The sequence below is a fragment of the Lactuca virosa genome, chromosome 1, assembly GCF_052849685.1.
Source record: "Lactuca virosa cultivar CGN04683 chromosome 1, Lactuca_virosa_CGN04683_v6, whole genome shotgun sequence".
Taxonomy (NCBI): Eukaryota; Viridiplantae; Streptophyta; class Magnoliopsida; order Asterales; family Asteraceae; genus Lactuca; species Lactuca virosa.
This window is the reverse complement of record NC_136426.1, coordinates 186,184,430-186,256,518: the sequence shown is the minus strand read 5'-3', so window position 1 is coordinate 186,256,518 and position 72,089 is coordinate 186,184,430. Positions and strand designations below refer to the sequence as shown.

The 72,089-nt window shown below is 34.5% G+C and overlaps 1 protein-coding gene across 1 annotated transcript; it reads right to left on the bottom strand.

The window, feature by feature from the left end:
* Positions 1-25,674: 25,674 nt before the first annotated feature.
* On the bottom strand, positions 25,675-45,719 carry LOC145163012 (putative purine permease 10). The gene is made up of 3 exons (XM_079081950.1): positions 45,588-45,719; positions 27,123-27,719; positions 25,675-26,366 (listed from the first exon to the last, which is right to left on the bottom strand). Exons 1-3 carry the CDS (start codon positions 45,622-45,624, stop codon positions 25,849-25,851), a joined length of 1,152 nt encoding a protein of 383 aa, XP_078938076.1. The 5' UTR covers positions 45,625-45,719; the 3' UTR covers positions 25,675-25,848.
* Positions 45,720-72,089: the final 26,370 nt, after the last annotated feature.

The following is a 72,089-nucleotide window of genomic DNA, read 5'->3' as shown; positions in this document are numbered from 1 at the left end:
CCTACCTGTTCGGCTAACGACCCTCCACCAGTCAAGGAAGCGGTGAGTGAGAGTGGACACCCATTAAACTGCCATTTTATAGGCAGTAACCTTATACCCCCCTTATAGACCGGCTTCGTGAATGAGGCCTACTAATGGTAAGACGACTTGCTCTTATACATATAATATATTAAACTTTTAATACTATAATAGTATAAGGGTGTATTTTAGACATTTAAAATACTTGGTGGTTTAATCTATTAATTAAACTAGACTTTTAATTTAATTAAACTCAAACCATATATTTATGGATTTAATAATACTCTTTTAATTAAACGCTTTAATTAACTATTAATAAAGTCCATAAGAGTTAATTCTAACTATTCAACAAAACATCATAATTCCAATTATTAAACTCAAAATTAAAACCATTTAACTAATTGTTTAAGGTATGAACCCAAGAGTTTTAGAATTCAATTCTTTTTTTTCATAAAAAAATTTTCTCAAATTCCAAAACTTGAGGGCAAGTTTTGTAATTCTTGAAAACCTTTGGATTCCATAACTTATGGAATTAATGGTGTTTTATGATGAAACTTTCCATGTTCCATAACTTAAGAACAAGTTATGGAATTCTTTAAAACATTAATACCAAATTTTGTAACTCCATAAAAACTTTGAATCAATTTTTTTTATTTTAAAAAAAACTTTCATAACCATAACTTATGGAAGTTTCAAAAACCCTTAAGATCACAACTTTAAAAAAACTTTTGAGCTCCAAAATTTTATGACAAAATATGTAACTCCTTAAAACATTTAGATCAAACTTTTAAAACTAATAAAATAATCATATCATTTTATCTTTTACTAAATTTGACCTAATTCAACTCATATAACAAATGATTCAAATTTTACAAATAATTCGTTTTTCACAAAACAAGTAATTATCTTAAAATTTGACAAACGTCATGTTTTTTTTTCTTTTTTTTCAACTTGAAAATAAAACATTTGCATCAATATAACAGAAAACAACCAGGCTCTGATACCACTGTTGGGTTTTGAGCATTCTAACACTCCTATAAACCTTGGATCTATGTTTTCTCTATTATACATGCAAATATTAACTATTCCAAGGTTTCATCCTAACTAGCATATTATGAAGCACCTATACTACAAAGTTCTAGTTAGATGACATGCCTTTTGATGTAGCTTGATGTCTTCAAGCTTTAAGAGCTTAGCCCCAATAGTGTGGAAGCCTCAAATGGAATCACAAATCACCAAAACACCTTGGAAGAACTTGAGAGAATATGTATGAACACTAAAATCGGCCCACTCTTATTTTCACACACTTGTGCCAATTTTGTGAGCCAAGGACCCCTTTATATATTATGGAGGATTAGGGTTACATCCATGTAAATCCTAATACCCATGACCTTTCATTTACATAGGATCCATGGGTTAAAAGCTCCATGGACCATCCATGAAAGCTTTGCCCAACCTAAATGAACTTGACCCATTTCATATATATAAGAGTCCATATTTAATTAGTTCTTTTTGATCACTTAATTAATTCTAAATTAATTCTTGAGCAATACTAATTAAATAATATGATTCCATATTAATATATTAGAACTTATAATATATTAATATAAATCATAAATATACTATTCTCAAAAGACTATCCATATAAATTGTGCCGGTGAAGTGCAACCCAAATGGACCATGCCGGGTCGGGTCAAGTACATACCAAATATAGTTATGGACTTAGACATTAATCCAACAGTTCCTTCCATTGATTAGTTGATACGTTGCATTATCTAGTAAAGATCCATGATTCAAAGCCTTGAAACATCACCAAACTCATGAACATCAAGAGTGTACGGCCGTACACTCTATCTACGATTGTATACCCTTGTTAGAATCATAATCTAAGGCCTTAAACACTTGTTAGGTACTTATTATCCATTAGAACTCTTGAATCCTTGAATCCCTATGAATCAAGACCCAAAAATGCATCCATTTTGGAGTGTGTACGGCCGTACACACTTGGTGTGGCCGTACACACCTCAAGTCCTTCCAAAATGAGAGTTTTGTTCATCCTCTTGTTGTGCATTTGTCACACTAGCTTCCCCATGGATCAAACACCCCTTTTTGCATGTTTTCCCATGAGTGTACGGCCGTATACTCCATGGCCGTACTCCCCTTGGCCGTACACTCCATTATGTGGCCGTAAACCCCCTTTGATCAATCACATGTGATTGTAACACTTAGTTCGAGTGTTTCCTAGTCCCTAAGGGTGTTTTCTTGCATGTTAGTTGTGTAAAACACTAATTTCATGACTATATATACCATTATATGTCATTTAGGACTCGTTTGGGTCTCGGGAATTCATTCATGGAACTTCTCATCCTTACACAAATCTGCAATTGAATCACCCACATAAGGTGAGTTCATACCCCTATAATCAATCTTTTAATTGTTTTAAATGCTTTTAAGGGGGGAATACAAGTTGAACACAATGATAATTGTGTAAATGTTGTTTGTGATAACCATCACATAAACGATTTCCTTATGCTTTTAATTATTTTTTTTATAATAAAAGATTACCAAATGCTTCCAAAATGACTTAAAGTCATGTAAAATCTTTAAAGTCATGTATACTGTTTTCAAAATCACATATACTCTTTTTAAAATACCGATAAACTCTTTTAAATGAGTCTTTTCTTCAAGTCAGTAACATTTCAAGTAAACATACTAGTAAACTATAATAGGTATAGTATAGGGGTTCAGTTCATACTATAACTAGTACAGGGAGGAGCATAATATAACTAGTACTGGGAGGAACATACTATAACTATAACAGAAGAACAAATCATGAATTACACACTTATACTATATATTCCTAGTATCCTAGGAAGAGATCGTATCTTTAACTCATTGTTTATAACAAACTATGTTAATACATCATACCGGGTTTGCACTAACAAAGGTACAAATACAACGTACCAGGGTTAGCAAACACGAGGTAATAATACATCATACCGGGTTTGCACTAACAAAGGTACAAATACAACGTACCAGGGTTAGCAAACACGATGTAATAATACATCATACTGGGTTTGCACTAACAAAGGTACGAATACCACGTACCAGGGTTAGCAAACATGAGGTAGTAATACATCATACCTGGTTTGCATTAACAAAGGTACGAATACCACGTACCAGGGTTAGCAAACACGAGGTAATAATACATCATACCGGGTTTGCACTAACAAAGGTACAAATACAACGTACCAGGGTTAGCAAACACGAGGTAACAATATATCATACCGGAGTTATTTATAAAGGGTACATCTACAAAGTACCGGGCAATAATAAATAAAACACATAAATATAGACAAAAATCACAACAGTATCGACTGAGGCGTTAAGAGTACATGATTTCATTACTTTTAGTAGTTGTCCAAATATTAGAATAACGCCACATAACTTACTCGTAACATGAACATTCAGTTAGAAGGGGCCTATAATGCTAACTTTATGATTCCTCGGTAGATACATCAGGGATATATATTAATCCAGTCCAGCAGATAGTAGGATGTGTGCCTTCCGCTTCATTTCCTGTTCCTTCTTTGCTTGTGGGATTAGAGCAGATGCACCCAGTCTACTATCTATTCGATCTTAGCTATATATATGTGTACATATATATTCCGTATACACCAAGTAATCATAAGGAGTACCAGGTATGGGTCAGGTCACAGTATACAAATTCAATAAACCATTTTCTAGTACAAAAACATACTTTCAGATAGAACATTGAGTAAACTAAACTAGAAACTTATCAGTGAAAGGTTTAATCCATTTTATTAAACCAGTATAACTTAAAGGACCTTAAGTGGTTAATTCTATAAAATCTCAGTTTATACATCAGGGTTATATATAATTAATATCTGATAGGTAGTTGGATGTGTGATTACCTCTTTACTTCCTGTTCCTTGTTTGGTTGTGGGCTTAGGGCAGATTCACACAATTAACTATCCATTCGATATTAGATTATATATAGCTTGTATAAACTAAGTGATTATAGAAGGAACTATTGTGGTTACCATATTTACTAAAGGAAATAAGGGTTTTTCTTAAAGAATGTCTTCTTCAAATATAAAGGAACTATTACAGTTAACTCCGTGAGTACCAAATGAATACACCAGGGCTATATACAGTAAAGATGTAACAAACAATGGGATGTGTGACTTCCGCCTCATTCCCTATTCCTTGTTTGGTTGTGGGCTTAGGGCAGATTCACACAATCGATTGTTTGTTTGATCTGGATTCTATATAACTTGTATCCATTTAGCATTCATAGAAAGGATTGTAGAGTCATTTTTACTTATCTTTCATCATATCAGAAGATATAGGATCTTCTGGAGGAACAGGCGAAATTTTCTAAAAGAACTTTCAACTTACTTTACATCACTAAAATACTTATGAACTCACCAGCTTAAATGCTGATCTCCGCTTTCAAAATAACTTGTATTCTTAGAAGACTAGTAGACAGGTACGTGCGCTGGAAATCAGAAGATGGAGTATAGTAGCTTCATGTCTTGTTTTGTTATTTACTTTTGGATTCAATCTTTTGTGAATCACTACTTTGTAGACACTTTAATATTAATGTAATGGTTGTGTGTTACTTTGATTACTATGATGCATGTCTTGTGATACTAAACATGACGTCCTCCACCCCCGAACGTTTCCGCCGTTCCGGTTTGGGGGTGTGACGTTTAGGGTTGGGTCAAGTTGTGGACTTTGGAGAACATGGAGGGGTAAAATGGTGTTTCACCCTTTCTGAGATTTAGTAGAGGAGTTAGCTTAACATTTTTATCTAATTGTTAATTAAAGATGATTATGATACATGTAGGCGGAGTCTCGACCTACCGTTGAGTGCGATTTATTCCTACTCTACTTACGAGGTGAGTCTTCTCACTATACTTACCTGTGTGGTAATTTATGTGTGACCGAAGGGTCTTATTCGTGTTATTGACCGGAGGGTCTTATTTACATTATTGACCGGAGGGTCTTATTTACATTACTGATCGGAGGGTCTTGGTACATTATCGACCGGAGGGTCTTCGTACACCATTGACCGGAGGGTCTTATCCGTTTATACTGAGATATGTGTTACCATTCATACTGTCTTTGTGACTTATGCTGTTATATTATTCTATGTATATGTGGTCTTATGTGCTTATACTGAGATATGATATATCATGTATTCTGTCTTGTGATATATGTTGTTTATTATCCTGTGCATTATTGAGATACTGGACTGGAGGGTCCAACCCGAGTCGTGAGACTGGAGGGTTTTCACTGAGACACACGACCAGAGGGTCCTTATCGAGATATAGCCATGAGAGGCTAATTATTTGTGTGTGGTATTTTGGGGAACTCACTAAGCTTCGTGCTTACAGTGTTGTGTGATATGTGTTTAGGTACTTCCGTAGATTTTGGGAAGGCGAAGGCTCAATTGTACACATCTGTTGGCGTATAGAGATTTGAGGATTTTGGGATACTCTGATGTTGTTTTGAAAATGAAATTACAATTTATGTGATGATGTGGATTTATGAGTAAAATTTTGGGAATTAAAAATGAAAAATTTATTTTAAAAATTTAGAGTGTTAAAAAAAAGGAATCTTGTGGAGTGGTAACCATTTCCAATGTCTAGTGGGTTGTTGTTGGAGCTGACGTGGCACTGAGTTAGCAGCGTTTTCCTGTGGCTTGGGTGTGACCACTCCCCATAGCCTAATTAAGGTGGTAAAAAGAAAGTTGGAGGTGGAAAGTCACAGTTTCTATAATTCTTGGAACAATGCGAGACCTCCAACCAAAACCAATTAGCTAGCAATCCAATTGGTGATATACTTGTGAGGCTGCCTTCGAGAAAACCTTATAAGGAAAAAAAATCAAAACTTCAAGCTTCGTCACTGTAAGGAAAAGCTATTGACAATAACTTGTGCAACATAAATCCTTCAAGAAGACCTTTTAAGGCAAAGTATATTCAACAATGGACTATTTCCGCTACAAAGCAACAAATAGATGATTGTAAAAACCTACATATCTCATAATTTTATTAATGGTTTTTCCTTATGTATAAAACACTCAAAGATACAATATCAAACGCACAAGGATACAACATGAACAAACTCTTTATATACATAGAAGTTAGAACCAGTTGGTTTACACGATTATTTACAAAGCAAAGCTCACTACAATCACACTCTAACACTCAAATGTTTACATGAAAAGATTAAAGAAACAAGATGAAGAACAGACATAAGATTAATACTAAAAAACTTACCAAAACCCTAATTATATCTCATGAACAACAACGAGAGAGAAATGAGAGAAATACACAGCCAAAAACGTTTGAACTTATGAAGAAATGAGATGCAATACAATTTATGTTCATTGAGCACAAACACATGCTCAAACACGGGTAAAACCCATATCATATCCATTATCTGACCCGAATTTAACCCACATGTCTTTGTAGATTTAAAGTAAATGAGCCGCAACCCTCACATTTGCAATAAGTACACTTACATCCCTTAAAAATTAATAACCTGCACAAATAATACCAAATAGAAACAAACATACCAACAAATACCCTTTTATGACATCTTGAATAACAACCTACTTTTCACATCCCCTCTTAAGATAATTATGAAAGGAAACAAAAAAATAACCTACAACTGAAATGGATCAGACAACCCGAAATTAGAACACAAAAAAGAATGTTGTTTAAATGTTAAGGCTTTGGTAAAATTATCAGCTCTTTGATTTTTAGAAAAAAATCTTAACAATTTTTAAAACGCCATTAGACACTTTATCTCGAACAAAATGTACATCGATTTCGAAATTCTTAGTCTTTTCATGAAATACAAGATTTAATGCTAACTTAATCGTAGAATCATTATTACAATATACTTTAACATGAATTAAATTTTTAACAATCAGATAAAAAAAAATTCAAAATCCACACAACTTCACAAGAAACAGAGGTTATGGTTGTTACACTTCTTCTACTAGATAAACACTTAGTCCGATCTGCATCAACATAAGCACACAATTCTAGATTGTTTCCTTTAATAACATTAACGCCTCTAGCATGGTTCAATTTAAAATATCTTAAAACTCTAAAAGCCACATTTAAGTGAGACTTTATGGGACTATGCATGAACCGACTAAGAGTTTGAAGAGTATAAGAGATGCCAGGTCTGGTAATAGTTAAATAAATGAGTTTACCAATTAACTTCTAATACTCATTAATATTTTCCAAGAAAACTGTTGGATTAGGTGTCTAAACCCATAACTATTTTGGTATCTACTTGACCCGATTATGAGCATGGTCCTTTTGGGTTGCCTTCACCATAGCAACTTGTAGGATGAATTATGAAGAAAGAGGATTAATTATGATTTATTAATATATTATTAGAATAATATATTAAAAGACAAAATCATTTTATTTAATTAGTATTGATCAGAAATTAATTTGGAGTTAATTTGGTGGTCAAAAGAGATTGATTAAATAATTGCGGACTGTTATGCAAATCATTGATAGTTGCATAAATGGGCTGATGGACTCCATAGAGTTGGAGTGGACAAAATTTATGGGGAAGCCCATACGATTTCGTCCAAGGCCTCTAAGGAGGGAGTCCATGGGCTACTTAGGGCCTAAGCAGTCAGATTAGGGTTTCCTAGTTGAAAACCCTAGAAGCCTAACTATATAAAGAACCCCTAGGCTCCCAAAAACGTGGCTAAGCATTCCTTGGAGGATCTTGGACGTTTTTGGTGCCTCTCCCCTCTCTCTTGTTCATCTTGTTGCTAAGTGGTGTTTGTGACTCCATTAGAGGTGCAACACTTGGGGCACTAGGCTTTCAGAAGTCAAGATCAAGAAGGTTTATGATTGTTATTGCTACATAACAATCAAGGTAAGATCTAAACCCTATTCTTATGTTAAGATCGATTATTGTATGCTAGATCTCGGGTTTATGAGCTTTGGATGATTATTGCATGTACAACTAGACAAACTAGATCCAAAGCTTTAGGGTTGCATGAATACCATAGGATTGATGTTATGCTCAAAACCCATCAAAAACATCATTTTCATTAATACGAACACCATAAATAACATAGTTTAAATCTAAAGGAGTCCTAAGAGGCTGACACCCCAACATTTCAAATTCATGCAATAATTCCAGACATTACTTTCTTTATGTTAAGAATAAACCATCAATCCTTTCAATTACTTCAATTTCTAGAAAAAACTTAAGTTTTCCTAAATACTTTATAAGAAGTTTGGATTTCACAAAACCTTTCACATTATTAATTTCTTTTAAAAGATTACCAGTTAAAACAATATCGTCAACATAAATCAATAATACAATAATTGAATTATCCTTATTTCTAATAAAAATGAGTAATCACTAATGCTTTTGAACAAATCCAAATTCAAACAAATCACTACACAACTTGTCATTCCACTTTCGAGGGGCTTGTTGTACCCCATACAAAGATTTAACAAGTTATAAACTCTATTATATCCAAGAGTGTGATAACCCTACGGTAGAGTCATAAAAACTTATTTATCTAAGCTACCATATAAAAACATTATTAACATCCATGAAAAATAACCATTTTTTCTACACGTGAAAAAGATTCTTCATAATCATTACCCTTTTTCTGATCATAACCCTTAGCTACTAATATGGACTTATGACGTTATACCTCGTCATTTGCTTTATATTTTACTTTGTATACCCATTGACAACCTATAACCTTTCTATTATGAGGTAAAGGAGTTAAAATCCAAGTATTATTTCGATATAATGCTTCCATTTCACTATTCATAGCTTAGCATTCTAAGTTTAATTCTAGAAACCCTACAAATTCCTAGTTCGCTTAACCTAATGCTCTAATACCAAGCGTGGCATCCCCAATTTTGTCGACCAGAAAACACCGATTTGTTTATGCTTATTTAAAATCAGAATATCATTTTTAAAGAATAATATTGCAGAATTTGTACCCAAAAACATGATAATGATATTATCAAAGCATTTCCGAAGAAATTTATTTTATTTATATTAAAAACCTTCGGATGTCATCGTCAATACAGTGTATATGCATAAACGGAAATAATAAAGGCCTTAAAACATCTATTATTCTACAGGCCTGTAATACATAAATCTTTCATCTGATCATCACACATGTGCTCTTGTGCCACTACTTGTAATACAAGAAACTGAGTGGGTCAGGCTTGGGAGTCTGGTAAGCACGTAAGGTTTTCAACCCACAATTATTTAAATTCTTATAATCATATATATATATATATATATATATATATATATATATATATATATATATATTCTTCAAATCATTCAACCCGATTACCCATTCCCATTATCCTCACTTTCTGTCCCTAAAGCATCTAATTCAAGGGACCTATCCTAAGGATCATCTTCGGGGTAGACAATAATGCTCAGGGGATTCCTTAGAAATATATGTCAATAAGGAAACCATAGGGGGATGGATTACACCTGGTGAACGCTTAGGTCAAAAACACCTAAAGATTTCGAGCCTGCTAGCGTTCCACTGGACTATCTAGAATAGTTTGTGGTCATCATCTATGCTCCACTAGACAACTATATCATCTTTAAAATCAAGGCCTCTCATCATCTATTTTATCTTCATCTTTCATCATCCATATCATCTTTTATTAACCCATCTCTACCTAATATATTTATAGGTATAAAAATACATATACAGTTTGAATCTAGTAAAACATGTATAAATCATTCATCTCGCATAAATATCAGGAATACATATAATAGGCACATATATCATATAATTATCTTAAATACATCATATCAATGTGTACGATGAAAGTAACTATGCACTCACTTGTTAAAGTGATGACGTAAAACTCAGACAACGGTTCATTTTTCGCAACTGACTTTTCATTTGATGTAACCTAGTATCATTATCACTAAGTCTTAGTCTAATATTCTACATGACCGAAAATAGTCTAGACCTATCAATCATTCCAATGAATACCGATAGTTTTATCAAATAAGGATCAGCCAGGTAGGACAGTTGGGAGGCATGATCATTTCGGTTTATAACCTTTCTAAAATCCAACAACCAAGCCAACGTGACCATTCTAGACACCTCTCCCGTAAGTAGATCAATCAGTATTATAAATTGGAATTACTGATGGTTCTTATTTATAAATTCATAATAACAACTATGAATTTAAATATAAATTACACTAAAATAAAATAGAGTGTAATTTAACTTACAGGGATTCCTTAGACAACAGTCTAGAAATTGTACAGGCGGAACTCCGTGTTGATAGCTACTAGATGTTGGCCTCTGTTAAAACTGTTGTCGTGCACGATTTAAACAAATAAAAATATAAAATAGACTGCTTTATTGCACTAACAGGTAGTACAGGTAAGCAAGGTCGGATCCTCAGGGACACGTCCTAAAGTTAACACCTCTTTGCGTAGGGCGTGAACTAATTCTTGATGAATGCAATAAACATAAAAGGGGAGGGGGGGGGGTTATTTCTGAAAATTAAACTAATAGAAATTGAAAATGACAAGAAAATGACTAAATTTAAAGTGATGTAAATTCAAATAAGAGAAAGGAATTCCAGTTTCGCGGTGACACCCCTGATCATATAATTAACCCTCAACACAGTATTTGACTATGCACTTGTTTAAACTGGTACTAAAGTTCATTAACAAGCTCTAATGACCTCTATTACAAAAATCATTTAATCAAAATAAGTTCTTTGAATTAAATCTAACTTTTTACTAAATTAACCAAACAAGCTCTTGATTAACAAAGAAAAGTTGCACTAGACAAAGTGTAATTCCCAGTACAGTTCAATACCTCTCATAAGCTCGGAGGAGTTAAAACTTGTTTGATCATTTCATATTAGATTTAACCCTAAACTCAGAATTAATCTAATACTTGTCAACTTTTTACTAATTAGTCTAGCAAATTACGGATCTAAACAACCAGATGACTAGAATGATTCACAAACAATTTAAGTGGCCAACAGAAATCAAAATCAAAATCAAACACTCAATTAAACACATAATTGATCAAACTAAACAGTAATCATAGTTAAACATAGTGCCTAATGATTAATCATACAAAAAGGTTACGTCTTGCGAAACTGAAATCTGAGTTTTTAGCCTGACATGGCTAAAAACGGATTACAAACAGTAGAAATAGGATCTAAACGGTAAATCTTACTAAACTACGAATAGAAATTGAATCGTCTCCTTTAGATCTGCATTCTTCACTTGAAACCCTCTGAAAATCGCCTTAGAATCACCAGGAATCACCAATTAGGGTTACTGGAAGAGTATGAGGTTTATTTATATGTCCAGCTGTAAAATTGTCGTACCTACGATCGCATAGGGGTATACCTGCGATCGCATGTATCACCCAAAACATTTCACAGGCCTTTTTAATGAAGTACGTTGCCATTTTGATGCATTTTGACCAACCTGCGATCGCAGGTTCCAAAAGCTGCAATCGCATGTATCACTTTTCTTAGGCTGATGAATTTTTTGGCACGAAAAAACCACGAAGTAAACCTGCGACCCAACCTGCGATCGCAAAGGCATACCTGCGATCGCAGGGAGACAAGGTGCGATCGCATGTTCTAATTTTCGGCTCTTTTGATCGTCGTTCCTCCTTCCAAGCAGTTCTTGATCATTTCCCGGCATCCTTCCTCGGTCTAGACTCCAGTTAAGCTCCAAAGCATCCACTAACGCATCCCGAACTCACGCAATCATACATGTGCTCCAAATGGCCCTGAAAAGTCATAACAAAAGTGAACAGTACGGGCATTCTACAAAATAATCATGTAACACGAAATACATAAGAATAATCGGGAGTTAGTTAGCTTTTTTATAACGAAATACGTAGGAAATTATGCTAAAAGATGCATATAAAATGCATCTAACAGGCTCTTAGGCACCTTAAAACTTGCCAAAATACCCTAAAATCTATGAAAAATTCGGACTAGAGTAGAAAGAAAGAGAGAGAGAGAGAGAGAGAGAGAGAGAGAGAGAGAGAAAGAAAGAAAGAAAGAGAGAGGTTTAGAGATGTGAGTGGTAAGAATGAACTCAAAAACAACTATTTATAAGATGAAACACGGGTCTATGTGCCACACAAGGGCCATGCGCACCACACTCATGGTCAAGGTGGCTCCTCAGGTACGCTGACACGTGTCCAAGAAGAGGTGGCGCTACGTGGCTGACTTTGGAAACATGCAGTTCGCGTCGGGCACACATGCATACTGATTTTCAGATTTTCAAAATTGCATAACTTCATTATACGAGCTCCGTTTTTACGTTCTCTATATCCACAAAAATCTCTTGACGAGATCTACAACTTTCATTTAGACTCTATCGGATAATTTTGACTTTAATTATTTTACACAGGCTTAGACTGTTGAAGCCCGTATAAATGCATAACTCTCTCATCCGGCGTCCGTTTTTTATTGTCTTTATATCGTTGAACTCCTATTAATGATATTTTTAATTCTCTTTCAGATCGTTTCGGATAAAAATCGAGCGATCTAAAATTCGATTTCTGAGTTGTATACAGCTACGCTGAATCTTAGAAAAATCATAACTTTCTCTTACGAAGTCAGATTTAGATGTTATCTATATGCACGCTCTCGGTTTAATGACTACTACGAATTTTGTTTAGGTCACTAAGGCTAAAAAGTAACCTAAAAAAATTAAATTTTTACGACGCGCGTTGCTGTATCGGGTAGGTCGTAAAACTTTAACAGGGCATAACTTCTACGTTCTAAGTCCAATTTAAGTGTTGCTTATATCTCCGGTACTTCAACTTTCGTCAAGGATATTCGTCCTAATTATTATTCTATTTAGATGCGTATTTTATTCATATTATATTATATTATAATAATCACATAATATATACACGAAACACACCATATTCACATAATTCTCCTCTACTACATCATATAGGTTACAATTGTTGTCCATAACTATTACATAATCTTATTAATGCCTAGTAGGAAATACAGGCGTTACAATTCTTTTCCCCTTAGGATGATTCCGTCCTCGGAATCATTCATCAACAAACAGATGTGGATAGTGACTCTTTATGTCGTTCTCTATCTCCCAAGTGAGGGACGGCCCATTCGAATGTTTCCATCGTACTAGCACTAGTTCGACCAACTTGCGTCGCAACTTCTTCATCTAATGATCAACAATCTCTTTAGGTTTTTCGATTAACCTCTTGTCTTCATCAATTCTTATCTCTAGTGGAATTATACCAAGAACTTCTCCCATGAACTCCTCAATCAACACACATGGAAAGTGTTATGAATACGATCCAGTTCTTCTAGAAATTACAGGTTGTAAGCTTGGTTATCAACTTTCTGAAGAACTTTGAATGGCCCAATAAATCTTGGACTCAACTTTCCTCTTTTTCCAAATCTTATAAGTCCCTTCCATGGCGAGACATTAAGCAACACCAAATCTCCAACTTCGAAGGTCATTGGTCGTCTCTTCTTGTCAGCGTAGCTCTTTTGATGATCTTGAGCTGCTAACATCCTTTCTCTAATCCCTTTTAGCTTTTCAGCAGTCTGATGGGCTATTTTAGAACCCATAGGCTGCTTTTCTCCAGCCTCAAGCCAACAAGATAGCGTAAGACACTTCTGTCCGTAGAAGGCTTTTTAAGGTGCCATCTTAATGCTCGAATGGTAACTATTGTTGTAGGAAAAATCTACTAGGGGTAGATTCTCATCCCATTTACCTTGGAGTTCTATGGTACATGCTCTCAAAATATTTTCTAGTGTTTGAATTGTCCTTTCACTCTGACCATCAGTATGTGGATGGTAGGCTGTACCCGAACACAACTTTGTACCCATCTCTTCCTATAGGCTCTTCCAAAATCTTGAGGTCAAACGACTATCACGATCCGACATAATCGCTAATGGAAAACCGTGAAGTCTTACTATCTCCTTCACATAGACATCTGCAATCTTATCCATAAACCATCTCTCATTGGCCGCTATGAAGTGTGCTCTCTTTGTGAATAGATCCACGATTACCCAAATCATGTCATGACCACTCTTTGTTCTGGGAAGCTTGGTCACAAAATCCATGGTGATGTCTTCCCACTTACCCATGGGCCCCAGTAAGGGCTTCAAACTCCCATACGATTTCTGATGTTGCGCTTTAACTATCGCGCATGTTACATACTCAGCCACATACTTGCCAACATCGAGCTTCATCGTCGGCCACCAGTAATAAGGATTCCAATCCCTATACATCTTGGTGCTTCCTGGATGTAAAGTGCATGGTCTTGTGAGCTTCTTCCATGAGAATATCTCTCATTCCTTCCATATTAGACACCCAAATCCTATTTTGGAATACCTTCAACCCTTGGTCGTTTGTACCAGATTCCAACGTTTTGCTTAAATGCTCTTTTTTCGCTTATCTCCTTCCAAAGCTTCTTCCTGAGCTTTCTGAATACTCTCTACAATTGTTAAGAAATTCTCAATTCTCAACGCCCTTGGTTTCTTCCATTCCAATTTTATCTTTATACTCAAAGCATCTGCTATGACGTTCGCTTTACCAGGGTGGTAAAGTATCTCACAGTCATAGTCCTTAAGTAGTTCCAGCCAACGTCGTTGTCTCATATTTAATTCATTTTTATTGAAGAGATACTGGAGACTCTTATGATCAGCGTAGAGCTAACACTTTGTGCCATAAAGATAATGCCTCCATATCTTTAAAGCAAATACTACCGGTGCCAACTCCAAATAATGAGTGGGGTCCTTGTTCTCGATTTCTTTCAATTGTCGAGATGCATATGCTATCACTTTATTTCTCTGGGTCAAGACACAACCTAACCCAAATCCAGATACATCACTATAAAATACGAAGTCTTCAACTCCGTCAGATAATGCAAGAATCGGTGCTTACAATAACTTCTTCTTTAATTTCTCGAAAGCTTCTTCATGCCTCTCACTCCATGTATATGTAGCTCCTTTATGGGTCAAAGATGTCAATAGAGCATGTATCGAAGAAAATCTTTGGATAAACATTCTGTAATATTTAGCTAATCCTAGAAAGCTTCAAGTCTCGGTGGGACTTTTTGGTCATTACTACTTCATCATAACTTTGATCTTTACTGGGTCAACCATTATTCATTCACGGTTAACCACATAAACCAAGAATTGGACTTCCCGAATCCAAAAATCACATTTGGAAAACTATGCATACAACTTCTCCTTTTCCAAAGCTTCTAACACTTTTCACAAGTGTTTTCCATGCTCCTGCTGGCTCTTTGAGTATACGATAATGTCAACTATGAACACTATTGCAGATTTGTCTAGGAAAGGTTTACGGGTCGTATTCATCAAATCCATGAATGTTGCTGGAGCATTAGTTAGTCCAAACGACATAACAAAAACCTCGTAGTGTCCATATCTCGTTCTGAATGCAGTCTTCTCTATATCCTGCTCTCTTATCTTCAGCTGATGATATTCTGACCTAATATATATCTTCCTGAAATAGCTCGCACCCTATAACTTCTCAAACAAGTCATCAATCCTTGGCAATGGGTACTTGTTCTTTACCGTCGCCTTGTTCATCTCCTTATAATCCATACACATCCTCATTCTTACATCCTTCTTCTTTACAAATAGCACCGGAACTCTTTGGGTGAAGAAATAGACCTAATAAAACCCTTGTCCAACAACTCCTAAAGTTACATTATAAGCTCCTTTATCTTCGTAGGTGCTAATCGGTAAGGTGTTTTCGCTATAGGTGTGGTTCCTGGTAACAAGTCTATCCTAAACTCTGCTTGTCTATCAGGGGAAATCTAGGAAGATCTTCAGGAAAGACTTCCGGAAAGTCACACACAACTATTATTCGTTTCATCTCCTTCTTCTCTTTCTTGGCATCAATCACGAATGCCAAGTATGATGTGCATCCTTTAGACAAACACTTTATGGATTTCTTTAAGGAGATAATTCCAGAATTTACTCTACGTTTGTCCCCGCACATCATAAATGGTTCTTTTTTTAGGTGGTTTGATCAGTACAATCTGTTGAAGCGTATTTTGACGATCGGTTGATGCAGAATAATAAGAACATCTTGAGATTTAACGATCATAAAAATATGAAGAACAAAAAAGAGATGAGTAATTCCATAATTTACTAGAAACAGAGAAATAACATATTACATGAAGAATTTGGGTTGGGAGAGACAACTCTCCCTTGGTAGGAGAGATCCCACCACACTCTCTCTCAATAGGAACTACATTTGTGCACTCTTTCAATAATACATGACCATATCTTTCTATTTATAGGGAGAGACAAACCAAACAATACAATAAAGGGAATAAATAACCTAACTTATCACTCATAATTTGTAGAGCATTTCCACGCTCCAATAATCTTTCCCTAAATGATCGCAAATGATGAGGGATACAAATAAGTGATAAAAGGCTAAACTACAGTAACCGACTAGCAAGTGTGGTAATGAAGCATAATGAGAACCAAATGTTGAAATGTCTCTGAAATTATGAAGTGTATGTGATCTTTGATATTGGCCATGAATCTCTAATCAATAAAGGTCTTCGGCTTCAAGGTCACCACTCTCGAGGCAGAAAAATAAGATCCAATTCTTCAAACTTGTCATAATCCCCATGATCAAGTAGAAGATCCAATCAGAAACACTTCGGCTTCAAGAAGTCTGAAAAACATCTCTAGTTCTCGAATCATAATATACCCAAAAATTTTCAAAAGAATAACCTGGTAAAAATGTGAAGCATCCAAAAGTGAAGTCCGAATTATTAATAATGTGAGTCCAAAGACATGGTCTAGCAATGCCAAAAATTTGATCGAAAGATCAAAAATAAGTGTCATGTCACATCGCCAAAATAGTATTCATCTTCAAAATATAATCCAAAATCAATAAATCATAAGATCTAAACCGGATGCAAACACAAATTAATCACCCTGTGGTAGAGTCTGAATAATAAATAATTTAGATCCGGGAAACATCTAGTGAAGCCAAAAATTTGATCAAGATGGCCAAAAATCAATGCCACATCGATCACTACATAAATCATCGTCTTCAAAAGTCTTCAACAATCCAAACTCAAACAATCACAAAACATATCCGGATGATAACATATTTTCTCCCTATTTTTGATAACCGATGACCGGATATCAAAAATAAATAAATCATCTGGATGGAGAGTGTCAGATACCAAGAGCTACGCAAGCTCTCCCTAGATGTATGAAGGGTCTCAATAAAACACGAGAATAAGAGTAAAATAAATACTCTCCGTTCATATGTAGTTGGCTGATTCTGTCGCTGAAAACTGCTCGAACAAATACCAAAGTAACAATAATAATTCTACATGAAAAATCTATGTTGTGCTGAAAAATACCAATATACTCAAACTGCAGTGCCGGAAATCCTGAAGTGGTCTTCAAAAAAATAAAGTCCACATGATCAAGATACATGGTTCGCCAACCGAAGATCAAGACCGACAAGTCATAAAAATCCCATAAAGCGAAGGTTGCGAAACAATTTTGTTGATCAGACGCAACTGCAGTACAATCCTCGTGAAGAAAAATATGATGTCCAAATGCGATATGGAGTAATCCTCATGGAAAAAATAAAATTCTTCCAATATAATCAGCATGAAGTAAACCAATGTGACTATCATAGGTTGGGTTGTGGTAAAAATTGGTATTGAAAAAAATAATATGTTTTAAAATAAAATAAAGAAATAAATTGGTTTTAATAAAAAAATAAATAAAAAAAATTGGTGTAAAAAATTGGTGTTAATTAAAAAAGGAAAAAAGAATAAAGAATAGGGGGGGCTATATGAGAGGGAAGGTGTAAAGGAGGAGGAAGGCTGAAATGAGAAGGGAGGAGGAAGGAGGTACCGAGAAGGGAGGAGGTTCTGAGGAGTGGTAATGAGGAGGGGGGGTCTGCGGGTTGAGAAGGGTAAGGGTGAGAGGGGTCTTCGGGTTGAGAGGTCTGCAGTGGAAAGATGAGGAGGGAGTAGGTACCGAAGAGGGCAGGAGGTGGTAAGGCTGCGGTGGATCTTCGGGTAAAGACTGCAGTGAAAGTGTAAGGAGGAGTACCGAAGAGTAGTACTGAAGAGAATTAGGTTTGCGGGTTAGCGAAGAGGCTAAAGAGCGAAGAGGCGGAGGCTGAGATTGGTCTGTGGTAGTAGGAGTCTGCGGTGCGAGGAGGCGAGGAAGCGAAGGTGTCTGCAGTGCGAGGAGGCGGCATGATAAAGAAGGCTGGAAAGGACACGTCTTCGGTACAGGTCTGCAATATCTTAGATACGTGTAAGGAGGTCTCTGGTGGACCGCAAAGGTTGCTCAGTAGTCCTCGGTTTGCAGCAGGTCTCCGGGTAAGGAGGTTGAGCAGGTCTCCGGTACCAAGTCTGAGAGGGCTACCGTAGGGGCTTCTCAACAGCCTTTGGTAGGGCAGTTTCATTGTCAGTTTTTGGTCTTCGGTTCTGGGAACCGAGGAGGAGTATTTTGACGACGAAAAACGCCATTATTCATGAAAAATTAATACCGAAGATCCTATATCTTTAAGTTTATCAAAGGGAATCTTTCCTAAGGCATATAGGGATGAGGTGGAGTGTTAGGTAAAAAGTTGAGGGGACAAGGCATGGGTCAAGGGAAAGAGGTGGAGTGTGCAGGGAAATTAAAGGGACAAAAGGTGATGGGATTGGTCAAGTCAGATGGTTTTGCTTTAAGAGGGAAAATAAATTTGGAGTACTCTTTCTAAAAAGAGTAAAGAGGACAAAGGCCTTTTGTAAACACCTTATTACGTCCAATATCTTCTATACTAAAGATTCACAGCAACATTAGAGTTGAAAGACATGAACATCATACCTTTTTTATGATGAACTTAAGAAGTTACTGGGGAAAATCTTCAAAGAGAAACTCTTCTCCACTTTCTTCAATAAACCCAAGAAATTGTATCCATTTCCAAAGCAAAAATAACATGCCTGGAACAATTCTTCAATTATTTTTGGATGACAAAAATCTTCTTCTCCCTTTTTTTTTCAACAGCATCATAAGAGCTTTGCAAACCCGGATTTTCAATATACACTCAAAAGTAGAAAAACTCATCATGAAAATTTCTGGTTTGAACCCGAAAATTCTTGCAAAAATCGAACAAATCTTCAATATAAACACCGATCGGGAGTCGTTCCCTTGAACTAGTCGCTTGAACCTTTAAGGTACGGCTCTGATACCAATTGTTGAATCCCATTTTGACGATCGGTTGATGCAGAATAATAAGAACATCTTGAGATTTAACGATCATAAAATATGAAAAACATAAAAGAGATGAGTAATTTGAATTTCGGGGACGGAATTCCTTAAACGGGGGGGGGGGGGGGGGGGAGAATGTAACAATTGTTCCGAAACATGTACGTTATAACGACAAGTAGTGTCTTCGCGTTTTGGAACCCACGATTATTAACGAAAAGTGGCCAACGTCGAGTTTAATAGGTTTAATACGTTATATATATCAACATATGATAAAAATATATAGTTTCGTATTAAGATAAATAGTAACAATCAACCAAATCGTTCATATATCGTTAAAATTAGTGCGCCAAAACACACACACACGCACACACACACACACACACACATATATATATATATATATATATATATATATATATATATATATATATATATATATATATTATGTTTGGAAAGTACGCGTAATCCCGATCCCAAAAATACAAATTTCATAAAAATCCGAATTCATATGAAAGATATATGAATTTTATAAGATATAAAATCAACCACGTATTTAAAAACTCTTAACGTCAAACGGTAAGGAGAAAATGGTTGACTTTTGGGTAAAACTAAAAATCATTAAATCATTTAAAAAAAGGGCTAAAACTAAAAATCAGAATTAGCCGATACAACCTAAAGGAAAGTTGTAGTACCCGTCCAGAGCACGTGGATAGAAAGAATGTCGAAAAAGGAGTTCGTATGAAATAGATACGAATTTTTAAAGTTTCGCAAAGAGCGCTCGGCGCAACAGGTACGCACGACGCGCACATGCGTCTAGAAGAAGGTACGATACACCAGGAGGAAATGGAAACGAGTCAGACAAGCAATGAAGCTACGTCACAAGGCTGCGACACACACCTCCCTTGCGCGGTGCACATTCTCAGTATAAGTAGATCATGTTGCTGCTCATTTGTTTCTCACCCCAAATCTGCTTCCTTTCTCTTGTTCCCTATTTTGCGAATTCCTTCCAAAATCTAAGAAAAGTTATTATTTAGGTATTCTAGTTGTTACTAACTTAGTTCTAGATCTCGGTCGACCCCGAGGTGATCTTCGAGTCCTGAGTCCCGATTCTACCCTACTTCAGTGGTTTTACACTTTACAAGTGAGTTCACGACCCCTATTTTACTGTTTTAAAATGTTTTCAAGGGGAACACATGCTTAACAAAAAATTTTATAAAAGTATTTATTTTATAAATATTAAGTCATTTTATAATAAGCTAGATGCCTTAGGATAGTATAGTTGTAGATATTATGCCTAGATTTAAGCTATGATCTATTTCTAAAGGATATGATGCCCGATAATCTAAGAGTAGGTATTACCTAGATGTTATAATGCAAATCCCTAGGAATCCTTAGTATCTAGGAGTTATGTTAGACAAGATTTAGGATATGCACTGTACTTAGTTGTTACTCTGCCCAAATATCCTGTTAAAATAACCATAATTAGGGTATATATATGACGATTTATATATACTAGATAATTATGATATCATAAAATATAATTATCATATATATATATATATATATATATATATATATATATATATATATATATATATATATACAAAAACAACATTTGATAATATATACTTGGAAGAGGTATGTACAAAGATAGTGTGATATATATATATATATATATATATATATATATATATATATATATATATATATATATATATATATATATGGGTAAGTATGGAAAGATAAAAGATTAAAGATAAAAGATAAATACCTTAAGTCAATGCGTTAGCGAGTTGATAATTCGTCCAAAGTCCTTGATTAAATTCGACATTTGCCCAATACCTATAATCATTAATCCTGCGAGAGCCTGAAAGCATCAATTACAGGGACTCACGTTAACACATTAAAAAAATTACCTTAGATCTTAGATTACCATTAGGGACACCTGATGTGGTAATTAAAATACGTTAGTATAGAAATCCTTAAAAGATAGTAAATTAGGATTAACAAAAGATAATCCTAATTAAAATATGTTAGGATCGTGAGATATCCTAAAAATATAATAAATTAGGATTAATAAATGATATCATAATAGAAGATATGATCGTTAGATATCCTTAAAAGATAGAAAGTTAGGTTAATAAAATATATAAGAAAGGTTTTTCTCAAAGAAAAAGGATTCTTAAAAGTTACCCAAAATCGCAAAATCTAAAAACTTGTGAGCTCACAAACATTACGTTGAAGTTTTCAAAACCTCATGTATTCCTAGGAGGTTGTGAGATGGAAGCCTACACTCCCAGAAGCAACAACTGATGGAGGAAGCAGCTAAAAAACCCATGTAGTTTAACGTTCATGTCTATCTGTTAGGACACCTCTCTGTAAAAGGAACCCTAGAAATCCGATATAACGTTTTATCTATAAATAATATAGATGTTTATGTTACATATTTTGTTTTGTATTGTTCAATATATGTTCAAGGACTGAGAACCAACATCCCTACGTCACACTGCTTGGCGTTTCCGCCAACGGCCAGGCAGGGTGTGACAACATTGAAAGATTATACCTAGTTGCTATGTTGGGCTACCATGGGATAACATAGAACCTAGTCGTTATGCTGGCCAAACTTGAGGATAATCATTGTACTTAGGTGTTACTCTCCTCTACTATCCTTTCAAAGAATATCAACACCATGATATATATATATATATATATATATATATATATATATATATATATATATATATATATATATATATCAGTAGAATTATGTAAGAGAATCATATTAAAGGAAAACTAAATGGAAGAATAATAAGATCAATAATCATACTTTAAGGTTAAACAAAACAGTTGTTAAATGAGTATCAATATTCATCCTTTAGCCGATTAAGTTTAGCTAACCCCTGGCCTATAGTCGTTAAATCTTAAGTCAGCGACAAAGGTATGTATAGATCTATACGAGATTGACACCCCCGCCTCTAGTTGCTGGCTACAACCCTTGACGGTAAAGTCACAGCATGCATAGCTTTCTAAACTACATCACAACGTCCGATGAAGATTTGGGGTAGGGCAAATATCAAGTCAAAATCTTGATTATACAAACTCATTGTAACATTGTCCATCAACCTTAATTAATTAAACTACCTAGAGGGAACGCCTTGAAAGTAGTCATATTATGAAAAGATAAGAAAAAGGGATAATAATTTATAAAAGAAAGGTTATAAGATAAGTACAAAAGGAGTAATATATCCTAGGAAAACAAGATATAAAGAATAGAAATCTGTTAAAAAGAAACGACAAAACTATTGTAAAAGTATAAAACCATAAAAACATGTGAACTCACAAACATTATGTTGAACTTTTCAAAACCCTTGTATTCTCATGGAAATGAGTAGGAGAGGTAGTGGAGTGTTAAAGGAAATCATCACGTGGTTGATGGAAGTTTTATTTGTTCCTTTATTGTTTAGTCTATGATTAGGAAGTTTGCTTGGATATCAAAGAATATAACCCTTTATTAGTAATGAATAAAAGAAATGTTTGCATTATATTTCCGTGTATTGTTCAATATACCTGCCTCCATGATCCAACGTCCTAACATCGCACTGCTCGGCATTTTCGCCGTCGGTCGTGGGTGTGACATCCTACATAAATCTGATGTAGGAACTTATTATTGTTTGAAATTTGTTCCTCGGAAACAACACAAAAAACTTGATATACTCTATACAGTCTAATAAAATAAACCTATTTAATGTAGAAATCTAGTTTTAAATATATAAACCTAACAAATATAAAAATACTTTCCTCACTAGGTAGCGTACCTAATAACTAATAGTATAACTAAAGTAAGTACGTGTGTCGAACACAAGGAGAACACAAGTGTACCGATGGATAGGAATCAACATAATAATAAAATAAAATAAGATAATATGAATTATTATAAACTAAATAATATAAGAACTCAAGTATAAGTAAATAGATAGATATATAAATATATAGATAATAGTAGTTGTATTTTTTAATAGATTTCGATTCACTAATGATTATGTTTTATTCATAAGAAGTGCAATAAAAACTTATAGATATTCACCGATTTATAAATTAATTAAATCCAATCTATATTCATTAATTATATGTTTCTAAGTATCTACTAGCAGGGATAGCCTTCGTAGATCCATTCTATTAAGATCGTATTATGAAAGACTCAATTGGTATGATCAGTCATAGGGTTAATGGAAACTTCTCAAATTGCATAACTCAATAGTACAATCATGACGATTAAATCAATATTATTATGCTTAAATTAGGGATGTATCCACTAGATGGATCTGTCTACACCTCAATTGGTAAAGTTCTGATCTCCTACTTGTTAATGAAATTATTGATTCAAGTAACAAAATTCAAACCTAATCTTAGATCAAACAATCAGCTAAATAAACATAATAACACTGTTATTAACACACTTGGATCCTTAATGAAGTAATCATAGTAAATTGAACATCTACTAGAACTCTTTTAATGAATCAAAACATAATCATAATCAAATCATCTACATCTAAACAAAACTATTAGGACTTAGCCCATAATCTAAACTAAAAGCCTTACACAATACTCCAATCAGTCTTTCTGCTTCAGATCTTGATTTGTTCTATAAACTAGGGTTTCTAATAACCTCTTTCCCCATATTGGCCATTTCCAGTTTTTCTTCTAGAAATTATATGCATGTTCTATAGGATATATCCTATGGGAAAAATTACGATCCCATATATAGCCTTCCATATCCGACTTATTTTGTCGTGCGATTACATAAATCGTAGTGAAACTTCAATTTTTAGTAGTTTCTTTAGAATCTTCGATTTCTTTATAATATTCTTCATACAAATTTCAAATTGTTTTCCTTAGCTCTTAATCCAAGAAAATATGCTCTAATCTTTCCCTTTTAGCATCTACTTCATCACATGGTCATTTTTTGCTACAAAACATAAATATATAACTATTAAGTATATGTTGCCCATTTTTAACATTAAAAACATTCATAAAAGTATATGAAATGTCCTTCAAAATCTGTATAAATGAGGAGACATCAACATGATCATCAAGAAACTTGTGGTCAGGAGTGTACTTTATCGGTCGTGTGAAGTGCAATGTCCTTTCTGGTGACCTTGAATGTGTAAGTGGGTTGGTACCATACCCCATTAAAGAGCTTTATCAGTAATACTTTTTGATGCCAAAGTTAGGTTAAATGTTCGAATTATGATGTGAGTTGTGAGATGATATTGTCTTGTCGTTCTTTAGGTATATATTAAGAGTGCTTTCTAGGATGGGTTGTCCTTGTAGAGTGTGTGACCGGGAAGTACCGTGATTATCAGCTAGCTTTATTTTACTAGGTAAATTTGATGATCCTTTTTACTTTTATATTATTTATTTGAGATATTTGTCCTTAACAAATGTTGAGCCACTTTTTCTGGGAATGTGTCTTCGAGTAGTTAATATCGGCCTTTGTTCGAGAACTATGATTTTGTGTGATTTCTCGATAGTATCTTGCTATGTCATATATGGTTGTCTGGTTATCCAATTATCTAGGTGAAGGGTATATAATTTCCAGGTACACTATGTGGGGACCCATTAATAGACAATTTAAATTTAAGGGTTAAAAGAAAATAAAGAAGTGTGCGGTGCAAATGACAGAAAAATCTACATTATTTATAATCCTAATCGAAGATGTCCATATATGATTTAATGATATTTTTGTAAATTGGTAAAATTTTGTGATTTACTTATAAGCACCATAATAATATGGTAAGTTTATGATTATCCAAAAAAATTATTATGAGAGTTTTTTTTTCAATCCAAAGCTTTTTCAATTTAATTATAAATTTAAAAGCTTTCGTTAGAAGAGTTTTTGCGCAATATTTTGTTCATTTATATGTGTTTTTTATTATCAGATAAGTTTTGTGGAAACAACTTCATTATAGAGGAAATATTTATATATTCTTGTTTTCTTGATTCGATGCTTATATAGCACAAAAAACATATTCAAAAAATTTTCTTAGGTTGGGTGTTATATTTATCTTTCACCTTTCAACCTTTTTAGGTCACCTTCCAACTAGAACTAGTAAATATTGACACACTAGAGTCTGTGGGTTAGGTTCATCTGAGCTTGTGCTTAAGGAAAACCAACCGTATTATGTAAATGTCTATGATATATTTTTTTACGTTACACGTAGATCTAATAAGTATGTTAAGTTGCATGAAAATCCAACAAAGTAATCAATTGTCAAATTTGAGAATGTAGCATCAGTGAAAATATAGCGTCAAAATCATAATATCGTCAAAAATATAAATACATAACAAACGGTAGTATCAATACAATACACATAATAGACCTCGGATCTTCACTTATAAAACAAAAATCGACTTACAACTTTCTGTATACATACTTTACTAGGTATATTGTCATTTGATGGCAATTTAAAGAATACAAAGTCTCTAACCATTACATTTATTGACTAGTCATTCTTGTTTCTGTAAGATTAACTTCACGATCAAGATTTACAGATATAGCTTTTTCTTTTTCCTTCAAGTCATCAAGATAATGTTGATAGATATAAGAGACAAACCCCCAAATAGCTAACAACATGGAGACCGCCTTCACCCCATTCATCTTTTCATCAAAAAACACGACTGCCAAAATGGGCACAATTGGGATACCTAAAGTACTAATAACATTTGAAAAAAGAGATGAAACCTCAAAGATCAAGCCAATATAACCAACCGTGAAAACTTGCCATGAGACAGCTGTTCCTACAAGATTTATTATATACGAAGCCTGTCCAGACTCAAAATCCCACATTTCCTCCTTTATATCCTTCCATTCACCACTAGCAAATAGTCCCATGAGAATTACAAGAGTTGCTATCAAGCTTTGATACACGGTTATATCAAATACCACCTTATAGCTTGTAGATTTCAATATCTTTTGAAGTGCGAGTTGTGTTATTGAAAGCATCAAACCCCACCCTACACAATCAAAACATAATTTTTATATTGAACTGCATGTCACCACAATCAAGGTTGAAGCATGTGAGATTCGAACATGGGTCAACTCCATTTTGGATACTTAATTCCCAAGTCATTACCACAACTCACTATACCACCTTAATTAATGGTTAAATTCATGGTTATATATGCAAAATTTATTAAATATATAGTAACCAGGTTTTAACCTATTACAATCTAAATACATAATCTTTTCAATGAAAACTTTAAATAACTTTCATCTTTTTATCATTATTGTGAAATTGTGTATCTTTTTGTTTACATGTTAATGAAGATTCATATTTTTTATATGGTGATGATATGGCTTAAGTTGTTGCTATATAATGTGGACATATTGTGCAAGACTAATGAAAAACTTTCATTTCATAATTTTCATCTTTTTTGAGATTCATAAATTATTCTGATGTTTAAAATCTTGTGAAATGTTTCTAGTGATGTTAGTGATATTTTCCCTTAAAATTCTATCGTCTTCAAGTAGTTATTATTTTATAAAATTGTTTCAGTAAGTTTTTCACAACATATGTCCAAAATAAACAAGTTGAAGAAACGTCATTTCTACACCATTACTATAGGAAACAATATAATGAAAATTCATAAAAATGTAACCAAATATTATATAAAACTCCACAAGAATATAATTTGATAGGTTAAACTTTTTCTAAAATATGTCTATTGTTCAATTAACATCTCTTATTAATGGTTTAAGGAAGACGTTACCTGCAGAGGCAGCGATTGTGCATACAAAACCAATGATATACTTGCTTCTTGATATTTTCCCGGTCTCTTTAGAATCACTCTGAAACACAAGTAGCATAGACGAAAAACTAAGAAGAACAAGCGAATTAGCTATGAACGGAGTGAACTTCTGTCCATTAAGGAAGTATGAAAACAAGGCATTGAAAGCGAGTTGACTCGTACAGATCAACGAATACGTGGAAACTGGCAAAAAATTGAGTCCAAAAGAATACAACATACAATTTCCAGCCAAGAATATACCGAGAGTTGTATACAGAATCACAAGGGTAGTCCAAGAAGATTTTCCAGTGACTTGGTGGTGATGCTCCAATGGTGTTTTTGAAGGTGAAAATAAGAAGATAAAAGGTAACATAAGTGGAAATCCAACAGTTTGAACAAGTGTTGCCATCCATTTACTATTTCCACCATTGATGAAGTAAAGTCTTCCCAACATTGTTGCGGCTGATTGACCGGAGAGTACAAACATGGTGAACACTACTATCTGTATCCACCACTTGTACTGTATAAACCTTGAGGAACCTCTTCCACCATCTAATTGATTTTCTTGTGATGTATAAACTATAATGATTAAGTAGAAAGAGTTTAATTAGATGTAGAATCACAAAATGAAATATGTTCATGTAAATTTAACCATTAATGCAAGATCTACAAGGCCATTTGTAATTATATCTAATTGTTTCATAGATGTGTATCGCACCCAACATAGGAAAACTCTAGATTAACTCATACTTGAACTTCACAAACGAGGTTCAAGATAAACATTATCCTTACATTATAGTCCTTGAGTAGATTCTGATGTCTAGAGTATACGGTATATTTAGATGTTAATCTTTATTAATTTTCATGTTATTGTATGAGGAACATTTTATTATAATATTGTTTAATAATAAAAAGTTGATTACTTTTATCAATCATTTAAAATTCTTATTATTAATGTTTTTTCTTTCAACTACATCGTATTATATTTTCTAATTATAATATTTGAAATAAAGTAATAAAGTGGTAAGATTTTGATAATAATAATTATTTTTATAACTATATTTATTGTAATTTTATCATATTTAATATATTAAAATTATCATACATAATTAATGTTAATTATAACATAGATAGAGTAAATTATATAAATGGTCATTGTAGTTTAGGATAATATGTATGGTTAGTTCTTAACTTTTTTCAATCAAAAGCTAGCATAAAATGGTCATTGTTGTTAGGATAGTGTATATGGTTAGTTCTTAACCCTTTTTCACTCAGAAGCTCCTTATAGTATTTTTTTTGTTTGTTGCAATTTGGACTTCAGCTATATATGATAGGATTATTTTACCCTTATGATGTATTTTTACATTTTAATTATTTTGTTATTAATATATATATATATATATATATATATATATATATATATATACACACACACACCTTATCCGTTTCCTCTATTCTCCATAGTCAATAGACATGTCTCTTTCTCTCGATTATCTCTCTCTTCTTCACCCCATAATTTGTCGGTGTTTTTAGCCGCTAACGATTTCTATGGTCAACATATCCACTACTTTTGCAGATCAAGTCACGTCTCACCAACACCCTCACACCTGTCTCTCATATATATCTTGCATGAGAAGCTTACTGTCACCATACATTTAATGACTTAGATCTATTTTTAACACACTTACAATGGGGTAAAGTGATATCTTATGCATCGCGACAGTTGAAGCCCCATGAGTTGAACTATCAGACCCATGATTTACAGTTAGTACCTATCATTCAATCCTTAAAGATATGTAGGAATAATTTGTAAAAGACAAAATGCCAACTATACGTTCCTCAAAACATTTTACAATATCTACTTACCTAGAAAGAATTAAATATGAGGCAGGGATAGTGGATGTAACTACATAAATATTATGATTGTGAAATTACATATCATCCCAACAAGGATAACATAATGGTGGATGATTTGAGTAGAAAAGATATGAAGTAAAAGAGGCAGGTTAAGGCCCTAGGAATTGAAGTAATATCATCCATTGTTTAAGTGATGAAAGTGGCACAAGAAAATGCAAGAAAAAAATAAAAAACTTGAGGAAAGCAAAAATTAGGGAAAATTGAATTTTTTTAAAAGGAATCACATTAATTAAAAACATTAAGGGTCGGATATAGGTGGCTATTATTAGGGACATAAGAAAGATTCTACTTGATGAGGCGTATGAATCTGGATACTAAATACACCCCGACAACAAGAATGTAGACGGATTTGAAACCATATTACAAATGATCGACAATAAAATTTGACATTATGAAGTACAAAAGTTCTTATTTGACTTTCTCCTTAGTCAAAATCGAGAATCAATAGCTTTATTCTAATAAAGAACCACTTGAAGTGATGGAATGGAAATGGGAAAAATCACCATGGATTTTCTGACAAAACTTACAAAAACTAAGAAGGGATATGAAATGATTTGGGTGTTATGCACAGGTTAACCAAGAGTGTACTTCCCCTTCGAAAAGAGAAGCACGGCCCATGGAAACATTTGTGAAACTATATGTAAAAAAAGTAGCATAGAGACAAGGTGTACCTTTGTCCATTGTGTCAGACATAGATTGTCATTTCACTTTAAATTTTTGGAGGAGTATGCAAGAGGAGAAATATTTGTGTTTGAGTACTTCTTACCATCCTCAAACGAAAATTCAAAGTGAAGGAATAATTCAGAGTTTAGAGGATATGTTGAGATCTTGTTTGTTGGAAATTTAGGAAGTTGGGCTAAGCGTGTCCTATTGATTGAATTCTCTTACAACAACAACAACTAGAAGTCAATGATTAACATGCGACTGTATGAAGCTTTATATGGATGTAAGTGTATATTTCCAACTTCTTTGTTACAAGCTTGCGAGAAAGTATTGATGGGGTCTAACTTGATTCATGAGACAAGTAAGAAGGAAGAAATAACTAAAGAAAGAATGTTAGCAGTTCAGATTCAACAAAATAGTTATGTGAGCATTAAAAGTCACCTGATGAAATTTGAATTACGTGATCAACTATTATTGAATGTATCACCATGGAGCGAATTGATCTGTTTTAAAACGAAGAGAAGTTGAATCTACTATATATCGGATTGTTGAATGTGTTAGAGAGATTTAAGGAACAAGATTATTGTTTGGAGTTATTTCAAGAGCAAGATGTGATTCATAATAAATTTCATGTGTGGTATATTAGGAAATGGTTGGGTAATAAGGAGGGTTTATAAATATTAGAGGAAATTCAAATCGAGATTAAATGCGTAATTGAGGAACATTAAGAGATTGTGGAAAGAAAAGTAAAGATGCTAAGAATAAAGATGATTCACTTGATATAGTTAAATAGATAAACTCATTAGGACTTAACCTCACATCGGAGACTGAATTGGGGATGAAGAAAAGATAGATGTGCCTCTTTTTTATCCAACGATTTGGATGACAAAAACGTCATGAGGGGGGGGGGGGTAATTGTAACTTCGTGTTTTAGGGGTTAGTCCAAACTTTATTTAAGCAGATAGAAATAATTAATAAAAACAATTAGATAATAAATTTTAACAGTTTTAATCATATTATTGATAAATAAAAAAATAATATAAGAGTGTGAACTTTGAGTAAAAATGTAGATGAAGGAACCAAAACTATCAAATATTCATACTTGAAGGGTAACTTTGACTAAGTCTTGATCATATTGTCATGAATATGAATATATGGGACAAATTTGTTAAAATAATAAGTTTCATTAAAAAGAATTGGTCAAATAGTGTCTATTTTAGAAAATACAAAACATAAGGCTCAATTGTGAAATATATATTGATTGTATTTAGCCTAGTTAAGGACAATCCGTCCATTTAGGAAGAGAAACAAAACTTGGTGTAAGGAAATCTCCCATAGATGAATTATCATGCTTCAATGGTGATCTAAAGTGAACTTGTTAAAGAATAAGCTAGGGTTTGAAGATAAGAGTCCATCATAAAGATTAAAAGGTCGAAATTATTCTTTTTCTAGCTAAATCTTGATCTAAGGTTTAGATTTGACTCCAGATCCAAAAAGAGGTCTTCATATGATATCAATAGTCGAATATAGTGTTATTTCTTACATTTGAACTCTAAACCACATGGAATCTTTTAACATCCATGTTTCCAGGTATTTCATTTATGGCTTAAAAATAAAAAAAATAAAAAAAAATAAAAAAAAACTTGCAATTTCAGTCATTACGCGGGGTGTACCCTATAGGTACGCTGAGTGTAAATAATTCAGGAGGGATGTGGGTTCATCGAGTACGTCGAGCGTACATGATGAGTATGAAGGGTGTACTCATGCAGATTTTAATACTAAATTTTAGGTTCGAGCCCCTATTTAGAGGACCTTAAGTCCTCTAAGCCTCCCTTATCACTAACCCCTACCCCTAGAGCTTAAAGATCGAAACCCTAGTTCTGTAGAGCAATTTTTAAGCCTTTTTGGTGTGTTTTAGTGTATCTTGAAGAAGGAGAAGGTTGAGCTTGAGGAGTTGTTGAAGCCAAGTTTGTAGATCCAGAGTCTCTATTGCATTTCCCAGCTTCAAGAGGTATAAAGTTCGAATCTTGCTCATTTATATGATATATCTCATTAGATCCTTGTTTTTCTTAATCTTTTGTCCCATAACTTTGTGTCTTGTGAGAATAAGTTACTCCAGACCTTAGGGTGGCTAGTTTACGTTGTCTCAGAGGTTGTTTAGACATAAAAATGGATTCTTGGTTCTTCCATGCAAAGGATTTTGTTCATTAAGTGAGGTTAGAAAGTTAGGGTTTAACTTAGAGCTTCTTATGGCCATATAAGGGCATAAAGTCATCAAATTTATCATTCAAAATGTTCATTAGGACTAGATCTAAGCCCTTGATGACTTGCCTTTACGAATTAAGAGCTTAATATAGGAAGCACTTATCAACCTATTACTTGGGGCGTAATCTGAGCTACGCCCAACGCAGCTCATAAATGGCCCATCCTTCGTGAGTGAACACTATGCCCAACATAGAGATGGTAGTACGGAGCACTTAAATCCCTTGAATTGACTATTGAATTTTCTTGACCAGTTGACTTTTGGTCAATTCGGAAGGGCTGAGGACTTGGAAGGGAAAAATGGTCTTTTGCCCAAATAAGATCTTACTATGGTATTTGGACTTGCGTTCTTGGGGAATTTTCTTGATTACTAATTTAGGGTTGGTGTGGATATATTTAGTAGGAGAGACTTCAACACAAACAACCCGAGAGAGTGAGATATGTTCATTGGTCAGTTGAGGTGAGTCTCTCCACTGTACTTGTGGGTCGAAGGCAACAATGTCAGCCCACTTCATTATATTGTAGAATTATCTTCATGACATTTGCTGATATGTCTGTATGTGCTTGTTGTCTTTGTGACTCTTGCTAGTAATATTTTATGTTTAGCTGTAGGGGTGAAATAGACCCAGTACCGGTTGAAAGATACCGAAGGATTTGAAATAGACTCAGGGGGTGAAATAGACCCAGTACCAGTTGAAAGATACCGAAGGAGTTGAAATAGACTCAGGGGGTGAAATAGACCCAGTTCCAGTTGAAAGATACCGAAGGAGTTGAAATAGACTCAGTGCTAAAACAGGCCCAGTTTAGTTCCTAACTAATATGTATGTTTTGTATATGGTATTTTGGGGGAAAGTCACGAAACTTTGTGTTTAAATTTTAGTGATGGTTTTGCTAGTTTTAAAAATAAATTTTTTATATGGTATTTTTGGGACGTTACAAGTTGGTATGAGAGCCTTGGTTTGAGGGATTCGGGTAAACTCTTGGGTGTGTCTGAACTCAAACTAAGGAATTGGTAATCTTTTGAAAGTAAATGAATTTTCTCAATATATTTTTATAAAGAAAAAGGGTGTGATGCGTGCAATTAGCCGAGCTCAATTAAATATTTCCCTAAAATACCCATACATGTTATTGTTTCAAGTATATGTATATGTGTATATCATGCTAGATAAGGGATAAGGATCTACTCAGAATCGCATGGTAGGATGATAGGAGAGATGTGTTTGTATGTCAGTTACAGAGGATTAGATGGAGTGGCCTGATTAGGTAGTGCACTGGTTTAGAACTCAATGCTCGAATGCCACTTACTTTGTGCTTTTAGGGACTCCACTGGTGTCAGCTAATTACTAAGAAAATATGTTAGATGGAGTGGCCTGATTAGGTAGTGCACAGTTATATGAGCCTCTAGAACTCCATGTTAATATATATTTCGAGATGATCAAGAAAGGTATCATTGAGTTGATGGAGGAGCATTTCCTTGCCTTTAGTGCCGAGTTAGCTACTAGACAATACGGAGCCCGCACTCTCTCCGACAATGATTTCAGGGGATGTGGGGTATTAGAGTTCGTTGGGGTAAAGGACCCCATTGTCGCTAGGCGATGGATAGCAGACATGGAGTGTGGATAGATGACTAGCATATGCCCTGAGGGGTCAAAGGTAAGGTTAGTTGCAGGCTGTCTGAGGGAGCGAGCCCAGGACTAGTGGGAAGAGGTTGGATATGCTTTGGGAGCACCAGCTATTAAGGCCATGACCTGGCCAGAATATGTGACCCAGTTTCAAGTAGAGTTTGCATCGGCTGTTGACGTGCAACAGCTAGCGAAGGAGTTCTAGGACATGCGTCAGACGACTGAGACTGTCGTAGAGATCACAGCCAAGTTTCGACAGAGAGATTTATTGGTGCCCCGGTATGTTGCAGACGAGGAGATGAAGAAGACCTGGAACCACGACATTCTAAGAGTAGATATCCGGGAGTTTGTTAGTTATTCAACATGTCAGACATTGAAGGACATGATATCCAAGGCCTGTGAACGGGAGATCGATTTGGAGCACATCATAAAGAGGAAGGCAATGCACGTACAGACGGCTAGGGGTTCAGCGAGGAAACCCAAGGTTACTGATTCAAGATCGAGGGGCCAACAGGGTCGGGCCGTTGTGGTAAGTGCGGTAGGATGCATGACAGGATTTGCAAGGCAGTGGTTCAAGCTGATATAAGTATGGCAAGACAAGGCACTTCAGCAGGGATTCCACTGCCACGACCACCACTACCCACACTTAAGGAATGATCTGATTTCATTGCAATCAGAGGGGCCACAAGAAGGCCAATTACTTGAGTTTACAGTAGGAGCGGTTGCAGCATCCACTCCGACAACATTAACGATCACAAATGGTCGGGAGGGCAAGACGACGACCCCTGTAGTGAAGAGCAGGGCTTTTCAACTGACGGCTGAGGAGGCGGATGCGACTCCTGACATAGTTAAGGGTATATTTTCCATTTGTTTATGCTCTTTCATTATTGTGTATGCTTATGTTTCATATCGTAATGTTTAGGGATGTTCTTAGTGAACAGATTGCCTGCTCTGGTTCTTTTTTATTCGGGCGTTACTCGATCGTTTGTATCTCTTGCACTCAACAAGTGATTTGGTGATGCTCAAGGGGAGCTGTATTATCCGTTGGAGATGGAGATCGCCTATGATCGTTCAAGGAGAGTATCGAGGGTTTATCTAGGTTGTACCCTTGAGCTTTTCTGAGAGAGATACCCGATTGATTTGGTTCCTATTCCTTTGTGCGAGAGCAAGGTCGTTGTGGGGATGGACTAGTAGAGCCCTAATGGGGCGATGATCGATTGCGAGCAACAGTTAGTTTGGGTTCAAACCCCAAGTGGGGGAGACCTAGTTATTCATGGCGAGGGTGCTCAACAAGGACCAGCTCTCTGTTCGGCTGCGAGGGCTATGAGCTATCTTCAGCAGGGTTGTTCTGGTTTCGTGGCTTATGTGTTGGACACCTAATAGGGGGAAGAAGTTGGTTGATAATGTGCCAATCGTCCATGAGTATCCCAATGTGTTCCCAGAAGATTTATTAGGAGTGCCTCCGGAGAGGCAAGTTGAATTCCATGCAGATCTGGTTCCAGGTGCGGCTCCGATATCTAAGGAACCTTATCGGTTAGCATCTCCAGAGATGAAGGATTTGACTATGCAGCTGTAGAAGCTACTAGAAAAAGGGTTTATCAGACCAAGTAGTTCACCCTGGGGAGAACTGATACTGTTTGTGAAGAATAAGGATGGTTCCCATAGGATGTACATCGACTACAAGGGAGTTGAACAAGTTAACGATGAGGAGCCGTTATCCACTCACGAGAATCGATGATTTGTTCGATCAGCTTCACAGTACATCTTGGTTCTCCAAGATAAATCTACGTTTGGGATATCACTAGATCAGGTTCAAAGAGGAAGAAATGTTGAAGACTGCTTTTAGGACTTATTATGGTCATTACGAGTTCGTGGTAATGCCTTTTGGGCTTACCAATGCTCCAGTCGCATTCCTGGATCTCATGAACCACGTGTGTAGACTGATGTTGGATCGGTTAGTTATTATATTTATTGATGATATTTTGGTCTACTCTAAGACCAAGGAGTAGCATGAGGATCATCTGCGAGAGGTAGTGGAGACTCTGGGAGGAAGAGGCTTTATGCCAAGTTCTCCCAGTACGAATTTTGGTTGCACAAGGTGAATTTTTTGGGGCATCTTGTCAATGAGAGAGGGATATTGGTTGACCCGGCCAAGATCGAGGTTGTGATGCAGTGGGAGGTTCCAAAATCCCCATATGAGATTCAGAGCTGCTTGGGTTTAGTGGAATATTATCGCAGGTTCATCGAGAATTTCTCCCATTGACCAAGTTGACGAAGAAGACAATTACTTTCCATTGGGGGACTGAGTAGCAGGCGGCTTTTAAGACCCTGAAGTAGAGATTGTTCGAGGCTATGATCATAACTCTACCCAAGGGTATTGATGACTTTGTGGTTTATTGTGATGGATCGATCATAGGATTGGGTGCAATGCTTATGCAGCGGGGCCATGTGATCGCCTATGCATCGTGGCAGCTGAAGCCGCATTAGGCGAATTACCCTATGCATAATCTGGAGCTGGAGGCGGTGGTTTTCGGCCTCAATATTTAGCGGTATTACCTCTATAGGTTTCGTTATACCATCTACACAGATCACAAGAGCTTCAGGTACTTGATAGGTCAACCAAATTTGAATATGAGGCAGTGCAGGTGGTTGGATGTAGTTAAGGATTATGTTTGTGAGATCCTTTATCACCCCAGAAAGGCCAACATGGTGGTCGATGCGCTGAGTCATAAGGTGAAGAGCGCACCTATTTAAGATCTATGTTTGAGGATGATAGTGATTACCCCATTATTGGAGCGGATTCGCGAGGCTCAGGTGGAGGCCATAAAAGAGGAGCATTGCAAGAGTAAGCGCATTGTGGGGAAGGTGTCCTATTTTAATTACGAAAATAGGGGACAGTTGACCTTATCCCAGAGGATTTGGGTTCCATATTAGGATGGTGTACGACAGGTACTGATGGAGGAGGCACATAAGTCGAAGTTCTCTAGTCATTTAGGTGCGACGAAAATGTACAGAGACCTCTGACCCGATTATTGGTGGCCCTAAATGAACCGGGATGTGGATTGATATGTGGAGAGGCTCCTCACTTGCAGGAAATTCAAGGCCAAACATTAGCAACCTCATGTCAAGATGGAGTCGTTGGGTGTTCGCGTCTGGAAATGGGAAAAGATCACGATGTTTTTAATCACAAAGCGACCGTAGACAGCACCAGGGGTGGATTCGATTTGGTTCATCGTGGATCGATTTACCAAGAGTGCGCATTTTATTTCCATTTAGGAGAGCATCTCTGTAGAGAAATTGGAAAATGTATACATCCGCGAAGTGGTGGCACGTTATGGGGTTCTAGTCTCAATGGTATTGGATCGGGATGTTAGGTCCACTTTCAGGTTCTGGAGGAGATTTCATAAGGAGTTGGGCACTCTTCTGCACTTCAGAATGACTTTTCATCCATATACTGATGGACAGAGTGAGCGAACTATCCAGACCTTGGAGGATATGCTTCGGGCTTGTGTGTTGGATTTTGGCAGTAGTTGGGATATCTTCCTTTGGCTGAGTTTTCTTACAACAAAAGCTACCATGCCAATATTGATCGACCTCCTTTTTAAGATGCTCTACGGGAGGAAGTTTTGGACCCCAATTTATTATAGCGAGGTCGGTTAGTAAGTCATGGGTAGCACGGAGGTGGTGCTCCGGACTACCGAGTTGATTCAATAGGTGTGCGAGATATTGCAGACTACGCAAAGTCGACAGAAGAGTTATAAAGATAGATACTGATTCAATTTGGAGTTTTAGGTCGGAGATATGGTACTCCTGAAGGTGCCACCTTGGAAAAGTATCATCCGGTTCAAGAGGCGGGGTAAGTTGGGCCCCAAATATATTGGTCCTTTCAGGGTTATTGCTCGGGTGGGTAGGGTTGCATATCGTTTGGAACTGCCCGAGGAGCTTAGTCAGATTCACATCATTTTTCACATCTATCAGCTACGAAGTGTTTGGTTGATGACTCTGCAATAGTGCCATTTGAGGACATATAGGTAGATGAGCGCCTGAACTACATAGAGATACCAGTGGCGATCCTCGATAGGAAGATGAATACTTTGCGAAAAAGGAGGTATGTTTAGTGAAGGTGCAATTGTAGCACTGGAAAGGCTCTGATTGGACATGGGAGCCTAAGGATGAGATGAGGGAGCATTATCCAGAATTGTTTGCAGCGGCGGACTTCGAGGATGAAGTTTAATTCAAGTGGGGGAGAACTGTAACACCCGTGTTTCCAAGTATTTCATTTATGGCTTAAAACATCTTAATTTAAGAGGGATGTGGGTTTCGTCGAGTACGTCGGGCATACGTGATGAGTACGCAGAGTGTACTCATGTTGACTTCAAACCCTAAATTTTAGGGTTGCCCCTATTTAAAGGACCTTAAGTCCTCTAAGCCTCCCTTATCACCAACCTCTACCCCCTCGAGCTTAAAGATCGACACCCTAGTTCCTTAGAGCAATTTTTGAGTGTTTCTAGTGTGTTTTGTGTATCTTGAAGAAGGAGAAGGTTGAGCTTGAAGAGTTATTGAAGCCAAGCTTGTAGATCCAGAGTCTCTATTACATTTCCCAGCTTCATGAGGTATAAAGTTTGAATCTTGCTCACGTATATGATAGATATCATTAAATCCTTGTTTTTCTCAATCTTTTGTCCCATAACTTTGTGTCTTGTGAGTAGAAGTTACTCCACACCTTAGGGAAGCTAGTTTATGTTGTCTCTGAGGTTGTTTAGACATAAAAATGGATTCTTGGTTACTACATTTCTTCCATACAAAGGATTTTGGTCATTAAGTGAGGTTAGAAAGTTAGGGTTTGAGTTGGAGCTTCTTATGGCCATGGAAGGGCATAAAGTCATCAACTTTATCATTCCAAACATTCATTGGGACTATATTTGAGCACTTGATGACTTGCCTTTACGAATTAAGAGCTTAATATGGAAAGCACTTATCAGCCCATTACGCGGAGCGTAATCTACTCAACGTAGCTCATGATTGGCTTGTCCTTCCTGAGTGAACACTACGCCCAACGTAGAGAGGGTAGTACGCAATGTGTAAGTCCCTTGCGTTGACCGTCGACTTTTCTTGACCAGTTGACTTTTGGTCAACTGTGAAGGGCGGGGGACTTGGAAGGGCAAAATGGTCTTTTGCTCAAATAAGAGCTTACTTTGGTATTGGGACTTTATGAGTTGGGGAATTTTCTTGATTACTAATTTAGGGATGCTTAGAATATATTTAGTAGGAGAGACTTGAACACTGACCGCCCGAGAGAGTGAGATATGTTTATTGTTCAGTTGAGGTGAGTCTCTCCACTATACTTGTGGGTCGAAGGCATAAATTTCGGTCCACTAGATTATATGTTAGAAGAATATTTGTCTTCGTGACATTTGCTGATATGCCTGTATGTGCTTGTTGTCTTTGTGACTCTTGCTAGTAATATTGTATGTTTAGCTGTAGGAGGTGAAATAGACACAATACCGGTTGAAAGATACCGAAGGTGAAATAGACCCGGTACCGGTTAAAAGATACCGAAGGAGTTGAAATAGAATCAGGGGTGAAATAGACTCAATACTGGTTGAAAGATACATACCAAAGGAGTTGAAATAAACTCAGGGGTGAAATAGATCGAGTTTAGTTCCTAGCTGATATGTATGTTTTGTATATGGTATTTCAGGGGAAACTCGCTAAACTTTGTGCTTACAGTTTTGTGTTTATGGTTTCAAGAACTTCCAGTTCGAAAAGGAAAGGATTTGGCATGATCGCGACGCATCCACCAGTATTCCATATTTTTATGATTTGACTTACACTCTGATGATTATTTTATATATTATCACATTTTGATGGATTTTGAATGAATGAATGATGGTTTTGCTACTTTTATAATAAAAATCTTCATATGGTATTTTTGGGACGTTACAAATCTAATCCTCATTGATTATGGTGGATTTTGGTCAATATTAGGGGTTACATAATCTTCATCCATGATGGAATCATCTGTGGCTTATTTGATCGACTTTGATGACTAAATTTTATTTGTTTAAATGATTTAATAACAACCTCAAGTTGGTATATCAAAGAACACCCTGAATTTTATCATTTGGGTTCACTCATGGGCATAAGCTTCATCTAGAGCTTCCATTGAAAACTATGAGATTTTGGAGATCAACTAATGTTCTAAATCAACCTTGATGTGAATTACTATAAAATAAAACACAAGATCAACTGGAAATTGGAACTGATGATTGGTTTTTGTTGACAATCGAATGGGAAGAGTAAGTTAAAGTTGAAATATTGCAAACTAGGTAATAACCAATTCCAACCTACTAACATCTTCGAATCAAGCATTCCATGAACCAATAAGATGTTTATGAACTCATTAAGATGTTCTGAACTTAAATATGAGCATACTAAGTAACTAGAATAATTTTTGGTGATGGTGGAAGTCATTAAGAGCTTCTTAGTAATCATTTCATAATGTCTACATGATCTCCCCTAATGCTCTTGTTATGTCTAAATGAACTAATCAACAAGTTGTAATTAGGAAATAATAGATTAATATTATTAATTATCTTAAAAGGTGCAAAAATACTTAAAAACTACTCTCTCTCCCTCTCTCTCTCTCTCTCTCTCTATATATATATATATATATATATATATATATATATATATATATATACACACACATATATAATTATTAGAAGAATTGAGTTTAAATGTGAAACCAATTGTGAAAAATTCTAACTTGGTCTTGAGTCACTTGCTTTGCATCCAATAACTTCCATTAACAACATATATGTGTATTATGAAAACTAAGAGTATAAAAATAGTTAAAAAGTATAGAAGTTTAATAAGCAATACTTTGGTCAATATGTAATCTTGGCTCACGTGATTAAGAAGTATTGAAGTTTAAGAAGCAATGAGTATTAACTAACAGAGCATCAATAGTGAGTAACTAATGAATACATGTCCCTACAACAAAAAAATGATGATTTTATGAAATGATGTACGATTAAATATTTTGCCAACTTGCTTTCTATGTGAAATATTATATATATATATATATATATATATATATATATATATATATATATATATATATATATATATATCAATGTGTACACTCATGAAATTATATTTTCTAAGATGTCGTTTTGTAGATTACATGACTATTCATGCTAGGATGAGAATCACTTGAGTTTGTTCGATCTAAAAGTTTGTGGTAGTTGACTATATTGATGTTGTATAACCAAAAGTTTCAAATTAACTTAGTTATCATACTTTAAACACCGCCTCACTTGTATGCAAGGCTAGGTACCGTGTATGTGGATATATGAGTGGGCACATATCCTAGCTTTGAGTTTAGCATTCTTGAAAATGTTAGGAGGTAAGGATGCCTTTACTTGGATACTCTCACACGATGATGATGTGAGGCACTTCTTGCTTTGACTCATTGATTTGTTAGGTTGGACATATGAGATTGATTTAAGAATAGGTTATAGCATATTGCATTGCATCTACTGTTTTGATGACTAATATTTCAATATTTTTATTTTCACTAAATGATGAACAATGATTATGACTTTCCTCGAGCATAACTATTTAAGAGCTTTCAATGAGTTAAACACTTTCTAACCATATATGGTTAAACTCTCAACTTTTATCAAAGGTATTACAAATAATTTGGGGATTTCTCACTATTTAAGAGTTTTCAATGAGAAATCCCCAAATTATTTGTAATACCTTTGATAAAAGTTGAGAGTCATGATTATGACATTCCTCGAGAATAACTATTTAAGAGTTTTCACTAAATGTTCCTACTTATATGAGTCAAATGATCAAATGACTGTACCAATTCCTCGAATTCCAAAATATGAAATTCTAATATTACTCACTAGATATTCGTAATGTCTAGTTTATATCTTGATATATGTTCATGTGATAATAGCGACAAAATACTCTGATGGAAGCTTGGACTTTTAGAAAATCATGTTGTTGTGTGATTACTTAAACTATGTTTTGATGTTGTGATTGATAACCTCTCTTAAAGTTCTTTTAAATTGTCTATTTTTTTGTGAACAATGATTATAAGACCATATTTGTTAGCATTAATTAAAGATTTTTAAAAAGATTTAAACTAATTAAACCAAAAGAAGAGGTGTTTCACAAAAACTATTCAGTGGTAATTAGAGCTATAATAACGAAACCTATGTGAAGGTCGAAGTATATATGCATATTATACAAGTTTATTTGTATCGTTACCTTGTTCCATTCAAGTGAACAATTTTCATTATTTTGTTGAGATTCTCAGATTTTCACGAAACCCATGTCAAGATACAAGTTGTATGATTTCATATGTGTTTGTAGCCGTTTCTTGAGATTTCCACATAGAAAATAATCAAGTCCACGTGAATGTATAACCTTTTATTGCATCCCGTACATGCAATAATGAATTATTGGACAAGATCTAACCATCCAAGATCATGGGCCTTATACGTTATAAATTACTATGGGGTGTTTGGCACTACTTTTGTAAATTTTTATTGGGTTTTTTGAAAAGTTAGGTATTCTGATATTTAAAAAAAAATGTTTTTTTTTTCTTAAATTGTTAGTCCTAACCAAACATTTTTGTAGCTAATTATTTTTTTTAAAAAGCTAATATCCCAAATACCCTTATGTATAACTTTCAATACAAAGTACAATTTATTATTGGATTGCTCCGTCGATTAGTCTCATATATTAATTAAACAAGAAATCAAATATCATTTGATCTTTTGTTTTTATCCATATTTCTACTCTTAGGATTAAGGTAATGTCAAAATCAAGATATAAAATTAAAAAAATAATAATAATAATTAATGGATTTCACATGCTATTGTTTTGTATAAGCAAGAAGCATCTCCTTGTCTTTATTTGGTTGTCCTAAACACTTAAATCAACCTTTATAAAGGTTGTTAAGTGATAAGATCCCAACCACACACCGAGCGCTAACATAAATCATCGTGAGATTCCTTCCATAAAATAAAACACGAACACACAAAATGTATGGAGTTAATTATATTTTATCTATTATTTAATTATGATTAAGGAAAATTTTATTAATGATATTAAGAAATCAAAGCAGATAAAAACATATTAAATCTACAAATTATAATTTTAAAATGTTTTATGAGAAATATAAGTTAGATTTTAATAAAATAAACATTTCTTACCTAAGATTATAAATTAACAAAACTAAATAACTTATATTTTATTAAAATATATTAGATTTTAATAAAATAAAATAAGCAGCATTTTGTCCGATTAACAAATTACTTTATTTTTTTGAAATACAGAAAGTTAATTATATTCGACTCAAATAAAACAAAACTAGTAATAACTATGGTCCTCCTATCTGTAGTATTAAACAAATCGTGTATTGAAATAAAAAAAAAAATGCAAAATTTTGGACCAGCATCAATTAATCATTTAATGATCTAGGTGAAGTATGTTGATTTGACAAAATGTTTATTTTTAAATTTAATAATATTTAAGTTTGGCCCCTTAACTTGATTGAAAGGTTCAAAAAAAGGCCTTATCTTTTGTAATTTATATTTTTAAACTCTTATTTATATTTATAAGAATATAAGAATATTAACAAATAGAAAATTAATATATTGATATTATTTACTGTACTCATAGAAAAATCACGTAATTATCCAAAATGATACCAAACCCGGATATTCTAGGTGTTTGTTTGATATTTAATAAATTGATGAAAAAAATATTTTTGAAATAAAAAAGATGTTAATCAATATTTATTATAAAATACTTTTAAAAATAGCTATATTGGTTTCTTCTATTCGTACCCTTATAATATCACACGATAAATTAGAATTCTTTTTTAAACGGCAGCTTGAATCAATTAAAAAATATAGTAATATTTGAAAGAAAAATGTGTTGATACATATTCACCAAAACATTATATATATATATATATATATATATATATATATATATATATATATATATATATATATATATATAAATTATCTTATAACAGAAAAAATGATTTACAAGGATATCTAATTGTAGCTTTTTTTTTTTCATATTTTGTCACTTTTTGCATTGTATTTTGTTGACCATTATGTTTTTATTTTATGTTCATATCATGCCCTTACCATCGGTCATAATTGTAGTAGGTTAAGCCCCAAATGGAATATACATGGCATCTAAGTGACACATGAGATTTGAAAAATGACTTAAGAGGGTATTCAACTTATCACTTTTGTTCAAATTTGATCATCTTTTATATACACAATTAATCATAAATTCTCATTTTGTATTAAATTACACAACATTAAAAATGTTTGATTAGCTTATTGAAATAAAGCTTGTTTCTTAAAAGTAGGGTATTAATCGATAACATCACATGATAAAAATATACAACACGAAACGAAATTTGGATGAAATTGAAATTTGAAGTCGTGTATGTTTCGTGTTCCTGACATGTATAAAAAAACACGAGGTCTCAAACTTTGGCATGAAATTGACACAATAATCAAATACGTTTGTTGTGTTTTATAATATTAATTATGAATTAAATAAATTAAAAGTTTGATTTATTTTATCTTTATCATGTTTGCCGTGTTGATTGTTTTTATTATGTTTTAATTGGATTGTTTTCTTGTTAGTAAAACAATATATAATATTGTGTCTTGTCGTGTTTGTGCTCTATAAAAAACTACCGTGTTAATTAAAAACATGACACAACTGTCTTATTATAATTTTTTTTTATGATTATCATGTTTGAGGGATATCGTATTTAATGTGGGTTTGATTATAACAACTGTGTTCATCGATTTGAATAGATGAAACTGGTAATACGGTTAGTCCGCATCATAAAGGTATAATATGAATACAAAATGAGAGTTTAATGGTCAATATTGTGCAAAAAAGAAGAAATTGATTAAATTTGAAGAAAATTGACAGTTGGTTATCCTCTTAAGTTATTTTCTCAATGCCATGTAGATAGAATATGTATGTCAATCGGATGTTAACTTACTACAACCGGCCGTAAGGACATAATTCGAACATAAAATAAGAACTTTATAAGTAATAGTGTACAAAAAAAAGGCCATATATATATATATATATATATATATATATATATATATATATATATATATATATATATATATATAGAAAATAACCACATACCGTTTCGCGAAAGACACAGGGACACGCAGTCGATTATCTATAAATTTTGTGTCAGGTAGAGAGCATTTTTGTAGTTTTTTTTTAACATATGGAGTTTTTCTCTAAAAAAACTGCACAAAGACCTTTTCTATAATTTTTTGTTATTTGTTTTCTACATGCCAACATACAAAAACCTTAAACTAATTGACTATTTTGTAAAAAAAAAAAAAAAAAAAAAAAAAAAAAAAAAAAAAAAACTTTATAGGGGCGTTTTCTGTACAACACAAAATTATAAGGACCGAATCTTACAAAATACTAAACTTTTGTGGCAAAACTCCAAAAACATAAAAGGATACTATTCATTGAAATTAATATAATATGATATGATTTAGATGGGGTATATCTTAAAATAAAGATGTAAATATGAAAATCTTAATAAAAAAGAAAAAAAAATTCATCAAGTAAAAGCAAATCACTAGAGTTTCTTGATAGTCAATTTTCGTTAATATGCAAGTTTTACACCCTGTTGTGCTAGTCATATTGCATGATTGCTATGAATTTGACACTCATTGATTTTCCCTTCACAAACTCTCCTAATTTATTTAACTCTCCTAGTTTATTTACTACCATGCCAAAAAGATAATAAAAATTGTGCACATGATGTCAAATATTATGTACAACTTTTCCTAAACAAGGTACAAGTCACTATTGCATAAATTTTGCTAGAGAAAAGAGGCAACAGTTATAATTATGAAGTGTTCAAACTTAAGAGTGTACTTACCAATGGTATTTGTTGCCTGTTCTTCAGCTTCCTTCATTGCTTTAATGGAATAAGGGGAGAGTGCAGAGCGAGAGCTAGAAAAATGGGAAATAGAGTTTTGGGTTTATGAGAGCGCTATCTCGAATGCATTCAACAATCACCATCACCATCATGTGTGAATATATATAGTATAGGGGTATTTATTGCCACACCTAACTTTCTTTTAAATCCAGCCTACAATTCAAATTATAGCCTATAAACTAACTAACACGTGAAAAAAAAAGTCAAAACAAAAAAAACTATTAACATAATTTCAGCCATTACGATCTTAACCAATATATTTAAATTTGTTTGTAAGGTCTTGGGTTTACAATATACATTATAACGTGATAATTTGATGTCGATTAAGATATTAATATTGAGTAATTTTAACTTTTTGAACATTAATCATAATTTTTATTGACGCAAACCATAAAAATTATGAAAAAAAACATCTTAATTACAAAAAAATAAGATAATTATGGTATACAACTATAGACTTAAGATCACAAACGGAATATATCATAAGTGTAATATAGCTGATTTGAAATGAAGTCATGAAGTGATGATGGTCTATAAGGATTTTGCAACTTGCAATATTCGATTCAACTTGATTAGAAAAAAAAAATATTAGGTTCGACTATATAATAAAACTGTAGAGATGAGATCGGATCGTATTAAGATCTTAAGATCCTAGTCGGGATCCTAAGATCTCACTAAAGTTTTTGTTTCAGATAGATCCTTGTGAGATCGGTATTGTTTTTGGTTTGCAAGATCATAAATTCGTAAGATATTAAGATTAAGATTGCGATCAGGATCTTAACAACCATGGTTTCAACTACCATATTTTCATAAACAAGAATATATTTAATGAATTTCACTTGTAGCCCTTTAATTTACGTTTATACATGATTTTACTCTTTTATATTTTATAAGTTTATTATTCTATTAAGGTAATATTGATCTATTAAAGAAAACTATGTAACACTTATAATAATTTACGTCATTAAATTGCAACAACGTGATTTAATATATATATATATATATATATATATATATATATATATATATATATATATATATATATAAATAAGTTCAATAGAAAACCATAATTATTGTTTCTTCAAGGAATCAAATTTTTTTTCAAGTTCTAGAGCTTATTTTTATTGAAAAACAAAACTAAAAATATCTAAATTCATAACTTAATATTGTGAATGTTAAATATATTTTTCGGATTCACCGTATAAATTTTGATTCACATTGTGAATTTGACGATTTTGATATCATTTGAAAAATAATAAAAAGTTATGAATTTCTGTATTTTTAATTTTTTTTTTTTTTGGATAAAAAATAAGTTCTAAAAATTGAAAAAAAGATTGGTTCCTTGGTTAATTATGGTTCTCTATTGAACCTCACTATATATATATATATATATATATATATATATATATATATATATATATATATATATATATATATATATATATATATATATATATATATATATATATATATATATATATATATATATATATGGTGAAGTTCAATAGATTAACCAAATAACCAATGAACCAATCTTTTTTTCAACTTTTAGAATTTTTTTTTATCAAAAAAAAAAACTAAAAATACAGAAATTCATAACTTTTTATCCTTTTTCCAATGATATCAAATTCGATAAAAAAAAATTTTTTTTTTTGGTCAAACTCATAATGTGAATCTTTGAAATGTCACAATGTGAATCTAAATTCACACGGTGAATTCGAAAAATATATGTAACATTCACAATGTTAAGTTATGAATTTAGATATTTTTAATTTTTTTTTTCGACAAAGAATAAGCTCTAGAACTTGAAAAAAAATTTGGTTCCTTGAAGAACCAATAATTATGGTTCTCTCTCTCTCTCTATATATATATATATATATATATATATATATATATATATATATATATATATATATATATATATATATATATATATATAAAGAGAGAGAGAGAGAGAGAGAGAGAGGAAGGATCATTTGAGAACTCAAAGTTTCCCGAGAACCCGAGAACTAAAAGTGAAACGTTAGATCAAAATAAAGTACGGTCAAGATGAAACGTGACGTTTTTGTAAATAATCAGAAAACTAAAGAGGTAGGGGCAAGTCAATTAAATGAGACAAGGGTATTATAGGAAACAAATATATAATTAAATCATATAATAAATCTGAGGGTTTTTTTTTCTTTTTTTTTTAATCAACTCAGTGTTTTTTATAAACATATTTACCATTTAGGTTTTAGATCCCCAGCATTGCCTACTATCTACCCCAAGCGAGCCTCATCGATTCAAGCGACCGTCTTCTTCGATTTCGGTGTCGGTGAGTCCGTCTCCCCCATTCCTGACGCTGACGAGTCACCTCTTCATCACTGCATCTATGTGTTATCAGAGATTTTGCGCTTGTAACTATCTCGTCGTCGATCTGTTGGTTGTAATTATCTCGCCTTCAGTTATGATTTCAATGCTCTCGTTGATTTCCTTCCTCCAAATCAATCCAGTTTGGTGAAATTGCAATCAAATAAATCTCATTTGGTGAAATTGCCATCTATTAGAGCAATCAGAAGGAACAATAAATCATATCAGGTTTGTCGTTTAATCCTCATCTAGAATCTAATGTGTCGTGTTGACTGTGTTTCATGATGCGATTTTGAAATCGTTATGGCTTCAACGACTTTGTCAACTGTTAATATGTGTAGACGAATCTCGATATGTTTATGGAATTGTTGCTTCAGATCTATCGTTCTTCTAATCAATGATCATCAGAACACATTCATATATTAAGATACTTAATATGTTTTTAAAAATAGTTAAATCCTTGTGTTGATTGTAGGTATATAAATAGACACCTGTGTTATTGAAAAATATAGATATTTGTTTGCACTCAACATGTTCGATGAAATGCCTCAATGAGAAATATCACATGTTAACTTCACTTTGACTTCATGAATGATGAACCAATTCCAATTTAAGATTCTGAACAATTTTTTTTGGTTATATTTTGAGAAATGTAGGAGGAGAGAGCCATATTTGTGCACCACAATATGATTTTAAATTGCATCCAGTAAAAACATGCATGTATTCATTTGATGGCTATGCCGAGTATAAGGAAACTTAACTACTATGTTGTCGAACAAAATCTGATCTTGCTTTGGTTTTTTGATGTAATAGATTCAAGCAATTATTAAAATGTCGATCATGGATATTTAGCAAGTTCTTATCATTCTGGAATAATATCTGGATTTATGCTCATCTCTTTATACCTTGAAAGAATGACATCATCTGGAACAACAGTAAGAACTTTTGCAATCTTTTTTCTTGTCTTTTTTTTTCCAATTTGGAATTGGAATAAAAAAATACATACTTTTCCAGTTTAGGGCGGTTGTAATTGGTCTTGGTGCTCTTTTTGTATATATTTTTCTAAGTTGGTGTTGTATTGGAAAGTAAAAAGTTGAATCTTTGGTTACATAAAAATTAGGAAACCATTATGTTGGTAAATAACTATAACCTTTTTGTGCTCTTTTGTATAGAAAAATATTCCATGATCCATTAATATTATTTTTGTTTTCATTACAGAAGTACATTTCTGAAAGAGATTATGAACCATTTGGTATTTTATTATTGTCGTGCAATTTGAAAGTATATAAAAATCATATATTTCATCCATGTAACAAAATTTGAGATTTTTTTTTGAAGTTTTGAGTGAAAATTAACATGAGACATTGGTGGATCTATTAATCGTGAGATAGGTTAATTCTTATTGATTTGATTGGCTGATGCCAGATGATTTTTGTTTATGTTTATTTTATCTTCTTTTTCTAATAGGACATTTTGGAGATTATTAAAGAATTAGATGAATAATTTTTTCGGGCCGTGAATTCCGGTGGAAAATGTCGGCTTTGTTGGAGGTTTTGACTTGCACATTTGCTAACGAAACACCCTCAGGTAAAATCTCATAATTTAAATAAATAACTTTCAATTAAATGGCTTGAAACTTTATGTTCCATGAAATGTACAATTGCTATTGCTTTGTGTATAAGTTCTCATTGCATGACTCCTCAAAATTAGTTGATGTCAGCTCTAGAAAAGGTGTTACAATATTATCATGGAAATTTGATGAAGATAGATATGAATTATATATAATTCACATGTAAATCACATATAATTCACAAATTAATCACATGTAAATCACAACTAAATCATATATTAATTATATAATTCACATATGAATCACATGTAAATCACAAGTGAATCACATATGAATTACTGTGATTCACATGTAATTCACATATGAATCACATGTAATTCACATGTAAATCACAAGTGAATCACATATGAATCACATGTAATTCACGAGTGAATCACATATGAATTACATGTGATTCACATGTAATTCACATATTAATCGCATTTAATTCACATATAAATCACAAGTGAATTACATATCATTTATATGTGATTCACATATAAATCACAAGTGAATAACATATGAATTACATGTGAGTCACATTTAAATCACAAGAGAATCACATATGAATTACGTCTATATTCACACATGCATTTTGTGTGTGTGTTTTCGTTAATTATTTTTTAAAACTTTCTTGTCAATTTCACATTTGAATCTTAAAATATACAATCACATGTGAATATCACATTATATAATCACATTTATATCTTACATGATATAATCACATGTGAATCTTACATGATATATATACATGAGAATTTTTGTGAGTGTTCTTGCATTAATCATTTTTTTTTAAATTTTATTGTAGATTTTGAAGATTTTGGTGGAAAATATTGAAGAGGTGAAAAGTGATAAATTGAAGAAAATATGAAAATTTTGATATGAAGAAATGACAACACTGTGAATCTTTGTAGCATTTTTTATTTCTTTATATGTTATTTTGTATCAAATAAAATTCTTATATTATTATATTTATAAATTGATTAATAAAAATGAGATTTTTTTATGATTTACTTACGAATATTATAGTATAAGAAATATGCATATATGCATTTGAAAAAATATGCATATATGCACCTAAAACGTTGATTTTTTTGGTCAAAAAAATTAGAGTTTTTTTTTCTTTTAGTATTCTAGTTTTTTTTTTTTTAATTTACTGATTATAATTATTTACTTTTTAAAAAAATCCAGTTTTTTTTAAAAATGTTGTTTTTTTTAAATTGCAGATTTTTCTAAAAATATTTTTTTTTTCAATTTTTTTTAAAAATTCATGTTTTCTGAAAACCGTAAAAAAATCTTCATTTTTTTTTAAAAAAATCGGAAATTATTTAAAAAAATATCTGAAATTTGATTTATTATGTTAATTTTTAGAATATTTTATTAATATTTCCAAAAACAAAAAAAATTAAACATTAAATGAGATCGGTAAGATGACGATCATGCACTTAATGAGTTAATTTCGATCTAACGTTCAATCTTTAGTTCTCGGGTTCTCGGAAAAGTATGAGTTCCGAACCGATCTCACCCCTATATATATATATATATATATATATATATATATATATATATATATATATATATATATATATATATATATATATATATATATATATATATATAGGGGTGAGATCGGTTCGGAACTCATATATATATATATATATATATATATATATATATATATATATATATATATATATATATATATATATATATATATATATATATATATAGGGTTAGGTTCATGTGAGACGGCCTAATTTTGTGAGACCGGGAGACGCAATCTTAGCCACTCATTTGGTAGATAAAAAAAACATTTTTAAAATACAAAATAATTGAAAATTTTCGAATTTTTTTTTTCAAATATTATTTTAGGAATTTATATTTTCCAAAAAAAATACCAAAAAAATAAAAAAAAAATACATTTTTTACATATTATAGTAGAATATTAGAATATTCTACATATCTGACAAATCTAGTAGAATATTCTAACATTCTAAAAATCATTTTAGAATATTTACAGTGTAATATTCTATTATAATATTTCACGTATTTTAAAAAAAACGGTAATTTTTTTAGGCAATTAAAGTTCCGAAAATAATAATTAAAAAAAGAATTTTTGGATTTTTCCTTTTATTTTGCATTTTAAAATTATTTTTAGATTTAGTCTCACGGTCTCACAAAATTAGCATGGTCTCAAATGAACCAGAACACATATATATATATATATATATATATATATATATATATATATATATATATATATATATATATATATATATATATATATATATATATATATATATATATACTAGTAGCGTACCCGCGCAATGCGGCGGCGGCGATTTGTTTCATTCCAACGATTAGTTTCCGAACGAAAGTTAGTGTCATTTCAGCGGTCGTCAAATCGTTTCATTTCGATTTGTTTCATTCTGGTGATTTGTTTCTTTCGGCGATCTGTTGTCTTTAATCGACCAACAAATAGTAATTTATGTCTATTACTCTTTATTTGGCAGCGGACGGCGATTGGTTTCATTTAACAAATAATATTTTCTTTCGAGATGCTGTTAAACTTTGTAGTTTAGCCTAAAAACAAAAAACGTTGTATTATGTTTAGTTTAATATAATATTATGTTAATTTGGTTACAAATAATAATATGTTGTTATTATAGGTTAAATATGAAAGTATATTGCTATCATAGTTTGTGCGGTGTAACATTAATATTAACTCATTATAAGTATTTATGATTTATATATTACAATTGTATTATGGAAGATGTCGATGGTGTGGGTACTGATGTTGTGGTATAAGTATTATAACTTGATTGATTTTTCAAAATATGTTATCGTAATAATATTAAATAAAAAGTGTATTGTATTAATAATAAATATATAAAAATATCTAATTATGAAATGTTGGAACCTGAAAGTGAACCTCAAGCAATCCTAAGTACATATTCTGAAGTATGTTGGTTCCGAAGGAAGATGTGATCCGGAACCTGTCCGGAGCTGGAGAAAAGGAGTGAAGTATTTTGAAGAGGAACACATTCCGGAGCTGATCCTGAAGTCTTAAATGTATGATGATCCGGACCAAACCTTCATCTCCGGAACATTACTTGTCCGAATGAAGTTGTTTTGTCTCTTATGCATTTATTACTTTTGTCTTGTATTTTGATGTAACGTTTCATAGGACTTAGTCTAAAGTTGATTTAGGACAATCGGAATGTCAGACTTGTGTCTTTTGTCCAGTCCTATGTAAACACTTGGGTTAATTCACTGTAATATTCTCTCCTATATATATAGGAGCATTCAATACAAGTCAAAAATGGATCTTTCACTCACTTTTGGCATTTACTCTTATCACATTTAAAACATTCTTCTTGTTCTTCATTTATTAACCTTACCTTGATCATTATCTACTTGTTCTCAATTAATGTCTTGATCATTTGTTGAATTGATTATCTAAGACTTGATTGGTCTTTCCAGTCTCGACTTAAACATCCATTATCAAGCAGACATTGATCTCAAGCATTCACTCAAGGTTTGAGTTTTCAAACCTTGTCCCTGCGCATAGATCTTGTTCTCACAATATGGTATCAGAGCTCGAGTGGTTGTCCTTTGAATCCATAAGATCAGGTTATAGTTGGTTTGAATTTACCTTGGTATTTCAACCATTTCTGTGTTAAGGATAAAAGTTCTTCTATATACCACTTAAGCTTGAAGATATCTTGACTTCAATGGCTGCTTCAAATCCTCAGCAAATGATTTCAATGCAAATCGCAAATAGCGTGGGTGGCCCTACACGTGCCCCATTGCTAGTTGTGGAAGAATGTGATCATTGGAAAGTTAGAATGGAAAAGTTTTTACTAGCCAAAGAGAAATGTGAACAAATCTGTAGATCCGTCAAAGAAGGCCCTCATGTTCCTGTAAGAACAGTTGTAAGAGATGCAGCTGCTCAGCTCATGCGAGAGGATGAAGTTCGTCCATCCCCTCTAACTGCTGATGATATTGAGAAGCTGCATGCTGATCAAGTTGCCTTCTCAGAAATGGTGTTTGGTGTTCCTCCATCACTCTTTGAGCACATCAAGCTATGCAAACCAGCCAAAGAAATTTGGGACACTCTTCAGGATCTGATTGAAGGTTCCGAAAATATGAAGGACAAGCGCCTCACCTCGGTTGTCGATGACTTTGACACCTTCACCACTACTCCAGGTGAATCTGTAGCCTCAGCCTCCAACCGATATCAAATCATTGTCAACAACATGACTGCTCATGGGATTGTTCGAACTCCTCTCGAGTACAATCTCAAGTTCATTAACAGTCTTGGTAAAGGATGGGGAAATGTAAAGTCCTGTCTTCAAAGTAATGGTTCTTTAAAAAAATTGAAACTCTATCAACTTTTTGATGAGCTTCAAGGACATGAATCAAACGTTGCTCAAACCATAAGGGAACTTTCCGGAGGACCACTTGCTCTCGTCAGTTCCTTTGAATCAACCATTCCGAACCCACCTGCTCCGAAACCTTACAAACCCACTGTTCCTTTGACTCAGTCATCCTTAACTTCTTTACCCACACACATCTATCCTGACGATGATTCCGAAACCTTAGATTCCGAACTCCGTTTCCAACAAGAATTTGCCTTACTCTCAATGAAATACAAACGACCTTTCAATCCCTCTTACAAGCCATACCAAAACAGATTCAATGCTCCTCACCAAACCCATCCTCAACCATATTCCTCTCCGGAACCGAAACAGACCTCTGAAAATCCTCCTGCATACAAGCCCAAACTCACTAAACCAAACTTCGCTCCGGAATCTTCTCAAAATTCCAAATCAGACAAACCAAAGATCTTGTGTCATAAATGTGGTCATGCAAACCACTTTGCCAAAGATTGTCTAGCTGATGCTCCACAAAAACCAAAAGTCAAGTACTCAACTTATTATGTCCGAAGAGCACAAGAAATGCCTGATAATGAGAAGGCATTTGTTACTACCGTTTCAAGAGATGTCGAAGGATATTGGTCATCTGGAGATGATGATGATTTAGTAACTGGAAGAAACATGTGTTTGATGACAAGACAAACAGTTGAATGTGACGAAGGTTATTGGTCTTCTGGGTTCGAAGATGAAGATGATGTTGCTGAACCTCACTACTGATACATGGCCACTAACGATCCACCAGGTCGAAGCATTGTTCAGCAGGTAAAATCCATGATCTCTGATAATAATTTTGATTTGACTTTATGTGAACCTTATCTGACCCAGATCCAAACAGATATGAACACCATCTATAAAGCCTATGAGTCTACCATAGAAGCTAGTGAGAAGAAGGACTGTGAACTAAGTCGTCTTAGATTACGTTTTGAGGATAAGAAATTGAAAATCGAGTCTCTAGAGCATGAACTTGTAATGTCAAAAGATGAATGTATCATTTTGAAAGATAAATGTGAAATCACTTATTCTGAACGAAAGATTTTGATTTCTGATAACAAACGTCTCAATGCTAAAATAGATGCTTTGCATAACTCTGTAGACATGCTTGAAGCTGACATTCAGATGACTCATAATTTTCGTCATCCATGGTCCAAAGCTCCTGGTCTCGGAAGCGAGTTTCCGAAACCAATTGTTAGTCCCCTGAAGGAATTGCAAAATTTGACATTCATGGGAGAAGTTCTGAACATCAAACATTCGGACACCACTGTTTCTCCCTTGTCACCCCTTCTGGAGACTAAAAGACCTTTTGAGTCCCTAATTCCTGAGTTCCAACCCATAGTTGTCAAATGTCCTGATTCCACGCCTCTTCCGCCTCTGATAAACCTGGACCTGAATCGGACCATGGAATATCATTATAGTCTTCCAAATTGTTTAGACTATGTTCCTAAAAGCAATCACGTAAACAACTGTGTGATTGAGGAAATTATTCCGGAAACAACTGAAGTCAATGCCTCGGAATTTGTATGGTCATCTTTAGATGATAAAGTTGAAGTCTCAAGCCAGATTCATGTGAATCGGATTCCGTAGTTCTTTCAAAAACCAAATTGATTCCCATTACTCCTGAGTTTACAAATCCATCCAAAGGACAAACCTCTAGATCCTATCCTCATTCTAAGAGAAAACCAATGCTGAATAGAAAAGATGTTGTAGATCCCAAGATAGAAGCTAGAAATGCTTACAAAAAGGAAGTTAAGACTAGACAAAATTCCAGGTTCCTTGCTGACTCTAAACCAAATTCATCCCAGAATCCTCGTGTCTCCACTCATAGTCAAAATTCTTTTGTTCCCACAAGGATCCTAAAAAGACCTTCCGAACCTCTTGTTCGTCCAGAACCGAAGGAAGTCCTTAACTCCAAATCACCTCAAGCTCATGTTAATGTTAATGTCAAAACCATCCGAAATACTTCACCGGCACCTCGAAATGTTTCATCTGTCTTTATTGCAAAATCTGATGGTACAATTTTTAAACCGAGAATTTCAAAAAACAATGTGTCATCAAATAAATCCACTGTTTCAAAATCTTCAAACAAAAATCTTGTGTGGAAAATCAAAACCTCTGTTAACAAATCAACAATTCCGGAGGTAACAAAAATTGTCAATCCTTCGGATACCAAAGATCCGAAGAAGTCAGCTCCGGACCCATAAGTAGTTGAATATGACTACTGGATAGATGAAAAGACATTAGCATTCTGTCTGTTTGCAAAGAATTCTAGTAATATCACCCAGAAACACAAAGTTGTTCGCAAGTCACAATCTAAGTTCAAAGCCCATGCCTACGTCCCAAAGTCTAACTCGGAGCCTAAAAACTCCGTTGCTCACTAATTTTGCAAGCACTTTGTGCTTCGGAGCAAGAAACAATATGGTATATTGATAGTGCTTGCTCCATGCACATGACGGGGCAGAAGGACTTTCTGCGAGATTTAAAGCTTTCTCCAAATGCTGGTTACGTGACATATGGCAACAACTCCAATTCTCAAATTCGTGGTTATGGAACTCTCACCAATGGAAATTTCTCTATTTCACATGTTGCTTATGTAGCTGACTTGAAACATAATTTAATAAGTGTTGCTCAGCTCACTGACTCAAGTTGACGTGTGGAATTTTGCAAAAAGTATAGCTATGTGATGACTGAAGACCGAAAAGAATGTTTGATAAAGTTTCTTCGCAACAAGAACATGTACCCGCTTGATATCAACATGATTATTGGCAAACCGCAAATATGCCTTCTTTCCAAAGCCGTTCCTGACGTCAGTTGGTTATGGCACCGAAGGCTCGCACATCTGAACTTTCGGTACATGAATGATCTTGTATCAGGCGAAATGGTAAGAGGTTTACCTCTCCTCAAGTTCGAAAATGATCACTTATGTGCTGCGTGTGAGTGTGGTAAGCAATCCAAGAAGGGTCATCCTGTTATCATAGAAAAGTCCATCTCGGATCCATTGGAACTTCTACACATTGATCTTTGTGGACCATCCACTGTAGAAAGTCTTCATCATAAGAAATACATTCTTGTGATTGTTGATCACTTTACAAGGTTCACCTGGGTTTTCTTCCTAAGGCTGAAATCCGAAACAGCCTCTGAGCTCATCAATTTTATCAAAGGAATAGAAGTTCTTATCAAACTCTCAGTCAGAAGAATCCGAAGTGATAATGGTTCAGAATTTGTTAATTCCACCATTGAGAAATTTCTCACAGAAAAAGGAATCGATCACAACTTTTCAGCTCCCTACACTCCACAACAAAATGGTGTAGTTGAAAGACGTAATAGAACACTTGTTGAAGCCGCTCGATCAATGCTGAACTATGCAAACTTACCACTCTATCTTTGGGCTGAAGCTGTATCCACTGCTTGTTTCACTCAAAATCGAAGTATCATTAATCGACGTCTCAACATGACACCATACGAAGCAATGAATGGTCGAAAGCCAACAATCTCGTTCCTACATGTCTTCGGATGCAGATGCTTCATCAAAAACAACCGTGATCAGCTTACAAAGTTCCAACCTAAAGCTGATGAAGCTATCTTTCTTGGGCACTCTTCCAAATCCAAGGCTTACAAAGTTCTCAACCGAAGAACTCGTGTTCTGGAAGAAAGCTTTAATATTACCTTTGATGACAACTTTGTTCGGAATTCTGGCCCCACTCACGTCACAACTCACATCATGGAGTCTGATGCTCCTCCACCAGGATGTCCGAACCCTCAAACCATTCTTGAGGTTGACTTTGAAACCCTCTTTGGTCCTTCCAAAACCGCTCTTGATTCGGAATCTCGATCAAGACCATCTCTAATTCCAATTACTCCTGCGGAAGCCCCAGTTTCTCACAACCTCTCCGGTCCACCTCCTAACCTACCTCTATTTGATTCCGAACTGTTTCAGCCTTCTCAGGATGAGGGGGAGAATAATGCAAATCCCTCTCTTGAATCAAATGTGGATGGCTTCCAAGATGCAGCTGCCGATTTCGATGACTCTAATCCTCTCAACATTGATGAAAACGAAAATTTCTTTGAGTTCCCTTCTGATGATGATGTCAACCTCTCCGGTTCAGAAGTTTAGGGGGAGCATCATCCCAATATTCAACTCATTCAGGGGGAGCAAATCAATTCCACTGTTGATGTAGGATCTTTGGCTGCACAAGAATTCCCTCGATTGCATGTCTGGACGAAGGATCATCCTCTGAACCAAGTGATAATCAATCCGAATATTGGTGTACAAACTCGCTCAGCTACCAACATCCAAAATGAATGTCATTTTTCAGCATTCATATCCATGGTTGAGCCCAAATCCATCAAGGAAGCTTTAGAGCATGCTGATTGGATTACAGCCATGCAATAAGAGCTAGCAGAATTTGACCGAAATGAAGTCTGGACTCTCGTACCTCCTCCTCAACATTACCCCATTGTCGGTACAAGATGGGTATTTCGCAACAAGCTAGACGATGCAGGAGTTATCATCCGAAATAAGGCAAGATTGGTAGCTAAAGGTTTTACTCAAATTGAAGGTCTTGACTAGGACGAGACATTCGCTCCTGTTGCACGACTTGAAGCTATCAGAATCTTTCTTGCTTATGCTGCCCACAAAGGCTTCAAAGTTTACCAAATGGATGTTAAGAGTGCTTTTCTTAATGGTGAACTAGACACTGAAGTATATCTTCAACAACCTCCCGGATTTATCAATCTTTCCTTTCCAAACTACTGTTATAAACTCCGAAAGGCTGTCTACGGACTCAAGCAAGCTCCTCGGGCTTGGTACGAGACTCTCACCGATTTTCTCAAACGCTCAGGTTTTCAAAGAGGTATTCTTGATCCCTCTCTATTTCAAAGATCAAATGGAAAACATCTCATGTTGGTACAAATTTATGTGGACGACATCATTTTTGGATCTACGGATTCATCTATGGTTGCTGATTTTGCCAAACTTATGGTCAGTCGATTCCAAATGAGCATGAATCGAGAATTAAGCTTCTTTCGTGGCCTTCAAGTCAAACAGACTAACAAAGGTATCTTCATTCACCAAGAGAAGTATATTTTTGAACTTCTCAAGAAATACTCAATGGACACCTGTGCCTCAGCAAAGGTACCCATGGGCTTCGGACACAAAATCTTTGCCGACCCTTCGGGTGTTTCCGTTGATGAGAAGAAGTATCGCGGAATGATTGGATCCTTACTCTATCTCACTTCAAGTCGCCCGGACATTATGTTCTCAAGATGTTTATGTGCCAGATTCCAAGTCAACCGGAAGATGTCTCATCTTTTGGCTGTGAAACAAATATTCCGATACCTCAAAGGTACAAAGAGCCTCGACATCTGGTATCCAGCAAAGTAAAGTTTCCTTCTGCAAGCTTACTCTGATTCAAACTATGGTGGTCTGCAACTCGACAGGAAAAGTACATCAGGAGGATGTCAATTCCTAGGTGGTCGATTAGTCAGCTGGTCATCCAAGAAACAGAACTGTATTGCTCTCTCCACAGCTGAAGCTGAATACATTGATGCTGCCAGCTGTACCTCTCAAGTTCTTTGGATGAAATCTCAACTCTTGGATTATGGTTACCGATTTCAACACATTCCTATTTACTGTGACTCTAAAGGTGCCATTGCAATCTCTCACAATCCAATTCAGCACTCCATGACGAAGCACATTGACATCCGGTACCATTTTATTAAAGATCATGTTCTAAATGGCAACATCGAACTTATTATTGTTCCATCTGACGATGAAATTGCTGATGTCTTTACTAAGGCATTGGACGAAACCAAATTTAATGGTTTTCTGAACAAAATGGGTATGATGATGCCGGATCCTCAATTCTTTCAAGAGACATGTTCTATTTGATAGAAGTATTCAGAAGAAAAATATGCTCCGGACTCAATTATTTTTGCTTCGGAACTATTTTCCCTCTAAATACATAGGATCATTTTACCTGTCTTTATTACTAATTATCCCTTGAGTTTTTAAGCTGTACAGTTCATTCTCTTCATCACGACTATCAAGATCAACCATCATCCGAATCTATATTTCGGAACTCTCTCCATAAAGGAATTCCTGAAAATCCACTCCGGAAAGGCGAATTTCATGTTTGCTCCGGAATTTTCAAAAGTGCTCCGGAAATTTTAAAAAATGCTCCGGAATTTTCAAAAATCTGCTCCGGAATTTCAAATTTGCTCCGGAAATTTCAAAAATGCTCCGGAATTTTCAAAATCTGCTCCGGAATTTCAAATTTGCTCCGGAAATTTCAAAGTGCTCCGGAATTTTCAAAAATGCTCCGGAATTCTCAAAATCCTCTTTTTATCATATATGTTCCGGAACATAATCTTTATCCTCCGGATCATGCACTGTCCGGAACAATTCATCCGGAATACCAAGAGGTAATAAGGTGAAACGGTTTTTTTCAACGGTTACTTTTTAGGAAGATCCTTATCCAATCTTCCTCGATTTGCGTGACACGATTGCACGCCCTCTAAAATGGAAAACGAATTGACAGTTACATTCTCCTCTTTTAGACCAGTTGCCTTGCCCTTTCACCTCACCTGTCTAATCTCTATTTCCCAACATTAAATGCGACCCGATGGATCTTGGATCCTCATCATTACCTTTTTCGACCCGACCCGTCTTTCCCTACCTATAAATACCCCTTCACACTCTCCTTTACCTCTTTACGCACTCTCAACTCTCAAACCTCCCAAAAACCCTCATAGTTCTTCGTGTTCTTCAAGCTTTCTTCATCTTCATCAATGGAGTCCTCCAAGAACCAAGCTTCAACTGCTCCAACTCCCAAGAAATCCATAGCCAGGAAGAAATCATCCAAAGGATCGAAGGGATCATCATCATCTGCAGATCAAGAACCCTTTCTTAGGGACACTACCCAACTGTTCTCCTTGAACCCCCTTGACTACGACGAATCAATCAGGATAATGATTGAGTTCCTTGCACATCATCCTCTCTCCATTCCACTTACCAAAATCCTGATCCTCCACTCCCACTCTCTCATCTTCATCGTGCATTCACTAGCATCAAACTTGAAGATAATGTTCTGTTAACCTCCATTATCGATGATCGCACCATTCCAGTCTACAAAGCAACCTTCCTCAAGGCAATTGGAATTTCACCAAATCCTGCTGGTTTTGAAGTTGTCGAACCAACGGCTGAAGAGTTTCAGACGTTTCTGAACTTTATTGGGTACTCACAAGACTATAGGGCAAAGGACTTCAAGAAGACAGTTGTTTCTGGCCTCTGGACCGTGCTTATGCATCTAATCATCCGTGGGCTATCGGGCAAGCATGGAGGTACTGATACTCTAAGCAGAGATTGGCTGAATGTGGTATTCAACATTTACTTCGGACGCAACAACGCTGTGGATCTTCCGGAAGTATTGTGGCAAGACTTCTGCAAATTCGCCATCAAGAGGAAACCGAACGAGATCTCGAGCCCTAGATTTTGGGCTCTGACGATTGAACAGGTCTTCAAGGAACTCAACATACTCATTCTGGTTAGCACCATTCCTTCGGAGGTATGTGTATCTTTTAAACTCATTAAGGCTTATAGAATTCCGGACCAATCTTCTTTTGGTCCGGTCAGACGTCTTCCGGACAATATGTTGGCCCTCATTCCTTCCGACTCTCCCTTTTTGAAACAACACATTGAGACTTCGGTTGTGTTCGACCCAACATAACCTGCCCCGGTCTCAGTTGAGCCCACTGGAGGAGCCAGAAGTTTTTACAAGGGGTAGCACAGAAAAATTCTCATAAAATATAGTATTATATTTTTTTTTAATTACGCTTCATTAGATATTAGAAACTAACATAAAAGTCTTACATTTTAAAGTTGACCTTTACATCTACCTATTTTTAGAAAACACTTTATTACTCGTTCGATCTTAACATTCATAAGTAGTTTTTTTTTCAACACTACAAATCAGAACAGCGTTCAAAACATCATCACCCATTTTATTACTTCAAGTCGGTATACCATATCGTCATTGCGAAAATTCATTTTTAAATGGTTTCGGTTGCAACAGACAATACCAATGTCAACTTTAAAGATTTAAAATTCATTTAAAGATTTGAAAACCATCACCTATCTCCAATGGAACCCTATAAACACAATTAAAGATTTAAACCTAATTCACCAACAATATAAAAAACGAACAACGAACAAGATAATTAATTAATTTTAGGTTTTCAAATCGAACAACTAAACTAAAATAAAATAATAAAGCATCAAAAATCAAAATAAATAAAACAATATTTGTATTAGTCTCACTAGTATTAAAAAAAGTGAAGCGAAATAGCCGATTGCGGAAGCAACTATTGGGAAAACCCAAAATTTTCACTCCGTCGTTAATTATTAATCAATAGGCCATTGTTCTATCTAATGGGCTACTAAATGATTGAATTTTAGTTTAACCTCCATAGAAGCACATTTGATTTCACCTGTCCACACCTTTTAATATATATCTAAAAAATTCAATTTTTCAATACATATAAGGAGTAATCGAGGGGTAGCACGTGCTACCCCTACCAACATACTAGTTCCGTCATTGGTTGAGCCTACTCTGGAAGAGGCCATTCATGCTAAGTCCGGATCGAAAGTTAAGCAACCAGCCAAACGAAAGGCTTCACCTACCAAGCCTAAGGCCAAAAAGAAATCCAAAGTCAGTGCCCCCTCTCAACAGGAGGGCACCCATGACATTCCGGCTGATTCTGGCCGTCCGCACACTCCTCCTGCCCACTCATCTGAGGTACCCCTCAATGTTTCATCATCACAAGCACACACTCACGGGGAGTCTACACACATTCCACCCTCACCCTCCCAAAAGGGTGATGCCGGTGTTGAACAAAGTTCCTTGCAGCCCCCTGGAACACAACCACGTGTCAAATTTGATATTCCCATTATCTCTTCCACACGCACACACTCCGGAACCACTGTTCTGGAACCCAAGCATCCGGAAGGAGGAGCAGTCTCTCTAACTTCCGATGCCACAACTGGTCTGATACCCGGAAGGCGTACAGGACGACCAGGTTCTAATGATCCTTTGTGGGAAGATTATGTGAACAGGGCCGCATCTTGACGTCCGGATCTTTCTCGAGCTCAAGTGGAGTCAACTCTCATCTCCATGAGGAACAGGGCCATCCAAAGCAAGCTGCCCTTTGTCCCTCCCACTGACGATGAAGCCATCAAAGAAATCACTACGGAGTTACCCCCAATCACCATTCATCAAAGCATCTTCCACACTGATCCGGAAGAAGAAATCTCGGAAGAAGTTATGTTGGAGGAAGAAGCAACAACCGTTCCGGATGCTCATCTCATGACCTCCATTCACTATCAATCCAAAGGATCTGTATCCAAGTCTGCCTTTGACTTCGGATCCTCCTCTACTACCACTCCGGACGACGGCTCCAACTCAAATCTTCAAGAAGACGAGGATGCTACCAAACCGGGTCCATCCTCCAATCCGGACGCTCACCAACCTCCTCCGCAACACTCGGATTCTGATTCAGAATCCTCAACTGGTGACCATGTTGACCCGTTTGCCCTTCTGGAGATCCGCAACAACGTTTCAGACACTATGAATAAAGTGTCAACTGTAGAAGCATCCGTAACAGAGCTGAATTCTAAACTGGAACAAAAAGTCTCCGGACTTGATTCCAAACTTGATGCTATTCTTCAATCTCTCTCCCAACAGTCCGGACCATCCGTAGCAGATAGAGAAGCCCAATTTGACCAGCTGATTTCTATCCGGCTGAAACACACTGTTGAGCAACTTGATTCCAAGTATGATGCTCTTGTCGACAATTATCTCAACACCATCTCCTCCATGCTCAAGGTTCATGACGATCTTGTGTCTGCTACCAACGACCTAATCAAGCAGACTCATGTTCGTCATGAGAAACAAATTCAACGATTAGAGAAGGAGATCCGGAAGAAGGATGAGATGAATCTGATCATTCAACAAGTCCTCATCAAACTCCTGCGCTCAACTTGGAACATTGTGGATGTTCCGAACAGGAAATTTGATGAGATGATTGCAATCCTTAACAGTACATTCAAGCATCTCTCCGAACAAGCTCCCACTTCTGAAGCCTATGACACTCTTACTCTTCAACTCTCCACCGGTCTTCAGAAGGTGTTCTCCAAACTTGATGATATCAAGGAGGACTTATCGCTTGCATCGGTTTCAAGAGTCACCGATGCAAGAGGGGGAGAAGGCCCAAGCAGAAGATGGAAGCCAGCCTCGGAATTCACACTCAGGGATGAGGACCTCGATTCCGAAGAAGAAGATGTTCAATTTGTCTCCGGAATCCTGGGAATCACTGAAGGAAACGAAGGAGATGAAGATTATGAAATTTACATTCCGGATGAAGCTCCCAAAGGGATTCTTGGTCTTCAAGCTCCAAAGTTGACTAATCCGAAGGTGTTATCAGAGGAACAAAAGAGGATATGGTCCGATGTCTCCTGGCCATCCTCTCTTCCGGACGCCTTTGAAATGGCCGTCAAAATGGCTAAGGCAAAATCTTTCCTTACAGCTCAAGCCTTCCGAGCCACTCCCTCTATGCTGCCTCCTACTCCCATTCCGGAACCAAAAATAGCCCCAATTGATCAAAGCTCTCCTCTCCGGACCCCAGATGAAATTCCGGAAGAACCGCTTCCTACTCTTACTCCGGAATTCGTCATTGACGAGAATATGAAGATGGTGATTGATGCACTTCAGAAAGACAAAGGGAAGAAACCGATGACTTCCGAACATCAAGCCTTTCACTCCGGACCTCCTCTCAAACAAAAATATGGATGGTCTGAGGAGGAAATTCACAAGGCACTAGAGGACAGCATCCAGATTCAAGCTTTAAAAGACCATCCCGATCCGATGCGTGACATCTCTCCTCTGTGTCGAGAAGGCATCCTTCAAGCCAAGGAAATCATCCCAACTCTCTACTATGACGTTCCCTCAAATGACTCTGATCAACTGTATCTTCCTCTCTCTCATTTCAGCAAATTCTACACGAAGTTTGCTCCGCTCCACCCAAACGACAATCCGGAAGTGATCATCCGGACAGAGCGTGAAAGGCTCAAAACCTTCTATGCAAAAACTGCTCAACCCTTCAAGGAAGTTTGGTCAAGAAAGAGGATCACCAAAGTTCATGGCTTTGGAAGAAAAATTTTGGTAAAATTTGAGCTGAACTGTCCTCTATTCCGTTTTCATCTCCTCCAGAACAAGCCAACTCCCCGGACCGTTACTGATGAGGATTTTCCCTCAATGAATCCGAACGATATCCTTACCCTAGCTGCTTACTTCAGAGAAAATCAAAAGGATGACATCAGTATGGGTGCCTATCACGCAGCTCTCAGCTTTCTCAAAAACTATGTTGCTGAGTTCTGCCGCTGTGATTATGAACTTGTTCGTCTCTACGGAACCGAACAATTCGTTGCAAAGATCGACTTTGTTCTTCCGGAAGCTGAAATTCTTGCAGATGGTCCGATCGAAGAACCGGTTCTAGGGTTTTTCTACACCACCAGAAGAACAAACAAGAAGGACTTCTTCCGAGTCCTTGACAAACACCTGGTTCCCACCAAAGCTCTGCAGAAGTTCATATCCCGGGCGTCCAAGTCTGATGCTCCGGAATAGGTTAAGGCAAAGTTTGTAAGTCAACTGACTTGGTACATTGCTGTACGTGAATGGTTGTTCCGAGCATACACCTTCATCAAGGAAGAAATAAACTAAGCTTGATGGATTGCTAAGTTGACTTAGGGGGAGATTGTTGGAACCTGAAAGTGAACCTCTAGCAATCCTAAGTACATATTCCGAAGTATGTTGGTTCCGAAGGAAGATGTGATCCAGAACCTGTCCGGAGCTGGAGAAAAGGAGTGAAGTATTTTGAAGAGGAACACATTCCGGAGGTGATCCTGAAGTCCGGAATGTATGATGATCTGGACCAAACCTTCATCTCCGGAACATTACTTGTCCGGAATGAAGTTGTTTTGTCTCTTATGCATTAATTACTTTTGTCTTGTATTTTGATGTAACGTTTCATAGGACTTAGTCTAAAGTTGATTTAGGACAATCAGAATGTCAGACTTGTGTCTTTTGTCCAGTCCTATGTAAACACTTGGGTTAATTCACTGTAATATTCTCTCCTATATATATAGGAGCATTCAATACAAGTCAAAAATGGATCTTTCACTCACTTTTGGCATTTACTCTTATCACAGTTAAAACATTCTTCTTGTTCTTCATTTATTAACCTTACCTTGATCATTATCTACTTGTTCTCAATTAATGTCTTGATCATTTGTTGAATTGATTATCTAAGACTTGACTGGTCTTTCCAGTCTCGACTTGAACATCCATTATCAAGCAGACATTGATCTCAAGCATTCACTCAAGGTTTGAGTTTTCAAACCTTGTCCCTGCGCATAGATCTTGTTCTCACATGGAAAAGTATAGCTTATATTTTTAGATTTTTTCTTATCTTATAACAGTTAAAATCCATAATTATCGGTAAATATCTTCCCGTGAAATCGATGATGATGAATAGTTTTTTTATGATCATCCTTTTTTAGAAAAATGTTATATTCCAAAAACATACTATGGACACTATGTTTTTCCATAAGTATGGATAATATTTAAAATTGTATGGAAGATCACAATAAATTAATGGATGTCAATAAACAAGATAAATCATTTGTTATATTTGTTATTTTTATGAAATGTATTTGTTTAATCTTTAAGTTTTGACCATTTTTAACATAGACAAACAAAGGGTAATATAAAACTTCATTATTAGTTTATAATAATAATAAAATAAAAAAAAGAAGTAAACCACAAATCCTAATCATAAGATAAATTCTAAATAGACCATTTGGTTTACATAATTGGATTCAAAACCAGTTCAACGCATTAATATTTTTTTTAAGATATCTAATATTCAAACATTTTTTTAATATAAATTCATCATAATCATGTTTTAATAATATTAACAGTAATTTACGTAAAAACTATTATAGTTTGTTTTTTAAGACACAAATATTTCTTCTAATTTAACTGTTAAGTTGTTTGTCTATAAAATAAATTTTGTTGTATATGTTTCTCGTAAATGAAATGCTAGAATTCCTAATAACCTTAGGAAGAATTTCAAATCATAATAGGTTTAGCTTTAAATACTAAATTCCATGTGGTTACCAACACCTTACTAAAACTTTAATCCAAAATTTAACTATTTTAAATATCAAAATTTAGAATTTGTGTCTTAAATAGCTTTAGTTACCTAGTTTTTAAATATCAGTGCCCATATATTTTGTGTGGTTAATAACACACTTATAAAAGATACACTCTTATGAATAATACATACATATCAAACCTACTTCCATTAAGTTTTTATAGAACTTGGGTCATTTAACTTAGGTAATTGCATGTTGCCTATCAAAATTCAATTTCAAGCAATACACACGCATAAATAGGTCACTGATAGGCACGATAATGTATAATTAGGAAGCTAATTTTTATAGAATTGTTGATCTTTCTGTGGATGTATAGTTGAAAGGGAAAAACAAAGACATGATACATATGTGAAGCAAAATAATATATGGGAAATATGTACACTAAGACTCGAAATATTAGAAGACTTGTCGATCAGGTTACAACAACCCCATTTAATTTAACATAGAAACCATTAAAAGCTAAAAAAAATAAAAACAAAACCCAAGAAACTCCAACTCAACTGGACCTACTGGGACCAAAGGGCATAAAAAAGAGAATTTACATCTAAGTTAGAGCAGCAAAAGACAACATCTTTCCTTGTGGCAACATCATCATCTTCCAAATAAACTACAACCGATGAAACAAACAAAAGCAGGTAACTATTGAGGTTTCTCCTACACAAACCATCGTCCAAAAGTTATTGTCCTTTTTAAACTCCAGCACAATCCTGCACAACCCATACTTGACAATTTTACCCCTACACAAACCTTAGCTCATTCTTTGGTGCACCTGATACAACAAGAATGTCAAACTTCTGTTTCTTTACAAACTGATGCATATACCTGCATAGAAGGAAAGATGTTGAACATAGGCTTCGAAAAATGTAGGAAATGACATATGGCCTAGGAGAAGATAGATAATCATGAGAGGATATTGGGGATGGATCTGGGGTCAAAAAATTTAGATATAAAAATTGGAAGGATAGCAAACTTAGATTGAATAAAAACATATACATATGAGATATTGGTTGCCAAAATTAGCCGCCATTTCAAGAACTCTTCACCTGATGTTATCTCCAGTAGAGCATGGCCACTGTGTACCAGATAGTCATGTGCTAGAAATCAAAGATGACATCAGATAAAAACAACCATAAAAACAAATGCATATTAAGTCAAATCCAGATCCAATGTCAAAAACTTGGTTAGGCTTTGTTATATTTGGTTCACATGGGTTTCAAGCCATAGATGCCCTACAAGAACAGGGAAGAAAATTGAGTTAGTATGGGTTTGCAGGTAGACTCTTACAGAAAAAATCTAGATAAAAATAAAATCCATAATTTCTTTTTAAACTACTCTCCTCCTTTCTCGATGGTAGACTCTCAACGATTAAAAAAGCAACCAGATTAGCGTGACAATTCGTATTCATATTCAGGGAGAAGGAAGTGATGGCTATAAAAAGTGCACGGACGTCGTGGTTGGCTGATCGTTGCAGACAATAGAAGTCGATCAATTTCAGGTTAAGAATTAAACCGAACCCTAAAACTCCAGAATCTGAATTGGTTAAATGAACAACATTGGGTTTGTATCAAGCCCTAAAAATAGATAAAAAAAAGTCTGTTGTTAGTAACCCTAAACCAACAGATCTTGAAACACTCAATAGATTTACTATGAGTTTGGATTTCGATAAAAAAAACATAATAAAAACACCTTGATGCTTGAGAATCTTCATCTGGCTTCATCTTTTAGGTCACTTATTTCAGCGTACTCCCTCAAAAAGTTCTTCCATGAACCATGGTGTTCACATCTTCACTGCCCTAGCCATCCGAACTGATCCAGCCGATGTAAAAGTCCTAAATTTCACACTCAAAATTAACAATCAAATCAATAAAATCATACGTTGATATGCATATGACTTCAAAAAGACAACCAAATAACCAAATATGGGGGGCGACAGTGTCAAGAGTTTTTAGAGATAAGATCAACAACTGAAAGATTAATGGAAAATAAGACCAGAAACCAAAAAAAATACACAAGTTTCTCACCAGTTCAAAGTGGTGAGAAGTCAAGCTGCATGAAATCTACCGTATAGCTTTGAATAACATCATCGAGGCTCTTATGTCGATATAGAAATACCAGATGATTGGGGTGTATAAAGATAATCGTGGTCAATAGGGGAAGATTCGGAACTTGAAAAACAACTGTGTGGTGGTGGTGCCTAGTGATGGACACCACAGTGACTTGAGTTTGTATGTGGATCTAGCAACAACGACGATGAGAGATTGATGGTGAGGCCATGATTTCTAATGGAGGGAGGTGATGAGGAAGAATAATGAGAGAAAGTAAGGGAAGAATCGGCCTTTTTTTAGGGTTTATTTTGACTGACTTTTGAAATTTGAAAAGTCCGCCCAAGTTTTTTTTAATCGGCCGCCCAAATTTTTTTCTAAGGTTTCTCCGATTGTTTCCAGTTTTTCCTTAACGTGTTCTAATTCATATGCTTCTCAAACCATTCATTAACCATTTCTCTATTCTGATTGGTTGAAACCATTTCACTTGGATTGCCAAAACTAAAATCCACACCTCTCATTTTAGAATCAACGGTCCAAATCAACTTTCCTTGTTTTTTAAGATAACATGCTTAATTTTTTGTACCTTAGGCTTTAAAATTTGTACTTAAGACATTGATTATGTATGCTTTATAAGATGGTATAGATATATAGGTTTAGGTTCTATGGAAAACAAAAAACCCTAAAAATCATAAAAATGCATAAAAAATACTTAGAGATCACAAAACTTTTTTCTGAGTTTTTTTTATAAAAAATCGCAGCTTTTTATTAAAATTCGCTGAAAAAAAAATAAAAAATCAATTTTTATATATATTTTTTTTTTCAAATTTTTTTTCAGCGAATTTCTTTAAAAACCTGCGATTTTTTGATAAAAAATGTCAAAAAAAAGTTTTGTGATCTCTAGGTATTTTTTTATGCATTTTTATGATTTCTAGGGTCTTTTTATTTTCCAAATAACTTTTCCTTATATATATATATATATATATATATATATATATATATATATATATAATAAAAAAGTTCAATAGAGAACCATTATTAATCAAGGAACCAAGGAACCAATCCGAAGCGTCAGAATTTAAAGCGATCAACGGCAAAAGGAAGGGTTGTAAAATTTTATAATGGACGCACATGTACCGGATTATAACAAGACTCACTTCCTTTTTTTCATTTAAAATTTTTTTTAGGCCAAGTTTTTTATCGAAAAAAAAACCGAATATACCGTTGTTCACGATTTTTCGTCCTCTTTCCATAGAGATCCATGATGATATATAAAAAACGAACTTTTTTTTTTCGAAAAAAACCCACTTAATTTTCTTAGTTTTTTGAACATTTAAGTTTATTTTTATTAAAAAAAACTAATTATACCAAAAATATTAATTTTTTGTACTCTATTAATAAACATCAACACCGATTAAATAAAAAAAACCTCGAATAGTGTAGATTCACACTGTGAATCTAAACTGTAAATATTTCAATTTTTAACATTCACAATAATCTCGAACAGTTCAGATTCACATTGTGAATCTGAATTACTATTATGCACACTGTGAATCTGAGAAGGTTCACAAAAAAAAACCTCGATCAGTGTAGATTCACACTGTGAATCTAAACTGTAAATATTTCAAATTTTAACATTCACAATGTGAAAAAGCTCCGATCAGTTCAGATTCACACTGTGAATCTGACTTATTATTATGCACACTGTGAATCTGAACAGGTTTACAATATGAATCTGAACAGGTTCACAATGTGAATCTGAACTGAAATATCGTTTTTTTTAACATGCATATGAATCTATGTTTAAAAAGTACAAAAAATATGAATTTTGATATATTTATTAAATTTTTTCTATAAAAAATAGACCATAACTTTTTTCATTAAAGAAAATGAAGTGTGTTTTTTTCGAAAAAAAAAGTTCGTTTTTTATATATTATCATGGATCTGTATGGAAAGAGGACGAAAAATCGTGAACAACGGTATATTCGTTTTTTTTTTTGATAAAAAACATGGTCTAAAAAAAATTTTAAACGAAAAAAAGTGGTGAGTTTTTTTTGTAAAGGGTGGATTTTTTGGTATATAATCCGGTGTGTGGGCGTCCAATGTAAAAGTGTACATCTATTTCCTTGACCGTTGATCGCTATGATTTCCGACGCTCACGATTGGTTCCTTGGTTCATTATGGTTCTCTATTAAACCTCACCATATATATATATATATATATATATATATATATATATATATATATATATATATATATATATATATATATATATATATATATATATATTCGTCTCATTTCCGATTACATCATTTTGTTTATTATATTATACTTTATAAAAATATCATTTTAATATATGAATATAATTTAGTAAAATATATTCTTGTTCTTCTTTTTTAGATAATTTGTCGAAAAAGAATGAATATAGTAAAAATATAATTAACCGATCCCAATTAACTGTACCAACATTAAATCAAAAAGTTTTGGCTTTTACCGTAGAAGATTGATACGGCATTAAGGTGCTTGTTTTTTCTGAGGTAAAATGTCTGCATTCTGCGGACCACATCTGTAGACCTCTGCAGTAGAAGAGGTGGACCAAACGTCTGCAGTCTGAAAAAAGAATACTGTTTGTTTTTTTAACATCTGCGGGCTACTAAAATAAACTGAAATCTAAATAAACTGATTTTTTTAAACTTCAAAGTGATTTTTTAATATTTTTATGACTTCATTATAAATATT

What these genes read in the sequence shown, in the direction of transcription:
- LOC145163012 (XM_079081950.1), bottom strand. Translation starts at nt 45,624, where the DNA reads ATGAAGGAAGCTGAAGAACAGGCAACAAATACCATTG. An exon ending in ACAGGCAACAAATACCATTG is followed by an intron (nt 27,720 to 45,587) that starts GTAAGTACACTC and finishes TAATCATTATAG; the next exon opens with TTTATACATCACAAGAAAAT. An exon ending in CACAATCGCTGCCTCTGCAG is followed by an intron (nt 26,367 to 27,122) that starts GTAACGTCTTCC and finishes TTGATTGTGTAG; the next exon opens with GGTGGGGTTTGATGCTTTCA.